We start from the raw sequence: 58,005 nt of genomic DNA, 5'->3' as shown, positions 1-58,005 counted from the left end.
GCTCAATGGTCCCACTCCCGCGCCCTTTGAACACCGAAGACCCTGGGTACGAGGTTGAGTGGTTGAGGATTGGTTGACACGACACCCGCTATTTCCGCTCTGCATACCGCGTCTTGTTTTCCTTTCGTGGGCGCTTACTTGGCATGTTCGACTATATTGACTGTTCGACTATATAATTTATATCTACTAAACGAAATAACATTATGGCAAGTTCACCAAGTCCAAAACCTAAGGATTTACCAAATCTGACTTTTGGGTAAGTCTAATATTCCTTGCTGCGAATTTTATAGCTAAATTTATAGCCAAACAAGTAATCGATCTGCTGCAAAATATAGTGTTGTCGTTATGAATTACTACAACCGCCTAGAAACAACATTTAAAAAAAAACACTGTTATTCCAAATATTAGTGTTGTGAAATAAATGTGACTGATATCTATAATGGCGTGAATACGAGCTAGTTGAATACGAAACATTAAAATATGACTGCCACGGTCGACGTTATCTTTCACAGACGATAACGTCGATTCGACGTTTTGCGTGGCAACATGAATATGGACGTGGGCAAATATAAAAGTACATGGAGGAGTTATGTAATTGCATGTATAACCGATGTAAGTGAAATGAATTATTTAGTGATATTTTATGCTCATTTGCCAGTAAAGTGGTTTGCTTTTTATGATTTTTGTGCCATATTGAAAGACACTCAGCCATGTGGCCGTGGTATAGTACCAAGCCAGTTTAGCCATAACAATTGTTTTACATAATCATATCTTGAGTTTGAAAGTAAATATGTAAATATGTCCAACAATTTTTTGGTTTTCCTAGCATTGTTCCTATTTTCTAGAATATTTCGGTTTTCCCTTGTTTTCGATTTCGTTTTGCATAATTTTGTACAGTATTGTAAACAGAATTTCAGTCTCAAAATCGGATAAGGTAATTTCTTTCTTTTAAGAAATAATGTATTTTGCTCGACGGAGTTGCTCGATGGGCGCTTATCTATTAAACATGCATGCAGCTGACATATTTGCATCGGCAAGCAGTCAAGCTGTTTTCCTTGTCGCAGACCACTGCAGACCTGCACGCTCTGAATTTGATTACATGCATGACATCTGGTTATGATACACACAACAATATGTTGACTTTACTACTTTTCGATTCCAAACTAGTTTACAGGGCAGCTCATATTCTCTATAACACCGTTCTACACCGTCGATGACAAGTATATATCCGGTTCGAAAACCGTTCTGACTATCACCGATGATTTATTTGGCCTAACCACTGAATTGGCTCGACTTTGGCCACGCATCATACACATTTAACGCTCCTTTGGCATTAACAACCCTGAATTAGCGTCAGCTGTTTACTAGTCGTAAATCGTACTTGACTATAACTTACACTCTAATATATATAGTTTGTTTTTTTCATGCGGTCCGGAATTAATATTTTAGCGTTTCTTGAAATCTGATTGGCTACGCGAACGGGGCCGTACGGACCGTGCGAGATTTATAAGCACAGAGCCAACGCTAAAGTATGAATTCGGAGCGCAAGAAAAAAATAAATCTATTATTTACTAGTTTGTAGTCGGTCTGTATAGGGAAATATTTCCCTCGGTTTCAAAAAATGTTTTTGAGACCTTGGGGAATATTTCCCGATACGGACCTCCGATTTGGTAAATATATATATATATATTAACAGTGCGCGTGAGCCGACCGTTAATCACGCAATCCAACGAACTGAATTTAATCGCCTGAAGATCGAGATAATCGTGAAACTCAGAGTAGCGATAGCTAAATAAATTCATTTTAAGACTTAATTTCATCTACTTAATTCGCTCTACTATAACATCTTATAGTATTGAGCACTCTTTTGTCTTTTCGAACAACAAGATTATACTTATATATATATATAATATATATAATATATAATATTAATATATATTATTATATATATATATAATATATAATATAATATTATATATATATTATATATATATTTATATAATATATATATATAAATATATATATATATTATAATAATTATATATATATATATAATAAATATATATATATAATATATATATAATTATATATAATATATATATATAATATATATATATATACACCCATTTGCAAAAACGTTGGCCGCAGATAGATATATAGATAGATACCCAAAATCTAATTAGAATTGCATATGTTGTGTAATATGATTGAAATCCCATGCAAATGTAATCATATGCAATTCTAATTAGACTTCGAGTATCTATCTATCTATCTATCTGCGGCCAACGTTTTTGCAAATGGGTGTATATATATATATATATATAATATATATATATATAAATATATATATTATATATTATATATATATATATAATATATATATATATATATTTACCAAATCGGAGGTCCGTATCGGGAAATATTCCCCAAGGTCTCAAAAACATTTTGTATATATATATATATATAATATATATATATATAATATATATATAATAATTATATATATATATATAATTATATATATATATATATATATATAGTGCATGTCAAAAAGGTTGTCCCTTCCTATAGTAAAATAGCGATATATATCAGACACGTGACTACATATGTGGAATAATTATTGATTACGAATTCATATTTGTCTGTTTACAACAAGGAGTGTACAAAATTACAATAAATCCTGTAGTCCTGGTTTAACAATTTCACAGTTAGGAATTATATTTAGATTGACGGCAGCATCATACGATTGGGAACACGTCAACATTAATTTTAATGTTACATGTAAACCTTGCGAAAAGCTCGATCTATTTACTGAAACTCGACTGAAATTCGATATATTATATGAAAATTCTTGCGTGCATTAGCAAAACCAAACATCAGCTTACACTTTCCTGCATTTGAATGAACAAGTATAAATAAATATTCTCATGCGTGTATGACGACATATGAACTATATTCTCTCGTGTAAGCATTTTGTCTTTCACACACTGAATCAAACTCATCGAACATTTCTAGGCATCTAATATTTTTTGTTGGATATATACTGCATGGGGAGGCATATATTTAGACAAGGTTTCGAGCACCTACATCTTTTTGTTCTCAAAACAAAGCGTACTGAGTTATATAGTAAAGGTTGTACGAGTAAAATAAATGTTATATTAATAAACCCACAGCACAACTACATGCACATACATATATATAAGTATTTGTTAAAATGCCTGATTACTATAAATTCTAGCCTATATGTTTACTCGCAGTCACATGAACTCACAGCGTATATAGCGTAATCGTAAAGTGTAACACACAATTAGCATAACAACAACTGAAAATGAACCCTTGCATGAAAGAATGGTAATATATAGTTTAGTCTCGACGAAATATGTAGCTATAAGACTATATGTTTCATCTTAGAAAATATATCTCCTGATACCGAACCACTTGAATTTTTCCATGCATGCATGCATGTATTCTGAAACATGCATGCATAAATAGATGGGTATAATAAGTTTCATTAATCATGGAGCCAAATCATTGAGCACATTGCACAATATACAGTAGATTAAAAGATTAATGCAAGAAGTATATTAATCAACATTGAGGTTTGCCTTGCCATTACAATTCATGTACGGACAGTACTCTTGCATGACAATAAACATACAAACATATAACCAACAATAAACATATCCATAACAGTTAATAAACCAGTTAATTTATTCCATATATTTGGTCTCGTGTCAGATATATATATACCTATTTTACTATATGAAGGGACAACCTTTTATATATATATATATATATATATATATATATATATATATATATATATATATATATATATATATATATATTACCACATACATATACATACCACATACATATACACATTCACACATACGCGAACATTTTTTAGCACATTTTCTCGTGATTGGTCTGCCAGCCTCGGGACAACAAAAAATAGGTACGCAGTGGGTACACATTACATGTTAATCAAAGCTGCGATATAGCCACTGAGTAGCGTCTTCGTACACCTGTTGCACTTTGTAACATAATGGATAGAACACCCAACCCGTGCAAATCCAAAGTATGCTCGTTTTACTATTAACGCAGAGAAAAATTTGGAAACTTTTTTTGGAGAAAAAATTGTACTCTTTTTGAGTTTTAAGAGATTTGAGTTTTTGAGTTTCCTGTTCACCTCGTTATTGGTGACAAAGGTCGGTTATAGTTGATACGAAAAGGTGACGCGCCATCCTTTTTGTCTAAATTAATTTCGCGGAATTTCGCCAAATCACTCCAGTTATCAGGTAATAATTTCGCCAAATCACTCCAGTTACTCAGGTCGGAGAATATTTTTATCTCCTTTAGTTTGGTATGTCTTTCAACATTATCAACTAACAACTGTCACTTATCACAATAATGAGTTGCTTTATAAACAGTACGAAAACACTACAAAGTAACAAAATCTACGATAATTTCGAGTCCTTTAGACTTAAAATAACTCAATTTTTCGATAAATGTGTGTTTTTCATGGGCGCTCTTTAACTTCGACTATATATGAAGATGCATATAGAAAAATAGTGAAATACATGTATTAAATGTTTAAATTTATAAATGCTTAAATATATGAACTATCTTCGTGCAGGATTAGAATTCCTCCTCTATAAGTATGTTCTGTGTTGACTGAAATGTTTCTTTTATACAGGGCAAAAAACAGCGAGTATTTCCCTTGGATTACTCGAAGTGGTCAAAAACTTCACGTTTCTACACCAAAACAGCTGCAACGTTCAATGTCTGATTCTTACAAATTTCTCAACTTCATGACTATCCTCGGACCCGCTAGACAGGGTAAATCATTCCTCATGAATTGTCTCATCGGTGACAGCGTGTTTCCCTCAGCGGACACATTGGGTGTGTGTACAAAGGGGATTCAAGTATCAAACGTTGGCTTTAAAGTCGGAAACGCTGGCTTTGCTTTCTTTGTGGACACGGAAGGACAGGGAGATGAAGGCATCGAGAGCGACGCCACCCTTCTGACACCAATTATTCTCTTGTCAAAAGTAATCCTCTTCAATTGGAAAGGTGGTCTCCAAAAAAACCAAATCCTAAATGAGCTCGCTCTTCTAGTCGAGGTCGCGAACTGTGTGTCGTCCAAAAGTTTCGAAGAGGACAAACCGAAATTTGGACATCTGCATATCGTGCTACGGGATTTTCATTTTGAAGGTATTTTGTTGCATCGAGTTTTTAAAATGAATTTTAAGCTGGATTTGTTCAAGGGCTTCTCGAATAAATGAAAACAGACTAGACAATTTTAGAATAAAAGTTTCGTTTTGTTGTGTCATTTCTGATGGTGTTTCATTGGAATATCCAAACAGTATTTTGTGACTGAATGCTGCTTTTTTAACACTGACACTGTCACTGTCAATAAACGATTGTCTTGGATTAATTTAGGAACGGTTAAGGAAGCTTTCGCCATGATTTTTGATAATGAAAATAAACGCGGAGAACAAGTTAAAGAGCGCAACAAGATACGTGAGAAGCTGCTCTCCTCTTTCGAAAGCATTGATGTCTGTATTCTTCCAACACCTCGCGAAGACGTGCGTGAGCTTGATCTTCATTCTACAACTGAAGAGTTTCAACAAGGCATCAAAAAGCTCAAATATATTTTACTAGCTCAGATGGACATGCCACGTAGCTTTGGGACTGTCGATGTCAATTTCAACAATGTCAACGCCTTTGTCAAATCTTTTGCGGAAAAACTGGACGACGGTGACATTGTGCATGTCAAGTCGGTGGTTAGCCAGCTTCAACGAGGCACGGTCGACGAAGCAAAACGGATTTTCGAGAAACGTCTTATAGAGGCGTACAAGAAAATCGATGTTCCAGTGCAAAATGGATTGGAGAAAGTGTTAGTCAAGCAAAGAGACGCTCTTTTAGACGAGTTCAAAAAAGTTACAGCAGAAGTCGATCTCGAGGACGTATACAGGGACGACGTACTGGAAAGGTTGGAAGATTTTGCAGATCGTGAAATAGATGCAAAGAGAAAGGAAAACCAGCTTGCCACACAGTCCAGAAAGGCCGCACAAAACGCAATTCTCGCGACAGCCGAAAAGACGTTCAGATCAATGGTGGAAAACGAGTTAAGCAAGGCTGAAGAAGGTGCCATGCAGATAGAACAGCGATTTCCGAAATATTTGCAAAGATTGGTCAATTCCTTTTTGGAAAAGACGGGAGAGCTCGATTTGATACAAAATCGATTAGAAAAGTTGAAAGATTTGAAAACATGGGCTTCCAAGAGAATGAAGGAAAAAGTTGAAGCAAAGAAGAACGCCGAAAGATCGGAGCAGCAAGTTTGCTTGGCAAAAGCCGCCGAGGATTTCAGATCGGAAGTCGAGAATGAGCTGCGGAGAGGTCGAGAAGCCTCGGGCCTTCGGGAAACCTTTCGAAAGAAAAGAGAAAACCTTGTCAGCATTTTCCAAAACAGTACTAACGACTTGCATCTAATTTCCAAGCTTCAGGAAACAGAGTTAAAAAAGTTAAACAGCTGGGCCGAAAGGAAGTTTGAAGAAAAAGTTCAAGATGCGGAACAAGAGGAGCATGAGCGAATGAAATTAGGTGTGCTATAACTTTATAAAATTTAATCTGAATCTTATTAGGAGCTCGGTAGGAGTTAGCTATTAGCTATACAATCTCGTTTGAGGATTTTTCAGCGATCTCGGTTATTAACGAGAATATTAGCGATTAAAGTACCGGTTTGTTTACAAAGGTTAGGTATTTTTAATCTGCAGTGATGATTGCATGGTTAAGATGAGAGCTTTATTATAAACTTATTGCACAGTCACTTTGATATGGTTAAAATTTATGAATTTTGTTTTCAAATTTGAAAAAATATTGCAGATTTCTTTTACCCATTTATTACCACCAAACCATCTGTAACCTCAATCATGCTTGATTTCACCGTCTATTTCATATTCGCCAATTATAGAACACCAGCTCCGTGTACAGGCCATGCAGCAACAACCATCCTATTACGGCCAAGATTCAAGCTTTCCATCATTTGACTCTTGCCCATATACCAGCTATTCGCCCCCGCAAGCATGCTATGACGGCCAAGGTTCAAGCCCATATACCAGCTATTCGACCCCACAATTCGCATCCTCGTCGCCTCACAGTTCTCGAAAATCGCCATCAATGTCTGATTTAAAGTTCTATGCAGGTGGTCAGTTCACACCCGGGGGAGGCCGGGCCCCTCGCGGTGGCTGCTATATGTTTCCCAGTTCAGTATCCAGCTCCAGGTCGTCACCTTCCAGCTCCAGGTCGTCAGCTTCGAGCTCCAGGTCGTCAGCTTCAAGCTCCAGGTCGTCATCCAGTGGTGGCCGTACTTTCTATAAGGGAGGTCAATTCACCCCAGGCGGTGGACGAGCACCTAAAGGAGGTTGCTGGATATAGATCAAGAATGTCCAGAAGGACCAGTGAACTCTTTATCGTGTCTGTGGTAAAAACTATATGAATGCCGAACATAGCGGCTGTTTTAAAAACTCTATCGTAGCAGTTTTAGTAAAATCGTTTTGTTATTTAGTAATATTTAAGGTAGGTGCATGAACTTACTTATACGAACGTGTATATATGAATATACACTCACCCTTAAATGGTCCCAATAGTTAACATTCACCGAAGACCGTAAGCGACGTTATTTTCAGTTATGCAAATGCACGAACGTAAAATTTCTAATTGTGATTGGCTAGATGTATAATAATTGCAAATGAGACGATGTATGCATGTAAGCATGTTGATGTTCGTTAAAAGTAAATAGTCGATTACAATGTTTTCAAAATTCGTTATATTTTCGGTATTTTCCATAAATTTTGTAGCATAGTATTGTCGACAAAGCATCCCATATACCTGCACCTGACACTATTAATTTTTGTATGATCGTCGCGAAACATGCACAACATTGTGAAAAGTTAGAAAACAATTATAACTCGCATGCAATGCCGCTGTAAATTTTCATCTCATAAGATAGATCAAAACTATCAAGGGCGCAAATCTGTCTTGAAAAGTGGGGGGGATGGACTGGGTGGTCCAAGGTGTATAGTGATAGTTTTCGTAACGTTTTATAATTTTATGCATCTTTATACGGACCTCTTTACCACGACCTCTTTACCTCGGCAAAGGAGTAAGTCGATTAATCGATATTTGACGAAAGCTAAAGTTTTAATATGTTTATACTGAAAACATGCATATACAGAAATGACATGACTGCAGATACGAAAATTTAAAAAATCCCAGTTTTGTCCACAAATATGAAATATGTTGTAAACCGAACTAAAATGCTCCGAATATCTTCCGACGGACTTCTGACATTTCTGCAAAACGTTCTGCTAATTGACGAACATCTACATTGTCTAGCCGGTCTTGGTGAACATGGCACACAGATATATCGTTAAGTCTACGCTGTGACATGGTAGTTCTGAGCCACGTTTTCAAACGCCTTAAGGCGGAAAAGCTGCGCTCACACTCACAAGACGTCACAGGACACACTAAGAGAAGTTTCAAAAGAATGAACACTTGAGGAAACAGTGAGCGTACTGTAGGATCGGCGCCCCGGTAAGCAACCTTAGCATCGTGTAGGGACTCGGCTTTGTAAGTTTGCTTGAACATCTGCAATTGTACTGGGAAAGTACACTCGTCAATTTCCGGATACTTGGCCACTACATCATGATCCACTACTCCAGTAGTTAGCATCTTTTCCAACTTTAAATATATTCGGCGAGGCCGGATTGTTGTGTGTCATACCTCTCAGACAAACCTGTGGTTATAGCATCGATAAATTGGAAATACTGCATCCTGTAAAATTCTTCAGGTGTTCGAGGTTGATATGAAGAAGCCTCATCTGTGTATCGTCGAGGAGGAGCTCGTATTCGAGGTAACTGGATTGGATTCAAATAATAGTCTTCACACTTCTTCTCAGCAGCAACAAATAGTTGATGGAATGCTTCATCACTTCGCAGTGTGCTGATGTGCTCTGACGATTTCTTTACAGCTTCAATTGCTCCGGAAAGATTGGAGGACTTGGCTTGAAGGGCGCTGTTAAGTTGTTCCAATACAGCTATAGGTTTGACGGCCATGAACAACCCAAGAAAAATCTTTCCCTGCATAAACCTGTCATGTAAGCCATTTGCTTTCGTAGCAGACTCGCCCGTCGCCTTTGACATTTCCTTCAAACTTTCTAGTATGTGCATATTGACAGATTTGCAGAATGTATGGCATCTAATCTACATAGCCACCGAGTAACACACAGTGGCTTGATCTTTGTAGGATGAAGATTGTTGTCGCTCTCTACTGATTCACAGGAATTGCAGATTATCTGGAAAATAGCTTTATACTTTCCAGACCTGCTCATAAGAGCGCCCAGCTCGTTAATCCATTGTAAGGAGTCTCGAATAAGTTCGCAGGAGTTAACCGCGTGTTGCATGACAAGATTTGACGTGTGCGAACCGCAGTGAAAATACAGAGCAAGAGGTTGTTTTTCTCTCACCCTTGCTTGACATCCTGTATGACAACCGCTCATATTAGCAGCTCCATCATATGTTTGGGCACGCAACTTGTCAACAGACAGTCCAAACCGAATGAGGACATCAAATATCATCTGCGCCAACACGTCGCTCGTAGTACTAGGAATTTCATATAAGCCCATAAAGTCTTCGTGTACATTAAGTTCAGAATCTACATGTCTTAGGCAGATAGACTCTTGTTCATCTCCAATTATATCTTGTGTTCCATCAACAATCACTGCAAAAAATTCATTCCTCTGGATCTCCCGTATAATATCCTGCAAAATGTTATGACTGAAAAGCCTAATCATCTCGTTTTGCCCAGCAAATGAGGTAAAGTTAGTTGTTCTTTTTAGATAAATCTCCAGGTTTGGATCATCTTCCGTTCGCAGTTTGAGCAATTGCAAATAATTTCCATCAGATTTGTCGTGACCACGAAACGCAGTACCTTGCCGCAATAGGTACCTAATACTCGTAAACAACTTAATAAGCGAATTTCGTGCAAGCTGTTGATCTTTTTGCATCTGGGTAACAAGTTGAGCGCTTACCGATGGTTTTTTTACTGCAGCAATTTGCCTGACCGCCAATGAATGGGTTTGAGACTTTTGATGCGATTTAAATTTTTCAATAGCTTTCTTCCAGTTGTTAAAGCCGTGGGCAATAAATGCCGGTTCTTTACATCGGGCTAAGTCGATGATACCCATTGCATTAGCTTTTAGGCAGTAAAAACACAGAACCTTCTGCAAACTACTGTCATAGTGAAGCCATGGAAACTCATCATACCACTTTTTTTGGAAATGCAGCGTTCGTTTTGGTGTTATCTGAGAAGGGATGGCACTTACATTTGGCTGATTAGGTTCTTCTAAAGAGAAAGCTGCAATATTGGGAGATGACATCAGTAGGCAAACCTATTTCCGATGTGGAGCTAACACATGCTAGTGCAATGTCAGGCACAGAACGGCAGTCAGTAATATGGTGGGAATGGTGTCCCTCAACGTTCATCATGTTTGTCGATGCATCACAGCTAGGAAATGTATTTCCACTATTCTTGTTGGTTGGTAGATCGATTGACAGTGTTTCTCCAGGGCTGTTGTCATTGCTACAACTTGTTCTACTTAAGTCCGCTGTAACTGTCAATGGCAAAGCTTGTGTAGAATTTTCTGATGAAAGACTGGACGTAGAACCGGCTGGCGAGCTTGGTTCGGATATTTTAAAAAACCTTGCAATTCCAGAAAGTTTCGCACGTTTTGAATTACTGTTTTTTCGAGACATGTACCAGTCAAGTCATTCATTGATTTCACAGTCATTCAAACAACAATTTTCAACAAATACTGCAGATACGGTAGCTGAATATACGTATAGAATTACCTTTCACATGATTACTGTAAAACAAGAACCAGAAAACGAAAATTGCCAACTATGAACTGTTAAATAATGCTGCCAAGTAAAATTTCTTTAATTTGAGCCTGTTTAAATGCACTGCATAAAGAGGATACTTCATGTATGTTTCCACATAATGTTTTCGGTGCGAACATTAGCCTATACTTAAAGTCGAAATAGTGCTTTTTCTGCAATTTGATTAGTTGCGTATCTTGGAATAACATGGCACTATTAACCTAACCTTCGGGTCAAAACAAAATGGCGTCGCATTTTGGTGCGACAAGTAAAGACGAAATATTTTAATTAAACGAAGCAGCGATGGCAACGAAGCAGCTGAAATGGCAACAAAAAGGTCACATCTCGGTGAATATCTGAAAATCGTGAGAAAATTGACTTTTCAAAAGTGGGGGGGATAACACAATATTCATCCCCCTCAGCCGAAAAAGTGGGGGGGACATGTCCCCTCCGTCCCCCCAGGATTTGCGCTCTTGGAAATAGCATGATTTTTTAATGTTTTCTCATTCCTCAAAAGTTCAACACGCCATTTTAACTATGTGTTTTGAAAAGTTAACTATGGCCTTGAAGATAGTTAACTTTAACTAGATTTTAACTACAGTTAACGCTTTCGAAATTTCTAAGCGTTTAGTTCTTCTTAGCTTATAATTGGAGGCCTGGATCATAACCTATAAGAAAGGCTTCCGCCTTCAGTGTCTGCCATCTTGGCTCCAAACTTCCGACAGAGTGAGCATTCCAGTCTTATTTGAGTTCACTCTGATTCTGATAGCAGCATTTATGTTTATGTTTCTCGCTGGTTTAAGGCATTATAAATCGGAAGAGTTTGCATGGAGCAGAAAATGAGAGTTTTCAGGGGGAAATTTTCTGAATGCAAGATTTTTTCGGTGGAATCAAGTTCAAATTACTTTGCGATTTCATCGGAATAGAAATATTTCCAAATGAAATTTAAAGACGATTCTGTTGCGCATGTGGTCAGCAGTTGTCAGCAGTACTAATTGGCAAAACTTGGCATAATTATATTAGTTCATTCAAAATATAGCATAATTAGCATAATCAAGTTTATTTTGACAACACTATTCAAAGGTTGACCACTATTGACACTCTATATTCCGCAGACTTCCGCTCTGCATATCGCGTCTTGTTTTCCTTTCGTGAACACTTACATTGGCATTAATTGACTGTTCGACTATATATATCTACTAAACGAACTAACATTATGGCAAGTTCACCAAGTCCAAAACCTAAGGATTTACCAAATCTGACTTTTGGGTAAGTCTAATATTCCTTGCTGCAAATTTCATAAGCGAAATTTATAGCCAAACCAGTAAACGAGCTTAGTCTAAGATGCACGTGGTTAGTGGTTCTGACATGGCTTTTCTAAGGCTGTCGAATTGAGTTGTACTTTATAAGCATAGCGCGAAAGAAAGGAAACACTTTTCCAGTTTGTCAAACATTTAGGTAGCAGGCGGTAGCTATAATACAGGAAATATATAAAACCATTTTTGTGCAATATAAATTTACTCACGCCGACATTCGCAAATATGGATTGATTGTAGTGAAAGTATTAAAATACGCACAAGGAAGAGATTATGTAATTGCATGTATAACAGATGTAAGTGAAGTGGATTATTTAGTGATATTTTATGCTCATTTGCCAGTGAAGTGGTTTGCTTTTCATGATTTTTGTGCCATATTGAAAGGAAACACTCAGCCATGTGGCCCAGCATAGTAATCCGACACGTAACATTTCACATCTCTCTTGAATGAGTCAACTTGAATATTATGCACTGAATATGTAGTTGTAAACAGTATCTTTGTATTAAGATTAAAAACATTTAGTTCGGTTGTTGAATAAAACGATAAACTTGCTCTCTATTTTGAGCTTAACCACCTTTTAAGCTAAACGGGCTTAATACAACCTGCCCCTGGTCTAGGTCACAATCGAATTGCTGTGAAAACCTTTGCCAGCAAAAATTTAATAAAATATAAGAGAACGAAAACTTTTGTCTTGTTTTATATAATTCGTATCTTGAAATTGAAAGTAAATATGTCCCACAATTTTTCGGTTTTCCCAGAATTATTCCTATTTCCTGGAATATTTCGGTTTTCCTTTGTTTTCGATTATGTTTTGCATAATTTAAAACCGCCTAAACCGGATAGGTTAATTTTCTTACTTCTAAAAAATAATGTATTTTGCTCGATGGAGTTGCTCGAATCTCGATGGACGCTTAGCTATTAAACAGCCGACATATTTGCATTGGCAAACAGTCAAGCTATTTTCCTTGTCGCAGACCTGCACGCTCAGAATTCGATTACATGATATCTGGTTATGGTACGCACAACAATATCTTGACTTTACTACTTTTCGTTTCCAAAATCGTTTACACGGCAACTCATATTTTCGTAGAACGGTCGATGACTACTATACAGGGTGTATCAAAAAAAATGTCCCAAATGTAAAAATTCCGTTTTTCAGGATATCTTGCAGAAATAGGCAAATTTTTGTGTTCCTAGAGATAGTTAAGACTTATCTGGTATACCTAGGCCAAGTTTGGTTTTTCATTAACAAAATTATGTTACCGGGGGGTGGTTCCTTTCCACTGATATTGAGAGGGCTTGCGCGCGAAAATGTGAAGCTGAAATTGAGATATTATTTAGCTGTCTAAAAGTAGGAAAGCTTTTTAATAAACTGTCAAAGTTTCAGGAAAAATAATGCATACTGCGAGCAACGCGCGACCCCTAAAGTTGACAAATATTTCATTGCGCGCAGTGGATTAAATGCATCGTTGATTTTAGCGTGACCGATCTCATGCAAGGTTGTATGAATAAATTAAAGCGAGAAACTGAACACAAAGACAAAGCGATTTATTCGTGATGTTAATCCTCAGCATGTCCACCATTTCATTCTAAGCAAACTGCGGCTTGTCTGAGCATACTAAACACTGAACAGCGAACCATTTGTCTGTCCATTCGCCTAGATTTGCCGGCGGTAGCGTAGGCGATTTGCAAGAAAGAATTTCGAACGAAATGGATAATTTGAGGCAGGACAGACAAATGTGGTTCGCCGTTCAGTGTTTACCATGCTCAGACGAGCCGCTGTTTGTTTAGAAAGAAATGGTAGAAATGTTGAGGATTGACATCAAGAATAAAAATCTTGTTATTAAATCGCTTCGTCTTCTTGTTTATTTACTCGCTTTAATTTATTCATTTGCCCACCTTGTATGAGTCGGTCACGCTAAAATCAACGATGCATTTAATCCACTGCGCGCAATGAAATATTTGTCACTTTTAGGGGTCGCGCGTTGCTCCCAGTTTGCATTATTTTTCCTGAAACTTTGACAGTTTATTAAAAAGCTTTCCTACTTTTAGACAGCTAAATAATATCTCAATTTCAGCTTCACATTTTCGCGCGCAAGCCCTCTCAATATCAGTGGAAAGGAACCACCCCCCCGGTAACATAATTTTGTTGCTGAAAAACCAAACTTGGCCTAGGTATACCAGATAAGTCTTAACTATCTCTAGGAACACAAAAAATTGCCAAATTCTGCAAAATATCCTGAAAAACGGAAATTTTACATTTGGGACATTTTTTTGATACACCCTGTATATCCGGTTCGGAAACCGTTCTGACTATCACCGATAATTTATTTGGCCTAACCACTGAATTGGCTCGACTTTGGCCACGCATCGTACACATTTAACGCTTCTTCAGCATAAACAACCCTGAATTAGTGCCATCTAGGGTCGTATCCAAATTGCTATGCGTTCGACGAAAGAGAACGCTTCCCAGCCGTGTCATTCAGTGGTGTCATATCGAATAATCGAATTTGCGATGTCAGAGCTTTGCCTTGTTCTGATGTGTCGTCATAGTAACTGGAGACCATGTGCTCGCTCTATTTTCAGTATTTTGACATTTTGTTGTTAATCAAAGCATATGAGCCATCACTGTTGTTAAATTACTCATTTTGCGGGTAACCTTTTAATCACATACGCTGTGACGTTATAATGATAACATTTTTGTTAATGATGTTAAACCGAAATTTTTGTTAAACCGAAATCAACACATTCTAAACGCACATCACTAATATGTGATTACCACTAGTATATACAGGGTGTATCAAAAAAAATGTCCCAAATGTAAAATTTCCGTTTTTCAGGATATTTTGCAGAATTTGGCAATTTTTTGTGTTCCTAGAGATAGTTAAGACTTATCTGGTATACCTAGGCCAAGTTTGGTTTTTCATTAACAAAATTATGTTGCCGGGGGGGTGGTTGCTTTCCACTGATATTGAGAGGGCTTGCGCGCGAAAATGTGAAGCTGAAATTGAGATATTATTTAACTGTCTAAAAGTAGGAAAGCTTTTTAATAAACTGTCAAAGTTTCAGGAAAAATAAAGCAACTGGGAGCAACGCGTGACCCCTAAAGGTGACAAATGTTTCATTGCGCGCAATGGATTAAATGCACCGTTGATTTTAGCGTGACCGATCTCATGCAAGGCTGGGCAAATGAATAAATTAAAGCGAGAAACTGAACACAAAAACAAAGCGATTTATTCGTGATGTTAATCCTCAGCATGTCCACCATTTCATTCTAAGCAAAATGCGGCTCGTCCGCGCATAGTAAACACTGAACAGCGAACCATTTGTCTGTCCATTCGCCTACATTTGCCGTTGGTAGCGTAGGCGATTTGCAAGAAAGAATTTCGAACGAAATGGATAATTTGAGGCAGGACAGACAAATGTGGTTCGCCTTTCAGTGTTTACCATGCTCAGACGAGCCGCAGTTTGCTTAGAAAGAAATGATGGAAATGTTGAGGATTAATATCAAGAATAAAAATCTTGTTATTAAATCGCTTCGTCTTCTTGTTCAGTTTCTCGCTTTAATTTATTCATTTGCCCAGCATTGCATGAGATCGGTCACGCTAAAATCAACGGTGCATTTAATCCACTGCGCGCAATGAAATATTTGTCACCTTTAGGGGTCGCGCGTTGCTCCCTGTATGCATTATTTTTCCTGAAACTTTGATAGTTTATTAAAAAGCTTTCCTACTTTTAGACAGCTAAATAATATCTCAATTTCAGCTTCACATTTTCGCGCGCAAGCCCTCTCAATATCAGTGGAAAGGAACCACCTCCTCGGTAACATAATTTTGTTAATGAAAAACCAAACTTGGCCTAGGTACACCAGATAAGTCTTAACTATCTCTAGGAACACAAAAATTTGCCAAATTCTGCAAAATATCCTGAAAAACGAAAATTTTACATTTGGGACACTTTTTTTGATACAGCCTGTATAGTATATTTACCAAATACATATACACATTCACACACACGCGAACATTTTTTCGCACATTTTCTCCTGATTGGTCTGCCAGCATTGGGACAACAAAAAATAGGTACGCAGTACGTACACGTTACATGTTAATCATGCACTCAGTAAAACGGCGAGTTTTACTGCATCAGTTAACTTTAGGCAGTTCCTTCACTTCATGTTATCGAACTACAATATGACGTGACACAACGCAAGTTACCCAACCCATGCAAAACCAAAGTATGGTCGTTTTACTATTAACACAGAGAAAAATTTGGAAACTTTTTTGGGAGACAAAAATTGTATATACGTACTCAGGCATTTCTAAAAGTTTTTTTGAGTTTTAAGAGATTTGAGTTTTTGAGTTTCCTATTCTCCTCGTTTATTAGTGACAAAGGTCGGTTGTAGTATATATATCTTTCTTGTCTAAATTGATTTCGCAGACCAAATCACTGGAGTTACTCAGGTCAATGAGTATTTGGAAATGTATTTTTTTATCCCCTTTTATATGTCTTTCAACACGATCAACTAACAACTGAGTATAAAATTTCGTCACTTATCACAATAATGAGGAGCAGCTTGGTATATATACAGTACGAAAACACTACAAAATAACAAAATCTACGATAATTTTGAGCCCTTGAGACTTAGAACAACTCAATTTTTCGATAAATGTGGGTCTTTCAGAGGCGCTCGTTAACTTGGAATTCCTCCTCTATATGTATGTTCTGTGTTGATTGAAATGTATCTTTTACACAGGGCAAAAAGCAGCAAGTATTTCCCTTGGATTACTCGAAGTGGTCAAAAACTTCACGTTTCTACACCAAAACAGCTGCAACGTTCAATGTCTGATTCTTACAAATTTCTCAACTTCATGACTATCCTCGGACCCGCTAGACAGGGTAAATCATTCCTCATGAATTGTCTCATCGGTGACAGCGTGTTTCCTTCGGCGGACACAATGGGTGTGTGTACAAAGGGGATTCAAGTATCAAACGTTGGGTATGAAGTCGGTAACGCTGGCTTTGCTTTCATTGTGGACACGGAAGGACAGGGAGATGAAGGCATCGAGAGCGACGCCACACTTCTGACACCAATTATTCTCTTGTCAAAAGTAATCCTCTTCAATTGGAAAGGTGGTCTCCAGAAAAACCAAATCCTAAATGAGCTCGCTCTTCTAGTCGAGGTCGCGAACTGTGTTTCGTCCAACAGTTTCGAAGAGGACAAATCGAAATTTGGCCATCTGCATATTGTACTACGAGATTTTCATTTTGAAGGTATTTTGTTGCATTGAAACCAAATAAAGGATCTGAGTTTTTTAAATTGAGATTTAAGCTGGATTTGTTCAAGGGCTTCTCGAATAAATGAAAACAGACTAGAGAATAAATGAAAACAGACTAGACAATTTAAGCGTAAAAGTTTCGTTTTGTCGTGTCATTTCTGACGGTATTTCATTGGAATATCCAAACAGTATTTTGTGATTGAATGCTGCTTTTTTTAACACTGACACTGTCACTGTCAATAAACGATTGTCTTGGATTTATTTAGGAACGGTTGAGGAAGCTTTTGCCATGATTTTTGATAATGAAAATAAACGTGGGGAACAAGTTAAAGAGCGCAACAAGATACGTGAGAAGCTGCTCTCCTCGTTCGAAAGCATTGATGTCTGTATCCTTCCAACACCTCGCGAAGACGTGCGTGAGCTTGATCTTCATTCTACATCTGAAGAGTTCAAACAAGGCATCGAAGAGCTCAAATATATTTTACTAGCTCAGATGGACATGCCACGTAGCTTTGGAACTGTCGATGTCAATTTCAACAATGTCAACGCCTTTGTCAAATCTTTTGCGGAAAAACTGGAAGACGGTGACATTGTGCATGTCAAGTCGGTGGTTAGCCAGCTTCAACGAGGCACGGTCGACGAAGCAAAACGGTTTTTCGAGGAAAGTCTTATAGAGGCGTACAAGAAAATCGATGTTCCAGTGAAAAATGGATTGGAGAATGTGTTAGTCAAGGAAAGAGACGCTCTTTTAGACGCGTTCAAAAAAATTACAGCACAAGTCGATCTCGAGGACGTATACAGGAACGACGTACTGGAAAGGTTGGAAGATTTTGCAGATCGTGAAATAGATGCAAAGAGAAAGGAAAACCAGCTTGCCACACAGTCCAGAAAGGCCGCACAAAGCGCAATTCTCGCGACAGCCGAAAAGACGTTCAGATCAATGGTGGAAAACGAGTTAAGCAAGGCTGAAGAAGGCGCCATGCAGATAGAACAACGATTTCCGAAATATTTGCAAGGATTGGGCGATTCCTTTTTGGAAAAGACAGGAGGGCTCGATTGGATACAAAATCGATCAGAAAAGTTTGAAGATTTGAAAACATGGGCTTTCAAGAGAATGAAGGAAAAAGTTGAAGCAAAGAAGAACGCCGAAAGATCGGAGCAGCAAGTTTGCTTGGCAAAAGCCGCCGAGGATTTCAGATCGGAAGTCGAGAATGAGCTGCGGAGGGATCAAGGAGCCTCGGGCCTTCGGGAAACCTTTCGAAAGAAAAAGGCAAACCTTGTCAGCATTTTCCAAAACAGTACCAACGACTTGCATCTAATTTCCAAGCTTCAGGAAACAGAGTTAAAAAAGTTAAACAGCTGGGCCGAAAAGAAGTTTGAAGAAAAAGTTCAAGCAGTGGAAAAAGAGAAACATGAGCGAATGAAATTAGGTGTGCTATAACTTTAATATTTTTTAATCTGAATCTTATTAAGAGCTTGGTAGGAGTAAGATATTAGCTATACATAATCTTGTTTCAGGATTTTTAAGCCATCTTACCGTTATTAACGAGAATATTAGAGATTAAAATTCCGGTTTGGTTACAAAGGTTGATCATTGATGAAACATTAGCACATCACACGAGCAGCTTTTACTAGTACGAGGTTGATCTGGACATGTCGATATGTGAACCATACCTGTATGGTTAAAAACTAAGAGAAAATACACATTATGTAGGTATTTTTAATGGGCAGTGATGATTGGTTAAGATGAAAGCTTTATTATAAACATGGTGCACAGTCACTTTGATATGGTTAAAATTTATGAATTTTGTTTTCAAATTTGAAAAAATATCACGGAAATCTTTTGCCCATGCATTTATTACCACTAAACCATCTGTAACCTACTAAATCTTGATTTCACCGTCTATTTGATATTCCCCAGTTATAGAACGCCAGCTACAGGCGATGCAGCAACAATCATCGTATGACAGCCAAGGTTCAAGCCCATATACCAGCTATTCGACCCCACAAGCATCCTCATCGCCTTACAGTTCTCAAACACCGCCATCAAATTCGAGTTTAAAGTTCTATGCAGGTGGTCAGTTCACACCCGGGGGAGGCCGGTCCCCTCGCGGTGGCTGCTACATGTCAGGATCCAGCTCCAGGTCGTCACCTTCCAGCTCCAGGTCGTCAGCTTCCAGCTCCAGGTCGTCAGCTTCCAGCTCCAGGTCGTCATCCAGTGGTGGCGGTACTTTCTATAAGGGAGGTCAATTCACCCCAGGCGGTGGACGAGCACCTAAAGGAGGTTGCTGGAAATAGAATGTCGCTTTCTACCAGGACCAGTGCACATGAACTCTCTATCGTGTCTGTGGTAAAAACTATGAATGCCGAACATAGCGGCTGTTTTTTAAAGCTCAGTATCGTAGCAGTTTTAGTAAAATCGTTTTGTTATTTAGTAATATTTAAGGTGCATGAACTTACTTATACGAACGTGTATATATGAATATACACTCACCCCCTCCTTGTTAAATGGTCCCAATTAAGCTCCCTGGCGATAGTCCTGACACTAGCTTTGCTAATCGTGGCGAATTTGTGTTTCAGATATAAGATCATAAAATTCACTAGCATTATTTTTTAGCATTTTTTTCGTGTTTATTTTAATTAACGCGTTGCACAAAACGTAGTTTGTCCGAGCTTGACAAATCATGCGGTTAACTTGCGTGGGGTTGTTAGGCCCAGTTATACGCCTCGCATTTTAGTTGCGTTGAATGCAATTCAAACAATAGATAATTAGATGTTAACGAAGTTCAAATCTTATTTATATCTATTGCATTCGATGTGACCAAAATTCGACGTAAAAACTGGGCCTTAAACATTGAAATAGCATGATTTTATAATGTTTTCTCACTCCTCAAAAGTTCAACACGCCATTTTAACTATGTTTTGAAAAGTTAACTATGCCCTTGAGGATAGTTAACTTTAACAACAGGGTGTCTCAAAAAAAACGAAAACTATTGAAATCACCTATAACAATGCAATTGTTAGAGTTTGAATGCCTAAGCACTCTGTCGGGACTCACAGGGGTATAAATGTTTGCCATGCATACGCATTTTTATGCATGTATATGATGCGGTAAAATTTGCTTCTACACAAAAATAATATTTATTAACAATATTTACAATTTACAAAATATGGATAACAATATTTAAATGTGCATCTCAAGGACCATGACTTTCGACAAGTCCCCTTTCTCTAGGAACACAAAGTATTTAGCATTTTATAGGCTGCATTAAATCTTAACGGGCTGAAATTCGTGAGCAACGCATTCAAATTTTAACAATGAGTGATTTCAATAGTTTTCGGTTTTTTTGAGACACCCTGTAGATTTTAACTACAGTTAACGCTTTCGAAATTTCTAAGCGTTTAGTTCTTCTTAGCTTATAATTACTAGTCATTTACTTCACAACAAAACCCCATCCATGCACATGCAAGAGACATAAAAATACATTTATTGCCTATTGGTTTATGGTTAAAAATGTTCAAGTTCCGGGTATAATAAAATTTCATAACATGTACTAAAGTTTATTCTTTATTTCCGTCCTATAATTATATCCTCATGCATGTATCGCGGGATTCGTTTACACTGCACTCGATTCTTTGGCACAGCATGGCTAAAATTGGTACCCATGCCCAGTTTTATTAGTGTTCAGGCTAACAAAACAAAGGCCAAACACGGATGAAATTGCTTCGAGTACCCATTTTAGCCGTGCTGTGCCAATTGAGTGTAGCTATATATAGTGTAAACTGACGGGGCAACCTCTATACATGTTGCGTTTACGTGTATCCTCCACAGGTGTAAACGCACCGAATCCGGATCGGATACATGTGACGCACTGTCAGACTCAAACCTCCGGCAATTTCTTGATTGCCAGGACCTCAACACTATAATTATACGTAATAATGATCTTTAACATTTCACTGCCTTTTGACAACAGAATCAGCAAGTGATCTGTGACGTTCAGTATACTGACTTAGAGATAAGCCATGATTCGGTTAATGGTGGATGTTTAAGAAAATAGAGCCTGTTTAAATCATCCTGTCTAGCCGGGAGTTTATTAATATTCGAATTCCGCGTTATCTAGATCCAAGCAACAGATGCCAGGATCCCGCGGAACCATTACACGGATAAAAATTAGCCCTCCATTACACGGTTAAAATTTGATCATGTTGTCGCATCAGGAGTGAACAATGTTGTACAATGTTGTTGAACCGTGTTGAACCATCAATGTTGATGCAAAGCACAACATTGTGATTTTTTAGGCGCGTAAATTTGCGCCATGGCTTTTCGTTCTAACTGTGTTCGAAAAATAATATAATGAAGTTTCGAGGGGAAATTACGAGTCTAGCAAACGCAGAAACTGTTAAGATCTTATTAGTGTAATTGTGAAGATTGCCGGGCATACCATGCACTTAAGTCAAGAGACCAATACACCGACACCCTGCTCGCGGATACCCTGATCTTAGACGAGATTTGATTCGCTGTAGAAAACTAACGAGCCCTAATCAAATTTCGTGTACCATAAGAGTGTTTCCACAACTTATTTTCATACGACTGGCCTCATAGGAAGATAGCATTGGCAAAAGAGAGAAACAAAGAACTTTTCAAGACTACATAAATCATAACATACCCTATTAACACTGATCCCTCCCTTGTGGCTACCATGCATTTTTGAAGGAAATTTGCTACTATTGTTTGTGGAAATCCTGCATCAGACATTCCTCGTCAGTTCGACGTCTTATGAGAAAGAAAAACCAAAAATGAAGCTATATATTATAGTTATATGTACTTATAACAAGTCATCACAAACCACACATCATCGGATTTTATTGTTAAACTTGTATTATCTTAATTATAATGGTTTTACTATTGCAATTGCATAATAAAATCCTAACATACACTTGATAATTTCTCACTAATTTCGTCTTGTTCGATATAATAAAATTTTTATTACATAAATAATTTTGATATTCTCGTCAATGCAATAGCGTTAACTAAAGCATAATCACGTTCCAAACTTTTACATTTTGCATTCAGCTGCATTAAAATATTGTGACTGGTCTACTCGACTGTTTGTGTTCTCACCCTGTTAGCTACCAATAATCAATCAAAAGCATTCGCCTTAATTTGCTGTATAAATAAACATAACAAAATGTCTAAACAATTGAATCAATGGGACGTGCCACTATCTTAAATCTAAGAAACAGATATAGTTTCTTATAAGTCGTAAATAAAATTAAAAACTTGTGCGGTGTTCAACTACAAATGATCGTTCAAGGTCGTTCGCCCGCAGCCAGTCTGCGGTTGATATCTTCAATTACGGGTGGTAGTTCAGCAATACTATCAATGACGTAATGTGCGCCAGCGTTCGCCAAGGTTTCGTACGATTTCGCAATCTTCAGTTCATACTCCTCCTCACTCAGTTCGTTTATTTCATCCTCATTCAATGCCACGTAATTTCCCTTTAAATGAAAAGTCACCATGAAAATTAGAACTTCACAGTTTTATCTCATAATTTTTCTATATCGATCTAAATTGGGAATACTATAGGCTGTTTTCCACTTACGCGTTTTTCGGTTTTTCATACGCACATTAAAGTCTAAATCCTTATACACGTTGCCTTCGAAAAAACTACATTTAGTAGAATATACATGGTTTGGGGACCACTTAAAACTACAATACAACTCATTAACTATGTTGAGGCAGATTTATGCAAAAATTTAAATTGTCTCATCACATGTCTATTGTATTTTGCACAGATAAACCAATAGCAATCTTTTAATTTTTCAAGTCAAGGTTGAGGAGCTCAGCAAGAAAAATGCCATTGGTAAGTTTGGCTAAAATACAATAGACACGTGACGAGAAAGGAACCTTTTTTTGCATAAACCTGGACAACAACATAGTTAATAAGTTGTTTGTACTTAGTCTTTTATTTAGTCTCCAAACCATGTAAATTCTATTAACGGTGAGAAAAACGAAGTGAAAAAATTGAAGGAACTTAGTTTTCAGCATATTTTAGTATGCATTAGTTGACCTAGATGTTAAATAATAAAAAATTTTAAATCATTTAAAATTTTCCGTACGTGTACGTGCGTATATAAAAAACCTTGTAAGTGAAAAATAAGAAATACGTGTGGATCCTACCCGGGATGCCTTAGTCACAACTATTCTTAGTTCACACACTCCTATACTGTAACTGGTGTGTGATCAGGGACTGAGTGGAACCAGTCATGGGCGGCGAACATTGTTAACCAATGCAAACAAAAAATACGGCAGTAGTTTATATATCGATATACTCTAATACACAGACAAGCAAAGGTAAATGAATTGCTAGCAGAGTTCTTATTCCATGTTTTGTTCGAAATTTGTTCTATAAAAACTGCTTGTATTTTTAGGGAGGCTAAGCTACAATATTTTCTCCCAGTATAGCCCCTTGTTTTGCTTCCTGGAACGAGCTACTTACAAACTACAAACTACAAATTAGTATATTAAATATTATACAAAGAGAATGCAAATGCTACTAACCGTTCTAGCCAGGCCAACACTCCAACAACCTGCTGATGTTCCCTCTCGCACACCGTCTTTTGTATCATCAACTTTTACTATGGCCGAAATCGGATTCACATCCAATCGTATGGCGTTCAACCATACCATATAAGGAAATGGTCGCGCCTGTGGTACTTCGTCAGCGGCAACATAGCAATCTGGTTCATAACCATTTTCTGCCGCGATCTTCTTGAGGATATCTACCATAGGGGTTGTGAACCCCGTGGTGGACCCTATTTTTAGCCCCCAGTCTTTTTGGAGAACGTTAACAGTGTCTACTGCACCTGTCAACAGAAAAAAACTGAAAAGATTATTATCTGATTAGACTACCATCATCAGTGGATCCCATAAGCCATTTTCCACTTCGTTTTTTCATCCTCCGATAACATTCATTTTCCAACCGTGCGGATAAACGTGTCTGAAAAGTCGCGATACCAAAATTTAGAGCTACTTGTACGACATATGTAGCTGTAGCTATTATCTAAGTACACAATGTCAGAATCGAACTTTTTTTTCAAGTGCAGCTTTTGCATTTTTTGTGTACAAAAATATCTCCTCTTTAGCCATGGAATAAAATCATTGGGGGGGGGCTTTCCCAGTTTTTTTTTATGACATCTAATGACCCCAAAAAGATTATATTAGTTGTAATACTAATTCTAGTTCTAACATATCGTTGATGATTAACGAACATTTGTAATTCCCAGTTAAATATTGCGAACTGATGACGTTTATCTTTACCTGTGATCATTTCGGAATATTCTTCCAAACAGGCCAGTTGCATTGGAACAAAATTTTCAAACATTCTTTCCACATCTTCTTCAGTTGGACTTCGACCAAACTTCTCCTTCCATCTTCTTCGCACAGTGTCGATTTGTGTGATCATCCGAATGTGGACCTTCTTGTGCCTGAAAGTATAAAGTGAACGTAGTAAGAATACGTATAAGTAAAGGTGATATATTTATAGAACTATAGACGTAAAAATCTACTGTACCAGCTGACTAGTTATCACCGCCATCAGCGACGTCACGTACCTTCCCATGGGTTCACGGGCTTCCTCCATAGTGATTGGCACTCCTTCTTGTTCAAACACTTTAACAAATACAACGGCTGGCGAGTACACACCACAGTCCAGCACTGTTCCTGCCCAGTCTAGAATGACAGCCTTTATCTTGCCTTGATATACGCGGATGTTTCGATATTCTGTCCTGGGATTTGCCAGTAGAGCACCTTGAAATGGTTACATGGTCATAAATTAGTACACCTGCAAACTCCATACAAAAAGATACAAGTTCGTGATACTGTATTTTAAATCTCACAATCGAGAACATGCAAAAAAGATTGGACATTCCGTTCGACCGTATTAATAACATCCAGAATTGCGAAGCTATAGAGTTCGTTCACTATACATTTAAGTTATAATAATGGGGCTGATTGAATGATCGTATAGCATACTTCATATTGTACAATAGTCACACCTGATTTTTTAACTTATGAGAGATCGTCGCAGTATTGCAAAAGACCTTGGCTTTCTTTAAGTGGTCATATACATATAAAGAAATGCTACATGTGGAATTTAGCTACTTTTAAGTTTTAAGTGCATGTTTCAGAGAATATTGCTCAATGTTCACATGAGTGAAACATTTTTTTCACAACACCGGGAAAAAATTACACATTTCCTGGCAACCACAACCGAGTAATATCCTGTTTATTTAAAAAAAATATGTAAAAAAATTATACAAAAAAATATATAAAAAAGGTTAAGCGATTTTTGAGTCACATGCATTTAAACACATCTTTTCTTAGTGGCTAAAAACTTTATAGAACACTCACTTTTTACCGGATGACTTAAAAACGACCAGTGCATGTTGTTGACTGCATCATCCCGACCCCGTTAAAAATGTACAGTTAATTGCACTCAAATACACTTCATGATCATTTCACTTCACTCAGTCATTTCACTTCACTACATTATACAACAGATGCCGGATTAAACCATGCAATAAACCAATAATTACAATGAAAGGCTGTACACTGAAAATTTTATAGTTGGTCTTTTTCAAGACACAAAACAACCATCAAATGATTCAAATCTAAAAACCCTTATAATACATATTATCATAATTTTTTTTTAAAAATTTACAGCCCGACGATCATGATCAGCCATAGGCGACAGCATGTTTGGTATCGATGTCCAATGATTGACGTCATAACGTGGGATACGCGATATTTTTCAGAATGTAAACTCTGCTTCTTATTATTATGAAACAGTATTGAGAAATAGAGCTATTAAAATGTAAACCATCTTCCATTAATCACCCTAACTTTTTCAGTTTCACCTGGTTATTTTATCGCACGACGTTCAGTACTCAAAACTAAGTATGGTTTGGCTTTGTCTTGGATTTCTTGGTCATTTACTCAAGAATGCGTAAAAACGATTAAATCTCCTTTGCCAATTGCTATATCCTATTTTACCCATGTGTTTTTAATCCCCTTATAATAGAAAAAATTGACAGGGTTTAGACAGGCAGTTTTTGTGGCTTTAGGATTAATTGAACTTGATCACGAAACACTGAATAAATGCAGGAATTGATGCCAGGCAACGCCATTTATTAAGATTAATATTTGCTTGAACAGAAGACAAAAAGCTTTTGTTAAGGGATATCAGGTGCGGTCACGTTTCACCTTGAAGAATAAAGCATTGTCTTCAGTTGGTTTCAATTTTTGGTTAACCGAGTAGTTACAATACAGCTAAGCCCTGCCCCGGAATAACCACCTATGACCATGATTAATCGTAAATAACTCAGACGGATATTTTATACTTCTTGCTCTTGGCTACAATCACGTGTTTACAATTCATTAGCACCCCCAGTGTTGTTATTTTTTCCGGTTTTTCTCTCTAGGTCAATAACAAGTGTTGCCAAGTCATGTGAGATACGCGTGCATGAAAGAAATAAGCAACAAAAAAACATCAATGCAATTATTCATGCATGTCTACGCCATGGCAATACAATTTTACTAAGATTATTAACAATTTAATATTTTGTTCCTGTATAACAACGTTAGACATTACCGCTGTATGTCGGTAGCACATGTTTTAGGTCTTTTGTCCTTTCGCGGAAGCTAGTCAGCCTAGCCTTGTGACATATCGCTAAATGGCAGTGTTCAAATGCAAAAATTTCGTCTATCACTCAACGCCTTGTTCAGTACAAGTTACTAGTACATGTAAGTTACAACACCCGCTACACATGATACTCGGCTATATTTTCACCACCAGTACTACATCTATACGGCTCTATGACTATGTTATGCTAGTGCTACGTCTATATGGCTCTATGTTATGCTAGTGCTACGTCTATATGGCTCTATGTTATGCTAGTACTACGTTTACCGCTTCATGCTGTTTATATATATGAATCACGATGATCTAGTCTGAAACCAGAGGTCTGAAGCTAAGCACTGATAAAGCTTAGGCTAAAGCCTATACACACCTTATTATATTTGAATCATCAAAGGCAAAGTGAAATGTGGTCAAGTGACTAGGAGACGAATATTTTCAGAATACGCCTCGATATGACTTCTGTATTCTTAAATGCATGAAATGCATGGCCATGGGGGCCATGCGTTACAACAAGTTGTATTATAAATGTCTGTCACATTTATTTCGGAGGTCCTAATCAGTATATGACTATAGGCCTTACAGAATAGAGACAAATATTTATATATCGTTCAAAAATTACACAAATACAACTTACACAAGCAGTTTGACAGGGTAGTGAAACGAATTACGTGTTGCAAATACGCCTCTCGGAATCAATACTTCAGACAATAATCGTCTGGCAAAGAATGTTTGGCGAGATATCGTCAAATGTTTTAGTCAGTCACATATCAAAATTCGAGTAGTTTTGGTGTTTTCAAAAGTAAATAAAATCTCAATGCTTCAACACAATAGTGGACGTAATATAAAATTATGTTTACATAAATATTACCGACAACGCTATAGGAAATATACTTGTTTGTTAGACCATGACATGGCCATGAGGGAAAGCCACAAGCGAACGAAGAGATTTTAGAACATTTTACCGGCTACAAATATATGGGATAACTTACGTGAAGCTACGCACACACGACACGGGTTCACACGTGTGCCGAGACAATTATGACAAAATTTTATTATTATAGTTAATGTATATACCTGATATACTCTCGAATGCTTGTGCCGTCTTAATATGTGATGGACCGTTGCTCAATTTTCGTTGAGAAAGTGGGGTTAGGCAAACTGCCCGCAAAACGGCATTCGTTGTAACAGTTTTCCTGAGAACAGACAACATTTCGCCTCTTGTCCTTGACGCTGTAGGGAAAATGACGCGCTGGCTGAAAGACAAGTGTTTTTAAACTTTTTATTGCCCACGATATGGCGCCGGCCGGATATGACGATTTTCGACTGTCAACAATCTTATAACACGCTTAGTATCACATACAGGTCACATGGATAACACGGAGTCGGAGCTCCGGAGCCGGAGTGTCGGAGCCGGAGTCAAAATTACGCAGTCTGACGTCATGATATTGGAAAACACGGAGTCAACAATTATGGAAAACACGGAGTGAAAACTTAAATATGGAAAACACCGAGTCAAAACTTGTGGAAAACATGGAGTCTGCAAAAAACATGGAAAGACGGAGCATAAATGTTTGGAAAACACGGAGTCATCGTAAATTATACATATATATATTCATAAATTAAGGATCATAAGTCTATATTAATTTTTTATATACCACAGTAATAGGATAAAAGAAAGAATAAACAATAACAAAAGATTATATCTATAATGCCTCTTGCTCAAAGTCAGAGAATTATTGTTGTAACTACATTACGTGTCCTTATATCACCTAAAAAACCCGCTGTAACAAAACAATTAAAATTAAAATACAGCAATCGACAATATTGTTTATGTTTACGCCATGCATATTATGTTGTTATAATGCGACTTTATAAGTTTTAAATAAAGCTCTTTCCAAATGTCTCTGTTAAAAAAACTTTATGCACTGGCAATAGAAAATTTCCCTGGGCTTGTCACCTTGCCGCGGTGGTGAAGCTTGTGTCTCAGTGACCCCAAGGCTATGCCGGTGGGGACTTAGTCCCTGGTGGGTCCAACCGTTCCGAATTGGTCGAGGGATAGAGACCAGACAAAGGACAGCCCCTGGTCCTCCAGGTTGGGGGTTGGGCGTCAGGCTAATCACCTGATCCCGTAAAAAATTGCTGATTACAGAAACCTGTCAGGCCCTGCGCGCCTTACTGGCGCAATAGGCCTTGATGATGATGATGAATAGAAAATTGAGCGTATTCTGCGTGATACTTACATGGAAGTTACCTGTATGCCGATACTTTGTCTAGCTTGTGGACTTCATTTACACGTACTTTTAAAAGCATGCAAAGGTTATTAGTTACAAAACGCAAAGAAAGCTACTGGGTTTAGTCGTTAGTTGATATTCGGACAGCTGGATACGAGTCCCCCCACCGCCAAATAAACAGATCCTTATGCGCACCATGCAGTAACGTTTTTGACTAATATTTTTATGCTCACTCGTTTCCAAAATTCGGACACAACCTAAAAATTCCTACTATTTAGTGAATGTGAAAACAGACCCCGACCCCCCGACTTATCGAAATCACCACAGTTGTTTCTCGAAGCGGTATGTCATAGCTTGAACTAATATAGCAAACACGGGTTATGTCAAGAGTAGTAAAACAATGATGTAAGTCACATTTCAAATAGTAAAACATGGTTTTGTTTATTACAACAATTCACACCTATGAATGATGTAAGCCAATCTATGATTTACAAATTCTTCGATATGCAGTTAAATATTAAATCAATAAAAATTAGATATGCTGTATGCAAATCATATAAAATATTAAGAAGTCTCATTCAAATATGTGATTAAGCGTCTTCTATATATGTTAGCAGTTTTTCTTGGCTTTTAATTTAGTAATACTAAAAAGCTTTGCATAAGAATAAAATGATTATATAATTATGTATAAATTATTGCCATTGCCAATTTATTGATGGGCCTAAGAGTTTCAGCATAAACACTACCGAACAGCAAACGGTGATGACAGTTAAAATCTGGGCACACACCCCAATCTAGACTAACATGCAAATATCTCCTATTTCAAAAATCGTGCTTCTCATATGCCAAACGTATGGGTTTTTTTTCACTTCCAGGACCAAACAGGTCATATGCGATGTCATTAAATGACACTAGCATGCAGTAGGTTCATATTTTTCTAACGTGGGCCCCATGATGATGAGTAACGAAAGGAATTAACCTGGTTCACGGCACATCATATAGAGGAATGAGTGGATATACATCCAACCATAGACAATCCAAAAGACACTGTCTTCTGGATTGTCTATGATCCAACCTAACAGCGCAATTTTGCTTTCTATTTTAAACTTGTCCGCTGCTTAAACTAAACGCCTTTGAACAACCTGGCTCAAATAGCTAACATGAGGTCGATGGGCAACGATTACTTTCAAAATTTTACTATTCAATGAATAAAGTGTGCAATTCATGCAGGTATATTAGGTATATGCATAAGACCTGATGTAGATTCAGCAGATAACAAGAACCAGAACAATGTTTCAAACAACTTAAAAAAGATTGATTGACATTGAACCAGCATATTTCCTCCCAGATAATTACAGGTGAATCACCGTTTGCTGTATGATACTGCTTATATATAGCAACTGAAATAATTTGGATAGTTGTCACCATGTGTAAATTTTAAGAATGGCTTCGTCAAATTTATTACTATATTTAATTTGTTTGGTATTCTATATAAATTATATTTATTTACAAATCATTAATTGATTGCGATTTATCGCTTTGTCCCAACCACAAAAGTAAAGTCTAAGAAAACATCGACTTATATAACGGATGCAAAACCTACGAAATGTGTAAACATGCATGCAGCTGAATGCAGTGTTTTCAGCGAATGAAAGGCGATACTGTAATTGTGGCTGGGTGTTCAGAGGACAATCATAATTGAATTAGATTTAGTATATAAATTAGATTATACGTCAATGTATAGAAAGCGAGAAACGCTAGTTTAAAGTATAATTACTATTTAAATACTGAAAAATAATTCTCGTCTCAAAAAGAGCAAATTAGGAGCCTAAATTAGTTGCAAAGAGGAATTTTTTATAAATAGCTTTCTCACTGGTCAAAAATTTGCCATGTCCGGAGTTACCGGTTTCCATATATAATAGAATACGTGCACCACAATGAATATCACTGTTATAAGACTGTTTTCTGTTCTTTTTTTACATTTCCACACATGCCTATAAAAAGGCCGCCTACTGACTGTACCATATTAGTAATGTTGGATCTTTTGTATTCAAGACAAATTCTGAAGTACGGCACGAAAATGTGATAGTCATAGCGTGGCACAGCAACCGTGTATTGCATCCGTGTATTGCTACGATTATCTGGTGATGGTTAAAATTTGAAAACCGTGCATCTAATTCACAATTTTTGTTATACTGTCGGAAATTTTGTATGAAATATTGCAGGTTTTTAATGGACTATATTTCATTGCTATCATGCAAATATATAGCTATATAAGTTCAACTGGTACCCAAGACGAAAATAGGTTTCTATTATTTGCCGAAGCCAAGGCGAATATCGCTGAAAAACCGAAACGAAAACGTGTCGTATAATTACAAAGGTGCATGAGAATTCACTTTGTATAAACGTAAACAAATATCTCAGCAATTCAAACAAAACGATGTTTTATGCGAATTAAGAACGTGAGGTTCTGCACCGTTATACTTAGAAATAATTTTTGGGCAATTTTTTTGCTTCTTGGTTAATTTTTGTTCAGCATAAAATTAATTATTTCTCAATTTCTCATTTCGGCCAGTTTTGGGGTGATTATCGCGTTATGTCCGTGGCCACTGGGCCAAGCAGTGCATGGTCAAAGCCACAAAGGCCCACAATGTTCAACAACCACCTTTGTAATTATTCTAATGGACAAATAGTGCATGTCAGCATTTCTATTTTACCCCATAGTAACGACAATAATCTCCAGATATTTCATTGGGAATGAGACAGACCACATTTAGCGAAAGCCATTTGTTTACGGAGTTCCATAATTTCCCAGTAAATGTCAGTCACTACATAAAGATACAAAAAAGATACATTTTGTCCTCTTAATTGGCTGCATGCATGCATGTTCATTCACTTATCTGCGCATGCGAAAAGCCCAGATTACGTGCGAGTTACAGTACGCGATTATTCACGTTTAAAAGCAATTTTCTATTTCAACAGCTTTGCCCCACAGAGGGGAAACGTGCCTTGGAAGTTTTATATGTTTATACAGCTCATTCTTGAATTTTTTTAGATATTTCAAAACCGTAAAGCAAAACGATCTTTTTGAGATAACAGTGAAAATATAAAGTGAAAAATTCAGGATGAAATTTCGAAGCCTAAACATGCAATCGTCTGAAGCCAACTTTTTTAACATTTTAATTTTTATACCGCGGATCGTGTAGATGGGAGTCACAAACATAGGTAACGCGTATTGCTCTGTGTTATAATATTGATATACAGCGACCTACCGTCTTTTTTAACCAATCCGAGATAAAGGTATCGAATATAGGTGAAAAAATCACAAACTGCGACAAGCTATAACGAGAATAAAAATATGTACTTTAGCCTTTATAGTGTATGTTCTAACTAAACAACTACATAGGTAAATATAAATATCTTAGCAAACACCCTTTTTAATGATCAATAAAAAAACAAGGAGAGTACAAGCAATCCGACAAATTGATTTCATCAAAAACAAATTTGCAAGGAAAACTTCAGTATATGTATATGTGTATACGAGCAAGTGAACAACACTTTACAATGAAGAAACCTTGCTTGGTTGCATGTAGTTCTGATATTTTACAAAATACGTGATGCTCTGAGAGTGTTTTAGGGAGAGTCACAGGAAGTGAGGAGGTGTCACTTGAATTCGATCAAAGCCCACTTAAATGTAACTACAACAAAGAATGTTTGTCGTTGGAAAAGCGGGGGTTTGATATCAAAGAGACAGATAATATGAACCATCTTGTATTGTGTGTGGGGGGTGTATGTGGAAATCTACTATATATAGATCATTGTTAAGAGGGCGTATCCGCGTATGTGTTTCAGTGTCACGTTATTCTCAAGAGGATATATTGGTAACGTTGGTCACGTTATTCTCAAGAGCATATACGGGTAATCGTCACACAACGTAACGTATTTTGTGAGCGGCCCCCAATTAAGTAAGCACATATCTGAAGCATACAGCCTACCCTATGTCGTGCACTTTGAGAGATATAATGCCACTCTGACGTGTCCGACGCTGCAACTCTGTAACGACATATCCTCATTGCACCGGTTAATGCACATTTCCTAAACAAATGCAAAAGATCAATCATGGACGTACTTCGTAATCATGCGCAAGTACATACATTAACTGCAAGCGCATCCTTTTGAAGACTTATTTTCCTCTATTTTGTATTCTCACCTTCTAATTCCCTTCGTTGACAGAAGCTCCAACACAAGGCTGTTGCTTTCAATGGCGTCCTGAAACGTCGTTGACAACTAACGAAATATGTTCAGATTGTTAATTAAATGTGCCAAACGTATCATTAGTTGTTACGCCGCATACCAACGTTTCACAATCTGTGTACCTGTTTATTTGTGAAGTCTAAACATGGACCCACATCTTCGTTATACATCCTTGACAAAAATGGCTGAGTCCGATCAAATTTTCTGTCCTCCATCCACGCCAAAAACTCTTTAAAAACAATAACATCCACCTAAAAACAAGAACCCCATATTTAAAAAAATACTATTCACAATCCTGGAATAACAAAAAAAATTGTGTTTATGGGAACAGGATTTTTGACACCAAAGGCCATGCTATACGGTGCAATTTTCCTTGCAACTTGCAATGCAATTCTTCTTTAAAAAGATGTAAATTAGTGAAGAGTCTTAAAAATGTAAGTGCAAGAGGCGCCATGGAGCGTAATAAAGACAAAAGTGCGGTAGTTGCCAAATTTACATCTCTCAAAAGAAGAATTGCATTGCAAGTTGCAAGAAAAATTGCACCGTTTAACAGGGCCTTAACAGAAATGGAAAAATCCAAAAACTTGCTGCGAGTATTCGACAGCTAACATAAGACATCTATAAGAATGTTAGAATTACTCGTTCGATACTTGCTGACCTTTTCTTTCTGCCAGTGCTAAAGTGCAACTGTATTAATGCATGCTCTGCATGTTTTATATCATAATCATTCAGGTATATACTCTGGTACACTGCCTACTTTCTAACACATATGCACACACTTTCTGTTTCTACCCCCTTCCATGACTTCCTGCCTTCCTTTCTTTTTTTCTCCCGTCTTTCTTTTCCTCTCCCTCCTTTTTTTCCCGATACTTCATCCACTGATCCAAAACGGATGTTTTACAACTGGATACTATACCTCTTTTTCCTGATTTGCTACATTGCCGCCTTCACTTTTCACGTCAAAATTATTATTCATATTCATACAGTGGACAGAGCCGCACGAATCACAACTGTTGAGCTGCTCGGTGCTCCGGCGTCGAAATCCTGGTTTGCTTGGCGTGGATGTTATAACTAAAGTCTTTAAAGCTTCAACCTCTGCCTCCAACATATCAACCTAAAAGAGCATGCACCGTAAGCCTCCGGAATGTTTCGGTCACTATAACTGGTCACTAGACTGGTTTCCCTGTTATATTAAATTGATAAATTTACAACACAAGACACAGGCATCACCCTAATAATAATCAATGCGCGCAAGCGTTTTACCGAATAGTTACCCGCTTGTGTGTACCTATAGATTCATGAAAAGCGTTCAATCGCTGACAGACCTTCAAATTGGCCTGGTTCTCATCTCACCACCAGTCGGCGACGCTGCGATGGCTATATTGTCGATAATCACTGATAATCACTTCGCTAGCAGCCAACAAAAAGACATCTCCGAATGTCGGTGCCGTATGACATTAACCAGGCTTTACCTTGCTATTCGTTTCATTAAACTTTTTTTCAGCATTACTTTGCTTGATGTTCGCTTCAAGAACCATGGCGTGCGCCTCCTGAATGAATAAATACTTTGGAAGCTTTTGAAATTAAGGATTCAGCCCATTCAGGAAGAAATAGAAAATCGTTATATCCCCTGGGATGTTAATGTGTTCGCCATTGGCGTGACGTCACACGTGGGATCTTCGCATTGTGGCATTACTGATATTTCAATATTGAATAGCGAAATATTTAGTATTGAATGATTTCGCGAGGAATTTGAACATGGTTGCCACTATAAAAATTATTGAGGGTTGTGATATTGTGTTTAGCAGTGGTTATAACGTGGGCATTTAAATTTGTAACCGGTTCCGGCAATAAAGTTTATTGCTACAAGAAAGAATTATTATTATTATTAAGTCTTTCCTCGGAGAAATCTTGGACACTCTAGTGAACTCAAGGAACTGAAGGAAACATTATACAGCCACAACACAATATTGCCATTTATTTTTCTGTTTGTACACCCTGTGGTTTTTGTCAGTCTAAAGCATATATAGAGATAATTACTAAAGGTCCCTTATACAATGATTAGAATCGTAGTAATTATGACATCTATTGATGTCTATTGTCGGAAGTCTAGCGGGCATAAGATGCTTTGTCTGACGATCACAAATGATTAATTTAGATCTCTGTATGACTGTATCCTAATTTACCTGAAACAAACTTGCAGTCAATTCTTCCAATTCGGATTCAAGCTCATTGCGTAAACTCGACAGTTTTAACACTTCCTCGTCCTTCAGTTTCAACTCCTACATTTGCAAAAAAAATTCAAATTGATGAACAGCTTGATTAACGTTGGTCAACCTATTAATGAATTCAAATGAAATGTTGAAAATCTGTCTAAACAAGATGGGTGTGACTGTGAGTGTACATCTTGGTAAAAGGTCCTGATATTGGTATCAGATTCAAGTTATCAAAAATTAGAAACAAATGTTGCAGACATAATCATAATCACAATAGGAATATGCAAATTTCAATGGAAATATGAGTTTAGTAAGCCCCATTTCTATTAAAAACATGCATAGATGTATCAAATAAGTAGCTACATGTAAATGGCAAGCTTAGGTGTAGCAATTGTTTTAAAACTCAACTCTGACGAAAATGAATGTGATAGTGAGAAAACACATGGTTCATCCATCTGAAATGTGGGATATTTTCATTAATGAAATATATATAGTCATATAAGTAAATCTTTAGTAAATCTATTCTACCCAGTATGTATAGGTACAGTATGTATGTTAATAGTTGTATTAACCAATAGTCCCCCACCTTTACACATGTATATGTTTATCAGATGCCACCTTTATACTCTTACCTCTTGGGCTCGATTCAATTGTTCCTGTAACCTATCAAAAGCTTGAGCTTTCATTAAGTCCTGACTGTATCTCCTGCTTAAATAGTCCAAATCATGACTTTCTGTACTGTACGTTGATGAACTAAAACAAAATGGCTAAAACGTATTGAACTGCAAATTTTGTTCCTTCAAGAAGCTAAATAAAATACTTGGTAATAAATCTTACAAGTATATAAGCTTACTAAAGGAAGTGATATATTTAAATTAAGCTAAACAACAAAGAATGCAGCTCTCCAATCTGCTGCAACTGCTGTACTTTATGGTGATCGAACTAGGGAACATATATAACTGATGATTCCAGACTTTTCTAGTTATCAAGTGAATTGTTTGGTATTAGAAAATATTGTTAAAAATGACAAAATATGCACTGCAAAATTTTGTTGATCACCATTTTTAAGCCACTTCTTTGTTAGCTCAAATGCCTAACATACAAATAGCTGTATCCATATAATGGCCAAATATTGGAAGAGATAACTGAAGCCATGAATGGCAACATAACAAGTTCTGCTATGTACCCTTTGATGCAGATAATTATACCTGGTTAGAAAGCAGTATGTAAATTAAATTTCATCACTGTATAAACATCAAACCTTTTCGCTAATCTTTGTTTCCTTAGCACTGCAATCTTCTTCATTGAAGCAGTTGCCCCTCCATGGGTGGAGGCTCTTTGCCGAAACTCTCCTGAAGAAGCTGACGACAAGGAAGTCTTCGAATCCACCTTCACGGCCACTGGTGTTGGTATATGTGCACATGACTTTACCACAATACCCAACTCAGGTTCGCTTGAGCATCGATTTAACACAAATCCATTTTCAACTGGAGATTCATGGCCAATACCTTTGTCTGGCATTCCATCCATTTCATACAAATTTATTTTTAATAATTTATATAAATGCAATGGAATGTGTTACTACATGACCTTGGCTTGGATCATATTGGATATATTAATCTCTTTCCCAACAAATTTCATAAAATATCTCCCAAAACGTTGATCTCGTAAAAAATTCCCACAAGCTTTCTTCTTAGATATTCCTTCTATAACAACATAGCAACCAGCGGGTCCAATATTATCGATCGGTGCTAATACATAATATATACATATAAAATTAAATCCAGTTTTTTAAAACGACAGTATGAACAAACAACGAATACTCGATAAAATTATTTCGTTGTGCGTGTAATACAAACTTTCCTTGTCTTGTAAATGCTCTAAAAAGACCAAAATAGCCAAATTCGTGGTCTTTAATCCGTCGGAATTCAACTTTTCCGGCTTGTTATAGCATGCATATAAATATATAATCCGCCGACCTTCGTGATCTCTGACTGTTTGTTGTGACAAATTATGTAAATTTATCAACAATTAAAAACAACTCATTCCCCAGTTCAAGTAAATATATACACGCAATGAACAGCAAAATCTGTAGATCATTCAGGTCCCTCGCATAATAACAGAAATACGAAAAAGACAGCCAAACATATATTTGCTCACAGCACAAACGACTTTACTGACGTAAGTTACGTCGTTCTTCAATGACTTCAAATTCGTGTAGGTCCCGCGATATCTACACGTAAGTCACGCCATAGCCACAGAATACCTAACAGAAGTGGAACTCCTGTACTTTTTTCGTAAGTGTGATTCGTCATGATTCGTCACTTAGCAAGTGCATTTTTTTTAGGTAGTCACCCCCCTGCCAATACTAAAAATGGGGTAATTTTAGACATTGGCAGGGGGGTGACTACCTCAAAAAAATGCACTTGGTAAGTCACGAATCATGACGAATCACACTTACGAAAAAATAGTATAGAGTTCCACTTCTGTTAGGTATTCTGTGCCTGTGGGGCCGGTTGTTCGAAAGGCGTTCAGCTTAAACGGTGGATAAACCAAAGTTTAAAATTACTCTCATGCATCTTGTGAATGACTAAATCTGCATCTTATGCATTAAATATGTACTTCCATTGAACAATTAAGCTATTTACATCGAAATATTTCAGCTCAGTTGTTCTATAAATATATAGTTTTGCTTTCCATTTTGAACTTATCCACCGTTTAAGCTAAACGCCTTTCGAACAACCGGCCCCAGTTCAAGTAAATATATACACGCAATGAACAGCAAAATCTGTAGATCATTCAGGTTCCTCGCATAATAACAGAAATACGAAAAAGACAGCCAAACATGTATTTGCTCACAGCACAAACGACTTTACTTACGTAAGTTACGTCGTTCTTCAATGACTTCAAATTCGTGTAGGTCCCGCGATATCTACACCATGTCTTTATACTGTGTCTACACGTAAGTCACGCCATAGCCCTCAAACTGGCCGTATCCATGAGACAGTGAACTCAAATTAACTTCTAAGTAAATACAACTCTGGTAGCTCTAATAATAGAGTTAATTTTGTGAGACAGATGGGACCAAATAGACCAAGAAAGCTTCTTTGGAACATTAATCGGCGTTTATATGCTACTTGCCACCCACTCAGTCACCCAACCCTAAGCTGAAACATTAGTCACCCCAAACAAGCTGAAAAAGATCGTCAGTCCACTCTAGCCTCTTAATTAAATTAATGCGTTGCACTAGGTGAAAGCTCTGAGATGTCAACTAAACAGTAAACACGGTATGAACGATGATATAAAACGTGTAACAGACATTTCCAATGATTAAATTGCTCAAAAACCTCGTTAAAAAATTGAAGTTAAAAGACCCGAGTGAGTTAACGTTAAAATCTTCCATTTACGGTCCCGCCCACATGTATCTAAATGAATTTAAAAACGGATAAATCAGTGCTTTTTTCTGTCTGTGCCCGTGCAGTATATCGTCTTTTCTGAATCGTTTTTGCCGTTCACAAAAACGATTGCCGTGAACGCAAAAACGAATTAAAACCTAAAGCTCTATGACATTCCTTACTGAGCGTCCCAGTTCTGATTCATCGTTCATTACAGTTCCTGTCTTTGATTTTTGGTGAATTTTTTTCTACTAATTATTATCTAATTTGCAACTGTAACAACGTGTTTGATTTTTGAAGTTATTCTAATTTATTTTACTCGGAAAAACAAGCATAACTTGAAAGGAACAATTCCTACATTTATGGGCACAATATTGTGATATGCCCGTACTACAATTTGGGTCTCAAAGGTAAACCGGTTTCCATAAAAAAGTAACTAAGTATAAGTAAACTCTACCGCTCTTTTAAAAACCCATATATATAATTATATATATATATATATATATAATATATATATATATAATTATATAGAATTACAGGAGCTTTATGAACTACTACCAACTTATAGTCTATTAGTCAAGAACCTTAATCATGTTAATACAGTAATTATCAAATACAATATGCTGATATAATTATGCTGTGAAATCTACTAATTATTTTATTGATTTACTGTTTTTCAACTATATACTGCAACGTTAGAAAGTTTTGTAAACTTATTGTGTCCATTTTCGTGTCCAGTTAATCAAATCATCTTGTGGATATAGGCCGTTTTAGTTTGTTTCAATCTTCAAATTCCAAGGGGTAGGTTATTTGGCGATTTCTGTTCCAGGAATAAAGAACCTTCTCGCGTGGATTGTATGTAACCATGCTGTTGTAGGTAAACTTGTTGAGAAATGAAATGCCTGGTGTAGTCGCAGTTCTGGTAGATGTGTCGTAGGCGTAGTTAACGGTTGTTGTAACTGCACTGAAACTATCAATACTGTATACAATTCCACACGCCACAAATGCATTTCCCATGCTTTTCATGGCTTTAGTCGAAACCGGACAGTAAGTATGTATCGCTCCGAGAGTTAAAGGATCAAGCTGTGTAGCACACAGCTTTCCACCGTAACTCGAGTGGCCATACAGAACCCACAAACCACTTTCGTCCACTGATAGGTCCATTGTGTTGTAACCACCCCAATGATAATAATACTTTCGTGGCGATACATTTCCGCTTGGAGTTTTCTCTCTGGTGACGGTTTCCTTAACTAGGTCATACTGCACGATATTTTTTGTGTTCGCCCTGTAAATAGATTTTAACAGTGCTAGGTTTGCCAATAACCACTATTTGAAAATCTCTCCGTTATACGACGAATCTCCTGACGAATCGAAAAATTATACTTTTTCAAACTAAACAAAGAAATAACGTAGATGACGAATTCACCAACCTGTTAAAATAGAGATACCTTCCATAGACAACAGAACCCGTACCATCAATGTTATATGGTAGAATGTAGGTTTTAGCAACCTCTCCAGCCTTGAAGTAATCCATACTCTCAAATTCCAACACTTTATTTCCATGATGACCATTGATGTACCAAATTTTTTCAGGACCCAGCAACCCCAAGGGATCTCTCATCCATGTTCCGTACGTACTTCCAGAATGATGATGCACGATTGGTTCACCCACTTTTTTGATTTTGCGACACTTATCTAAGCAGGCGAATCATCATACATTCAAAAAGCCTGTCATCATGCATGCCTTTGTAAAAACCGTGAAGCTGCTTGGCAATTTATAGCAAGCGTTTCGCATGCAACAATATGAATAGAAGAATTGGTATATCTCTGCATGACAATGACCAATTAGAAGACACCTGGTGTGATTTTTTGCTGCAATGACCGTCTATATAAAGCTGATCTAGGCGGAGGTTTGATTTCCTATGTACAAATGCATATACCGTATACATGCAGTAGTTGAGTTTTGGCATACGGCACGCGAGCACATATTCGCACAGCGAAGGCGAAACTTTATTGAAACACTACTCATGAATAAAAAAGCGTCGTCAATATTAGACACTATTATATACCTTTTGAATTTTCGTTCACTTCGTTTTTCAAATTCTCTAAAGCCTTGCGTTTCTTGGCAGCTTCCTCAAGTAACTTAAACCAATATTAATAAACACATTGTTTTGACACCCTAATATATTATGCTACATGGTTGGCACTGTTAGAAGATTAATATAATTCAATTTCTCATTTCTATTATGTAGTTGTAGATAAGCCGTTGTATATAACTTCAGAACTTCTAATCCATATTTGGCAATTAAAAAATCTGTTTTACACTTTGAATTTCCTAAAATTATATTCCTATTTCCTTTACAGCTTAAAATATGTAATAATTTATTATTAAAGAGTAATTCAAGCCTCTCCTACTCACACGTAGCGTGGCTAATTCCATACTGGCTTCTCCAAAACTTTCCTTTTTAGTTTTACCGATAGCGCGCTTAATATCTGCAGCTTTCGTGCTGTCATCGTTGTCCTCTTCTATCTCGCCAAGCTCGATCGGCATTTCATCTTTATTGTACTCGCCATTAATGAACTTGGCTTCGTTACTCTATAATATATGTATATATTCTGACATTATTCATCTTGGCACAGGCAACTTGCAAAATTCCAAACTCTGTGGCAAACATTTCGCTGAAGTGCCCTTGCCTTTCGTAATTTTCAGTTTGTCGGAATTATTTATGATAACATGCAATTTAAGCTAGTAAATAAAAAACGGTCAGAAAATGTTTCCTGCAGAGGAATTAAGGGTATGGAATTATGATCTGATAACTGCATGAAATAAATGAATATACGACTAAAAACAAGGGTCATTTTCGTCGAGAAACTTTTTGGATTATTGTACTATTCCTTTCCAAAAGCTGTGCCTTAGCTAGACCTCATAAGTAGCAGGGAGGGTATAGTTGTGCATAATTCATACATATATTTATATATTATGTTTTCAAAATATGTTTACATACCGCAGGACCAATAGTTTTCAAAATAAATCAGTAAGAAACAAGACATATATGTATATCATCATGGCATGCATGCACCCCCCAATTAAAGCGCTTAGCTGGAGAGAGAACCGGCATACTTACTTTTAACAGAAATGCTTGCGCCAAAACGAGTACCAAGATTTTCATATACATTATACACAACAGACGTCAATTATTCAGTGCACTTTTTCCTATCAAACGTGATTAAAAAAGATTGTACTTGGAACCCAGTAAAGGGTCTCCGAGCATACGAATGAGTAAGCTAAGCGCGCAGTCGCGTAAATTTATCATGAATTACGTCATGCATGTGAGGAGAAGGCTCTCTTAGCAGAATGTTAAAACGTTTTTGTGAGTTGCACATCAATTATCACTCACCACAGTAAAATATTTCAGTAATAATTTCATGCCCAGAATTCACGAATATAATCCTTGTCTAGATCTATTCCTTTAGTACAGTTAGGTAATGGTTATAGGTCAGTTTAACATCAAAAGTTAGGATTACGAATCAAATTTTAAGGGAACTTCTTTCGTTTGCGTTTCGACAAGATTTCACTCATTTAAAAAAATTCCGAAAATTGCTAAATTAATTTCAATTCATATATCAGTAAAAAATATAAAAACTGAATTCTGTCGGGCTGCATTTATTGCATTTATTTGACTGAAGTAGAGGTGAAAGTATGAAGTTATGACGCAGGTTCGCGTAGAATTAGCAATAAAATATTAGAGTGGTCTGAGTGGATGTATATAAGGTATAGATGGATATGATCGTTTACACGCATATATGGGCATATAATGGTCGGACTTAACGTTAAAATGTGTATATGCAAGTGTAAAACATTGCACCATCATATATATAATTAAATATAAAATATAGATTCAACTTACCAACAGATTAGTATGCTCTCTTCAGGATGGATTCTGTATTCTGTTGCATCGAACCTGCGAACATACTTTTTATGATTCCGCATATGCGGAAATAAAGTCGGAACGCTTAACTTCCGCTTAAAATTTGGTTTACAATTGATATGCACACATGGTAATTTAAACAGAAATTATTAGGTATATAATTTTATATAGCAAAGAAAGGAATTTCAATTAATATGATGTAGCTAACGGCAACATGAAAAACAGAACGGACACGCATTATGTATCAAGTATATACTTGGTGCTTGAATAGCCATTTGCCATTCACTGCATGATCTTCCAAAATTTACAGGAAAATAATGGAACGTTATGAGATCGACATCGCTCCTGAAAAATATGCATAAAAATTCCCCGAAAAAAAAATACAGAGGTGTTTTACATGATTTATCAGTTATTTTGCATAATTTTATGGCGATTTAGCATTATTGTTTTAGCCGTTGATCGTCCAGTAGGCTAGTGATTGAATAGATTGAACGACAGGAAATGAAACGATATAATATTTACTGCATTGATGATCGATATATACTACTTTAATATAGTCAATAATTTGCCCTTGGTATATACGAGGTTGGGTATATAAGCTACCTACTGCGAGGTTGTTTTCTATAAGGATCGCTACTGAGATTATAATTTTGCTTTTTTTACCGAATAATTATTTTTGAGGTTTATGAAAGTCAAGACTACTACAATGTTTGTACAATTTCAAGAAATACAATGTTTGATTTATCGAAAATTCAAATCTATCCTCAGACGTTGGATTGTTGAATGATTTAGATTTTTTCACACTTTTGTTTTCACAGACACTGAATCCTAATCTAACTATGATCTAATAATGCGTATATTAGCACGCTCATTAGACATTTTTGACATCAATTATGTATATGTTGAAATTTTCGTTTAAGCTAGTGCATTGTTAATTACAGACTAACATTCGCCCACACCAAATAGCTAGACGAGATCCTGCTGTGAAAAAAATCGGACATATTTTCTTATATCAGTCTTTAATACTTTTACCATATGGCCTTAAATAAATAATGCTCAACCTTGTACATGCTGCTTTGCAAAAACTATTTGACGTTTATAAGGCGTAGCTGTAGTTTTTTGTACATACTGTATACTGTAGTTAATACTTAATTACTTAGTACAAGGAGGCGACAATTATGATTGCAGCCGGGTGAAGCATTAGTGTTAAAACGTCAATACGCATGTATAGTATCGTAAACAACATGGTATCACACCTAGGATCACGAACAATCAGTAAGTCTGCATCTCTCTAGGATTACTCTCAGTGGATTACTCGGATTACTCATAATCGATAATCCTATGGTCTTTCCCAATCCCAATGCTCATTTCAAATAACCGCGCGTCAAAAAAATCAGGCAAGATGGCGGAAAAAACACGAGCTGCCAATGCGAAGAAAAAAGATAAAACAGCGGCAGAATTGATGTCGGAACTCGCTGCTTTGCTAGACAAGGATGAGAAGGAAAAGAAAGAGAAAAAGAGAAGCAATAAGTCTGTTTTCTTCGAGCGATGCCCGACTACAGGGGAGCGTGTTTATTTCTCGAAACGTCGAAAACAGACGAAGTCAAGGCGAAGTTTAGCAGTGCCATCCTCATCTCAACATCATGATCAAGGGAAAACTAGCGCGGAAAATGTTGATGATGATATTAATACAGGTAAGTGAAAATTACATGCAAATCAATCAAATACCACATGTAGACAGTCAGACACTTTTACACTTTGATTGTATATATATGAGAAAAAAAAAACAGTATAAATATTTTCATCATAAAATTTTAAACCAAACATGAACTGTACAATCTATGAAGTCACTATCTATAAAGTGACTGCATGCATGGATGGTTTGCATTAATGCAACATACATGGCTCTTCCCCATGCAATCAGCATTCAAAGCTTATACAAATGTTATAAATGCTTGTTATAAATAAAAGGTAATTATTTTTCATTGCCTAGAAGTGGTGTAAACTTTTTTCTAAGCACAAAAAAGGTGGGGTTGGAAAATTTTTAGAATTAAAATATTTTTTCCTCATCCCCACTCTTGCCATAAATAATGACTGGCCTTGTAAACACCAAAATTATATCACTTGGTGCCTTATATCAATTCTTATTGCTTGGTTGTCATGTCCCTAGTGACTAAGAACTTCAATTTGCTTCATTGAACCCTGTCAATCCCAGTTCACATGCAGAGATCAATCCCACAAATGATTATATATATAGATGTTATATATTTGCAATCAAAGTGATATATAACCACAGCTGTCAACCAGAACTTATTGTTAAGTACTATGTGATATTGTATAGTTAATAATTAATGCATACAAACATTCAGTAATGTCTAATACGAAATTTCCATATTCTAATATACTGTAAATCAGTCATAAATAAAAAATAACCAAATCACAAGACCTCCACCCAAGCTTTTTGTTGATACTATTGCCAGATTGCCAGCATAGCTTCTGACATCAAAAATACCTTGTGTAAAGTGATGAGTCTATAAGGTGGGTTTATAGGCAGATTCTTTAAAACAGCTTGTGTGCATGTGATCTATGAGAGATGTTACTTGAAGATATAAATAAAAGTATTTAGCATATTTTATTACTCCCTTCGTCAAGAAGGTAGAAAGCAGTAATATTCAAGGCTTAAATACTTTATAAGTATGCAGACGACAAAACCACATATGCCCACTTACACATGCCGATTGTTTTGTAGAGCATACATCACCACACTAGTTGTGTCTTGGTGCTTTGGCTATCAAACCGTCCCTATACATATTTTCAGCTGCTCTTTTTTAACCAAAAGTGCCCTGGATCACCCTTGGGAGTGAGTTTAATAATTTTTCACTGTATGTGTTGGCTTCGCGTTTCCTAACAAATATACGCAATTTCCTATCATTTGCCCACTCAAATCACTATGAAGTATGGTTAAACCTACCAATAGCTTTTTGTTGTTGTTTAAACATACATGTACTCACTGTCATGTAGTTGTATTGATATTGCTTATTATTAGTTGTTATTATATATATATATATATATATATATATATATATATATATATATATATATATATATATATATATATATATCTATATATATATTAACATTTTGTATTTTATCGAACAATAATAGTGACAAAATATTTGAATAATAGTGACAAATACAATGCTTCAATGCCTCTTGAAAGGTCGCATATGAAGGTGACATGCATACACAGAACGATTATATTAACTACCAATCACTTATCTTCTCGAACTAGCTTCATTTTGTTTTGTAATTTCACTAAGTTTTTCAGCGACCATAAACCACATAAACAACGGAAGACGAAAAGAAACCGGAAGTTTTAATTAATAATTTCAAAGTTAATAATAGAATCCATGTAATACGGACGTGCTATTGGCTTGCTACCTTTGCTACCCAATTAGAGCTCTGATCAATAGAAAACAACCTTGTTCCATAGTTAGGGGCCATTCACAAAATACGTGACGCCGTAGGGGGTGGGGGGGTGTGTGTGTCGCTATAGTGCCGCATGATAACACATTGGGGTGGGGAGTGGGGTTAACTGCAACGTCACGGGACATTACAAATATCTGTAGACTCTCGACAATACATGGATATGTCTTTAAAATTAAATTGACTACCACATGAAGTACGACAGAGGAATTAGAGTGGCACATGATCCGTTATGATTTGCATTACATGAAGTAGCGCACGCACTCATAATTAAAAATGTCAATGATCTCTTAGGGCCTGTTTACATGGAGCCGAGTTACCCGGCTAACCGAGTTACTCGGCAGCACCGAGTTCTCGCCTGTTCTATATATTGTATGGATATCTCGGTTGACTGTTTATATGGCGCATCCGAGTAACTCGGCGTGCCGAGTTCTCGGCAAACTGTGCCGGGTTCTCGGCAAGGCGAGTTACTCGGTTATACCATGTAAACACTTTGCAACGGGAAACTCGGCTAGGCGAGTAGAATATTCGCCAAACACGCATGCGCGTTTACGTTTCATTTACCACCATTGTAAAAACCTTTTTGAAATTTCGCGCCCTACATAGTAAGTACGTCATGTAATTACAATGTACCGTAACAAATGCCGAGTTACCCGGTTCCATATAAACACAGTACCGTTTTGTCCCGGCAAGACGAGTAACTCGGTTACCCGGGTAACTCGGCTCCATGTAAACAGACCCTTACACGCGCGAAAACGCTCAGGTTGATGCAAGTTGATATAAACAGGATGGAGCAATGTTGTGCTGCCCACATTGTTCAGAGTTGTTATCAATATTGAACAATATTGTTGCACCGGATTCAGTTTCAACAATATTGTTCAATGTTGATAACAACTTTGAACAATGTGGGCAGCACAACATTGCTCCATCCTGTTTATATCAACCTGAGTTGCATCAACCTGAGCGTTTTAGGCGTGTATGTATAAAATATATACAAGGTTGGCAAGTATATTACTGTATAGAAATGATATATCAATAAAAAAATACATCAAAAACACTTTAAACATGTATCCTTAAATTTTTTGGTCTTAAATCACACCAAAAAGGCTGAATTTATTGAAAATTCGTCAAATATTTTTCAAAACCATGCGGGATGATAGTTGCCTGCCTTACGTCAAAGATTTATGCCCTGTGATTGGCTGACTTTGGCGATTCGCCCAAGCAACGCCGACGTCAACCCAGTGTCAGCCAATCACAGGGCATAATTTTTTTAAAATGTTCCATGAAATAAAACATATAAACAATTATTAGATGAGGTTTTTGTGACATGCAACACTTACCTCGACCTTGATAACTCTGCATATCACAAAAACCGAATTCAATAATTGTTTTATTATACATTTGAAGAATAGTAAACATAGTATTAACGAATGAAAAACCTTATTTAATAGCAACATCCAAAAATACATCAATTATTAATACATAAATACATTCAAATGAATACCGCTTGTTAACCACCGCAGGCTCACTTGCAAATAACTCAGTTATCTACTAGCAGAAGCCAATCAAATTGCTTTTACTAATATAATGTATAATAATATTATACATACGATATTTGATTCAAATGTGCATATTTGCACATCCCTTGGGTTAAATTTTCTGATTCATAATTGTGCATCATCCATACTATTCAGGCAGAGTGGCAGTGCCATTTTATGATTGAATATTATACTAATCTTACAGTACATACACTCTGTATTAAATTTCATTTACCTAGTCTTAATTTTGGTCTAAAAGCCAGAGCATATGTATTGGTTTCAAAATGCTTCTATGTTTACATTTAAATCTTATCTCGTTGACTGGGTTTTTACTTGTACAATCATGTATGTCAACCAATTGACATATTAGAACATCACCTAATTGTAATTCAGTTGGTCTGATCGATGAATTTATAACAAAATTGAAAAAGTCACAAACTCATTCTTCTAGTAAAGTAAAAAGCAAATTCCGAACAAACAAGACATCTTGAGAATCAAAATATAATTCAAACAAGACACAGATTGAGACTGTAAATTTTCGACTTTATTACAAAGTCATCTTCATCTGAAGATGACTTTGTAATAAAGTCGAAAATTTACAGTCTCAATCTGTGTCTTGTTTGAATTATATTTTGATTCTCAAGATGTCTTGTTTGTTCGGAATTTGCTTTTTACTTTACTTTCTTAAATTGTCGGCTGGTCATGGTTTTTCATTCTTCTAGCTTCAACTCACTTCTTAATTGGGTTTCAATATGCTGAATTTATATTATGTTTTGCATTATATTTTTTTGGCAATTGTTCGCTGCTATTGACCTTTACAATAAACACTGGCTTATTTACCTTAATGATAAAAAGTTGAATAGGTAGAGCATACAAATCATTTATATTTTCTTTTACAAATAAAAAATAGGGTTTTTTCTTGACAGACATACTGATGTTTGGCAAATTTTCTCCCAATAAAGCATGGTTCTCTTTCCAGCAGATTTTTGAATGAAAATTGGAAGGCTTTTCACTTTACACACTGCTGAAGCCCACACAAGTGAGAGAAAACTTGATACCTTTGCCTTTATATTGTAGCCTTTAGCACAGAATGAAAACATTTTTGGTTGTTTGAAGTAGTGATTTTATTAATCTTAATTTAGTGCCTACTACATACAATAAGTTACCGCATGTAAGAATAAGTTCAAGCTGGTGTTCTACCATCGAAAGAGTACGAAGACACAAGTATACCGGGTGTCTCAAAAAAAAGTACCGGTGTTTGATTTAATATAATGTAAAAACTATACCAGGTATGGCTTTCAAATAAGTTTTATAGTATTAAGAAAATGCTAACTTAAATTTTGGTATACAGTGCTAGATCTTTCACCACATATTGGGTGAGATATAAGTGTTTTAAGCCAAAGTTCAGTTTTAAAACTGGCGAAAAATCAATTAAAACGGCTTAATAAATTTATTTGAAGACATTTTCTATTTTTTTCGCGAGTTCTGAAAATTTTAAAGAAGTTAGCTTCAATCTTGTATTATTTTATGGTTTACATAAAATACTTTGACCTTTGTTCCTTGTGGGAAATGAAAAATGCCAACATTTCTCGTCCAAAGTTCGCCGATTGCTTTGATTTCCCTCATGGGACCTCTTGCATGCAAGCGAATTAGGATATCGTTATTTTATACCAAGTTGAATATGCCTCAGCTAACGAAAGATCAAAGAGTTTGGGTTTGTATTGAGTATGCAAGGGTAAATAATGCCGAAGAGGTAAGAAGGCGATGGCTAGGACGTTGGCCAGGTGATCGTGCTCCGACTAGAGCAGCAATTAAAAGAACGTACGACAAATTTTTGACAGAAGGCACGTGTCTTAACCTCAATAAAGGACGGAGTGGAAGGACGAGAACTGGAAGAACGATGGAAAACATTGACCTAGTCTGACAATCTCTGCTAGAAAATGGACAACGTTCCACCCGAAGAAATGGTCTTGGATCAACAAATCTGGAACGTCCCGCATGAGCAGCAGCCTAAGAATTTGAGACAGCTTCGCCAGGCAGTTATCTTAGCGTGCCAAAGTTTAGATGCACAAATGGTACAAAACGCTTTTTCTGGCATGGTTAATAGAGCACGACGTTGTATAGGTGTTCAAGGACATGCTTTTTCAGATGAATAAACCATCGAATGTGTTAATATTATTTATCATGCGTTGTGTTGACAAGAACAGCAATTTAATTAAATGCTATTTTGATCGGCTGATTTAATGTAATTTTAAGCATTTTCAAAATTGCTCCTTCGAAATGAAACTGTATTATTTCATTCAGTATTGCTCAAATATATTCAAGTCATATATCAAAATTTTATTTAGGCCTTTCTGAATTCAGTGAAGTCTATTCGATTGAAACTCCTTATTCAGTTTTAAAGGTATAACAAATCAAACACCGATACTTTTTTATGAGACACCCGGTAGTAGAATCCGGGCATGTTTTAACGGAATGTTTTATTGCCGTTTATGCCGATACTAAACTTACTAAAAATTTCCAACATACACCTTTTTGAAATCATGTTCTAAAAACATTCGAAAAAAATATTGAAAACATGAATTATTCATAATTTACAATCATACCTGTGCTAACATCTGCGCTTACGCTACCGGGGGGGAACGGGGAAGAGTATGTGTGCGATTTGTGTTCCAGAATATATGATTATGAGTAATCCTAGAGAGATGCAGACTTACTGATTATAGGTAATCCTAGGTGTGATACCATGTTGTACGAAGGCCTATATGTTACAACCTCGTTCCCAGTGCCTTTTGGGACTTTATAGGGGGTTGGGACTGGGGTGAGGAGATAACTTTTCCTTATTTTTAGACTCGTTTTGTGTGAACCAGGCCACAGCTAAACCAGTACTTTCACACACTGACTGCATCGTTTCCCCTTTGTACTGTAGTAACTGATCAAGAATCGGTGTATCATTATACGTGGACGACGACAGATTGAGCACCTTATCATTGTAGATAAATCATGTGGAAATTGGTAATAATGTCGTTCCCACGACTAGTGCAATCCAGACTAATTGATTGCTACAATTATTAGAAATTTAATGTATAAGATGCAATGTCTTGCTTTTTTACACCAATTTGAGAATGTGATAAAACATCCAAGGAAAAAAGCGCAAATGGCAAGGAATTTGATACAGCCAGCAGTTGTTGTTTTAGCGGCGGGCGCACACGAGTATGTCGTAACTCTGCGAATTCAAAATGCTGCCTAATTTAGTAATATCTCTTATATCAAGTCAAATTGCATAACGGGAAATAATGCTAAACGTTATGTTAAAAGTCATATTTGTTTCGCGTAGCGTAGCGTGGCGATCTAATTTTGACAATTGAATGCAAATTTGAAACTTATGACAATGGTTTATTTCTTTAGAAATTAATTGTCTATGCAGTGAATTAAGTGAATGAAACCAAAACATTAACCAGGAATAGGTAGGTTCGTAACATAGCTACGAGAAAACTCTGTACAGTCGGTTGTGATTACTTGCATAATGACGATATTACACGGACCTAAACTTGTCATGCAGCTCGCAAATTGCCAATAAATATGGCGGATATCATTATTTGTCGTCGTATATTTGCAACCGGTTTAGTTATTCAAAATACGCCTTGTTATGGCTCTTTGTTATTGCTTGAACACTCTGTCTATACACTGAGAATGTTGTGGGAGACATACAACTGATTCAGAGAAAAAATATCAAAGTTAATATATATTTCTCGCATTTTGCCGTATTTTTCTTGTACATTTCTCGCAATGTCGGCATACTATGAATACGATAAACCACAATTTTACAGACTTTTGCAAATGCCAAAAGGTCATTCCATCTTAAGGTGCTGTTACTGTGTTACACTATGCAATTGTCCATGCAACTTGCAATGCAATAATGATTTTGTGGGATGCCTTAATTTGTGAACAGTGTTCGAAATGCTAAGAAATCGTTAGAAGATAAGACATTTTCTTATTTGTCAACTTTAGATGCCTAGAATTGTAGACGTAGAATTGTATGGCGTGGAGGAAAATCCAAATTAATGGCGTGGAGGAAAATCCAACTTATAAATAGAGAAATTAAGTCAGTGAATATTTGGGATCCGTTTTAAATTTATGAACAATTCGTATGGTATTATCAGCTAAGTTATTTATTGTAAACTGATAAGTAATTTGTTCGAAATAGATGTCCCAGAGTTAGCTGGATATCTTGGTTATCTCCAAAATTGAAAGGCTACTCACATGTACGCAAAGCGTACCTACTTTTATATCTGCCCTTGCGCATATATATTGCTATTGGGTTGATACGCCCTGTTATGGCGTTCCGATCTGGTCAAAATTATATATACTGTTTAATCTCGAAACATTGCTGCAGAAAAGACAACACAGGCCTTTGCTACTCATGGAATTAAATCGGCAATATTTAAAAAGTACAGGATTAATTTAGTTAACAGGGAACGAAAATTATGTAGAGCGAAGTATTATCAACTAAATATTCATAGGTTGAAAGATAAACACCCAAAGAAATGGTGGTCTGAAATTATACGTATCTCCAAGCTTGCAACCAAACGGAAACCGATAAGTTTAGCCAATGTTGAAACGTTTTCTAGCCTTACACTCCCGGATGAAGTGATCGGAAGAATCCGTTCTGCTTTTCCTCAGATCATTCAGTATGACGCTGGAATTGAAATTATTCCTTCACCACACATAATAGGGGTCAGATAGATCATTGTGTACCCATAAAAAATGTGAAAAGGAAGTTAAAAACGAATTTAGATTTATCTATTGTTCATGAGAAGTTATCTCTTAAATGGTATTTAAATGCTACGTTATTTTAGACGGTATTTCAGGCCAGAAAGGTCTGCGTGTTTTGTGACCTTTTAACCAACAGTTGACTGACAAGTTAATCACTTAAGACATTTCTATAGAGTGGTCCAAGACACAACGAAGATTTTACATGATTTTGGTGAATTTTTTCCTACTAATTATTATCTAATTTGCAACAGTAACAACGTGTTTGATTTTTGAAGTTATTCTAATTTATTTTACTTGGAAAAACAAGCATAACTTGTGAGGAACAATTCCTACATTTATGGGCAAAATATTGTGACACGCTCGTACTATAATTTAGGTCTCAAAGGTAAACCGGTTTCCATAAAAAAGTAACCAAGTAAGTAAACTCTACATTCTCTTTTTAAAACCCATATATTTAGAATTATACGAGCTATATGAACTACTACCAGCTCATAGTCTATTAGTTTAGAACGTGAATCATGTTACAGTAATTATCAAATACAATATGCTGATATATAATTATGCTGTGAAATCTACTAATTATTTTACTGATTTACTGTTTTTCAACTATATATTGCAACGTTAGAAAGTTTTGTAAACTTATTGTGTCCATTTTCGTGTCCAGTTAATCAAATCATCTTGTGGATATAGGCCGTTTTAGTTTGTTTCAATCTTCAAATTCCAAGGGGTAGGTTATTTGGCGATTTTTGTTCCAGGAATAAAGAACCTTCTCGCGTGGATTGTATGTAACCATGCTGTTGTAGGTAAACTTGTTGAGAAATGAAATGCCTGGTGTAGTCGCAGTTCTGGTAGATGTGTCGTAGGCGTAGTTAATGGTTGTTGTAACTGCACTGTAACTATCAATACTGTATACAATTCCACACGCCACAAATGCATTTCCCATGCTTCTCATGGCTTTAGTCGAAACCGGGCAATAAGTATGTATCGCTCCGAGAGTTAAAGGATCGAGCTGTGTAGCACACAGCTTTCCACTGTAACTCGAGTGGCCATACAGAACCCACAAACCACTTTCGTCCACCGATAGGTCCATTGTTGTGTAGCCACCCCAACTATAATAATACTTTCGTGGCGATACATTTCCGCTTGGAGTTTTCTCTCTGGTGACGATTTCCTTAACTAGGTCATACTGCACGATACTTTTTGTGTTCGCCCTGTAAATAGATTTTAACATAGGTTTGCCAATGACCACTATTTTAAAATCTTTCCGTTATACGACGAATGTCCTGACGAAAAATTATACTTTTTCAAATAAACAAAAAAATAACGTCGATGACGAATTTACCAACCTGTTAAAATAGAGATACCTTCCATAGACAACAGAACCCGTACCATCAATGTGATATGGTAGAATGTAGGTTTTAGCAACCTCTCCAGCCTTGAAGTGATCCATACTCTCAAATTCCAACACTTTATTTCCATAATAACCATTGATGTACCAAATTTTTTCAGGACCCAGCAACCCCAGGGGATCTCTCATCCATGCTCCATAAGTACTTCCAGAATGTTGATGCACGATTGGTTCACCCACTTTTTTGATTTTGCGACAATTATCTAAACAGACGAATCCATAGAGATTATATAAATAACACTAGCGGGGGCATCGAGGAGAAATTGGGGAGCGCGTTATTGTTCACTCATTCACAATTTCCGAGGCCAAAATATGTCGTTGTTAACGAGTTTTTTTTATTTCTAAATGGTTTTTCCCTAAAATATCATTTCAGGATGTCTAAGGTAGTAAAACCAGTTCGAAAAAACACTGTTTTTCCTTAAAAAACCGGTAAAGCAACTTAAAAAACAAATATAATTTTTTTAATACAAACCATATAGGCAGCCCAATGGCAAATGGTTTTATTTGAAATAAAAGTGCACTAAAACATTGAAAATTAGAACAAAGCTATCCGTATTTTGATTAAACTGAAACATGTATCATTCATGCTAACTAAAATCCTGACATCCCGTGTATTACACAACGGGCGAATCGTGTGCTTCACAGTGTTCAGGCAATATACTATATAATGCCTACATTGCCTGACAGTACATTGCCTGAACACTGTGAGGCACACGATTCGCCCGTATACATTTTTAGTTAGCATGAATAAATGATACATGTTTCAGTTTAATCAAAATACGGATAGCTTTGTTCTTATTTTCCATGTTTGAGTGCACTTTTATTTCAAATAAGACCATTCGCCATTGGGCTGCCTATGTACAAACCTTAGTTGTTGCTAACGTCATTGCTAAGGAGGCATTGATCTAGCCAATCAGTGCTTGGCTTACCATCCGGGACTTGAATTTGCCCCCCATTATCGTGCTCCCTTTTTCGACAGATGTTTTTGATACCAATGCCTCCTCTAGTGTTATTTATAATCTCTATGGACGAATCATCATACATTCAAAAAGCCTGTCATCATATGCGTGCATGCCTTTGTAAGACCGTGAAGTGTGGCAATTCATAGTAGCAAGCGTTTCGGAACAATATGAATAGAAGAATTGGTATATCTTTGCATGACAATGACCAATCAGAAGACACCTGGTGTGATTTTTTGCCACAATGACCGTCTATAAAGCTGATCTAGGTGGAGGGTTGATTTCCTATACAAGTATATATATACATGCATGCATACTGTATATTTGCGTTTTGGCATACTGCACGCGAGCACGTGAACGCACAGCCAGGGTAAAACTTTATTGAAACACTACATGAATAAAGAAGTGTCAATATTAGACACTATTATATACCTTCTGAATTTTCGTTCACTTCGTTCTTCAAATTTTCTAAAGCCTTGCGTTTCCTGGAAGCTTCTTCAAGTAACTTAAACCAATATTAATAAACACATTGTGTTGACACCCTAATATTTTATGCTACATGGTTGGCACTGTTAGAAGATTAATATAATTCAATTTCACATTTCTATTATATAGTTGTATGTAAGCCGTTGTAAATAACTTCACAGTTTAAACTAATCCATATTTGACAATTAATAAATCTGTTTACATGCACTTTAAATTTCCTAAAATTATATTCCCATTTCCTTTACACCTTAAAATATGGAACAAATTATTAAAGAGTAATTCAACCCCCTCTCACTCACATGTAGCCTGGCTAATTCAATACTGGCTTCTCCAAAACTTTCCTTTTTAGGTTCACCGATAGCGCGCTTGATATCTGCAGCTTTCGTGCGGTCATTCTTGTTGTCCTCTTCTATCTCGCCAAGCTCGGTCGGCATTTCATCTTTATTATACTCGTCATTAATGAACTTGGCTTCGTTAACCTATAATATATATATTCTGACATTAATCATAATTTTCATCAGGAAACAGGCAACTTGCAAAATTCCAAACTCTGTGGCAAACATTTCGGTGAACTGCTTTGCTTTTCGTAATTTTCAGTTTGTCTTAATTATGACAACATGCAATTAGGTTAGTAAATCAAAAACGGTCAAAAAATGTTAACTGGAGCCTGTGAAAATTAAAGGTATGGAATTATGATCTGATAACTGAAATAAATTAATATACGACTAAAAATAAGGGTCATTTTCGAGAGTCAACCATTGAAAGCGACCCGAGATAAGAGATCAGACCTGCATTTGGAAAAATACACTCCTCCCTTAATTAGTACCAAAACAACCTAAAACGTTTTGGATTATTGTCGTATTACCTTTCCCAAAGCTGTGCCATAGCTAGACCTCATAAGTAGCAGGGGGGGGGTAGTTGTGCATAATACATGCATATATTTATATATTATGTTTTCAAAATATGTTTACATACCGCAGGACCAATAGTTTTCAAAATAAATCAGTAAGAAACAAGACATATATGTATATCATCATGGCATACACCCCCCAATTAAAGCGCTTAGCTGGAGAGATAACCGGCACACTTACTTTCAACAGAAATGCTTGCGCCAAAACGAGTACCAAGATTTTCATATACATTATACACAACAGACGTCAATTATTCAGTGCACTTTTTCCTATCAAACGCATTAAAAAGATTGTACATGAAACCCTGCAGGATTACAAATCAAATTTTGTAATGTTGGTTAATTTTTGGGGGAGATAAAACATTAAAAATCAGGGTTAACACCACTGCATGGCCGGCTTTGTACGCCCTTAATGCAGCCCGACGATTTAGTCCCATACTAGCTAATGTGTTCATTAACTCCTATCATGTAGTCTTCGGTTGTATGTTTAAGCCGGGTTGGCGCCTTGCAAGGGAACTTCTTTCGTTTGCGTTTCGACAAGATTTCACTCGTTTAAAAAAAATCCCGACAATTGCCTAATTAATTTCAATTCATATGTACTAAAAAATATACAAACTTAACTCTGTCGGGCTGCGTTTATTAGACTGAAGTAGAGGTGAAAGTATAAAGTTGACGCAGATTCGCGTAGGATTGGCAATAAAATATTAGAGTGGATGTATACAACGTAAATGGTATGATCGTTTACACGCATATAATGGGCATATATAATGATCGGACTAAACGTTGAAATGTGCATATATGCAAGTGTGAAACATTATATATATAGTTAAATATAGAATATAGACTCAACTTACCAACAGATTAGCCGGTATGCTCTCTTCAGGGTGGTTTCTGTATTCTGTTGCCTCTAACGTGCGAACATGCGTTTTTATGATTCCGCAATGCCATTGTACGCGTGGGTTCGTTTCAGCAAAATAATGTTAAGGAAATAAAGTCGGAACGTTTAACTTTAGCTTAAAATTTGGTTTACAATTGATGCACGCATGGTAATTCAAAAATGAATTATTAGGTACACAATTTTATATAGCACGTATTTAGCTAGGAAAGGAATTTCAATTAATATGATGTAGCTAACGGCAACATCAAAAACATAACGGACATATTTATTAAGTATGTATCA

General features: G+C 36.6%; 7 protein-coding genes across 12 annotated transcripts; 3 read left to right on the top strand and 4 right to left on the bottom strand.

Moving 5' to 3' along the window:
* The first annotated feature begins 572 nt into the window (after positions 1 to 572).
* On the top strand, positions 573 to 7,694 carry LOC114521096. Its single transcript, XM_028541512.1, has 4 exons — positions 573 to 612; positions 4,700 to 5,217; positions 5,446 to 6,609; positions 6,980 to 7,694. Coding segments are annotated over exons 1-4 (2,148 nt in total). The 5' UTR covers positions 573 to 610; the 3' UTR covers positions 7,444 to 7,694.
* A 1,529-nt stretch (positions 7,695 to 9,223) lies between these two features.
* On the bottom strand, positions 9,224 to 10,252 carry LOC114521051 (zinc finger MYM-type protein 1-like). The gene has a single exon (XM_028541438.1). It carries the CDS (start codon positions 10,250 to 10,252, stop codon positions 9,224 to 9,226), a length of 1,029 nt encoding a protein of 342 aa, XP_028397239.1.
* Positions 10,253 to 11,447: 1,195 nt separating this feature from the next.
* Positions 11,448 to 20,498, top strand: LOC114521097. 2 transcript variants are annotated; one of them, XM_028541514.1, is made up of 4 exons: positions 11,448 to 12,212; positions 17,014 to 17,531; positions 17,803 to 18,966; positions 19,464 to 20,498. In XM_028541514.1, the coding sequence occupies exons 1-4, from the start codon at positions 12,160 to 12,162 to the stop codon at positions 19,832 to 19,834; spliced, it is 2,106 nt and encodes a 701-aa protein (XP_028397315.1). In that variant the 5' UTR covers positions 11,448 to 12,159; the 3' UTR covers positions 19,835 to 20,498. The 2 variants fall into 2 exon arrangements, with proteins under 2 accessions (XP_028397315.1, XP_028397314.1); XM_028541513.1 differs by having other exon boundaries at positions 19,458 to 20,498.
* A 1,889-nt stretch (positions 20,499 to 22,387) lies between these two features.
* Positions 22,388 to 28,516, bottom strand: LOC114521151 (phosphonoacetaldehyde hydrolase-like). Its single transcript, XM_028541565.1, has 5 exons — positions 28,312 to 28,516; positions 25,151 to 25,346; positions 24,858 to 25,024; positions 24,099 to 24,403; positions 22,388 to 23,035 (listed from the first exon to the last, which is right to left on the bottom strand). The coding sequence occupies exons 1-5, from the start codon at positions 28,445 to 28,447 to the stop codon at positions 22,847 to 22,849; spliced, it is 993 nt and encodes a 330-aa protein (XP_028397366.1). The 5' UTR covers positions 28,448 to 28,516; the 3' UTR covers positions 22,388 to 22,846.
* Positions 28,517 to 30,711: 2,195 nt separating this feature from the next.
* Positions 30,712 to 38,189, bottom strand: LOC114521137 (guanine nucleotide exchange factor for Rab-3A-like). The gene is made up of 11 exons (XM_028541548.1): positions 37,798 to 38,189; positions 37,200 to 37,689; positions 36,571 to 36,691; positions 35,909 to 36,004; positions 35,195 to 35,272; positions 34,639 to 34,836; positions 33,845 to 33,973; positions 33,679 to 33,755; positions 33,464 to 33,563; positions 32,741 to 32,807; positions 30,712 to 32,296 (listed from the first exon to the last, which is right to left on the bottom strand). Exons 2-11 carry the CDS (start codon positions 37,466 to 37,468, stop codon positions 32,217 to 32,219), a joined length of 1,215 nt encoding a protein of 404 aa, XP_028397349.1. The 5' UTR covers positions 37,469 to 37,689; positions 37,798 to 38,189; the 3' UTR covers positions 30,712 to 32,216.
* A 1,688-nt stretch (positions 38,190 to 39,877) lies between these two features.
* On the bottom strand, positions 39,878 to 57,738 carry LOC114521078 (noelin-like). Of its 4 annotated transcripts, none has more exons than XM_028541484.1 (6): positions 57,680 to 57,738; positions 57,007 to 57,106; positions 41,753 to 41,929; positions 41,403 to 41,475; positions 40,764 to 41,028; positions 39,878 to 40,618 (listed from the first exon to the last, which is right to left on the bottom strand). In XM_028541484.1, the coding sequence occupies exons 2-6, from the start codon at positions 57,055 to 57,057 to the stop codon at positions 40,114 to 40,116; spliced, it is 1,071 nt and encodes a 356-aa protein (XP_028397285.1). In that variant the 5' UTR covers positions 57,058 to 57,106; positions 57,680 to 57,738; the 3' UTR covers positions 39,878 to 40,113. The 4 variants fall into 4 exon arrangements, with proteins under 4 accessions (XP_028397285.1, XP_028397284.1, XP_028397282.1 ...); XM_028541483.1 differs by lacking the exons at positions 57,007 to 57,106; positions 57,680 to 57,738 and adding exons at positions 42,459 to 42,547; positions 43,242 to 43,433; XM_028541481.1 differs by lacking the exons at positions 39,878 to 40,618; positions 40,764 to 41,028; positions 41,403 to 41,475; positions 41,753 to 41,929 and adding exons at positions 53,623 to 54,273; positions 54,409 to 54,673; positions 55,862 to 55,934; positions 56,215 to 56,394 and having other exon boundaries at positions 57,007 to 57,105; positions 57,680 to 57,731.
* LOC114521080 lies at positions 44,569 to 51,579 on the top strand. 2 transcript variants are annotated; one of them, XM_028541485.1, is made up of 2 exons: positions 44,569 to 44,956; positions 51,216 to 51,579. In XM_028541485.1, the coding sequence occupies exons 1-2, from the start codon at positions 44,623 to 44,625 to the stop codon at positions 51,263 to 51,265; spliced, it is 384 nt and encodes a 127-aa protein (XP_028397286.1). In that variant the 5' UTR covers positions 44,569 to 44,622; the 3' UTR covers positions 51,266 to 51,579. The 2 variants fall into 2 exon arrangements, with proteins under 2 accessions (XP_028397286.1, XP_028397287.1); XM_028541486.1 differs by lacking the exon at positions 51,216 to 51,579 and adding an exon at positions 46,012 to 46,309.
* Positions 57,739 to 58,005: the final 267 nt, after the last annotated feature.

Source organism: Dendronephthya gigantea, unplaced genomic scaffold, assembly GCF_004324835.1.
Source record: "Dendronephthya gigantea isolate DGI-Jeju-01 unplaced genomic scaffold, DenGig_1.0 000019F, whole genome shotgun sequence".
Taxonomy (NCBI): Eukaryota; Metazoa; Cnidaria; class Anthozoa; order Malacalcyonacea; family Nephtheidae; genus Dendronephthya; species Dendronephthya gigantea.
Note: the sequence above shows the minus strand (reverse complement) of the source record. Positions and strands in the feature narration are given on the sequence as shown.

What these genes read in the sequence shown, in the direction of transcription:
- LOC114521096 (XM_028541512.1), top strand. An exon ending in ACGGGATTTTCATTTTGAAG is followed by an intron (nt 5,218 to 5,445) that starts GTATTTTGTTGC and finishes GGATTAATTTAG; the next exon opens with GAACGGTTAAGGAAGCTTTC. An exon ending in GCATGAGCGAATGAAATTAG is followed by an intron (nt 6,610 to 6,979) that starts GTGTGCTATAAC and finishes CGCCAATTATAG; the next exon opens with AACACCAGCTCCGTGTACAG.
- LOC114521080 (XM_028541485.1), top strand. Translation starts at nt 44,623, where the DNA reads ATGCTCATTTCAAATAACCGCGCGTCAAAAAAATCAGGCAAGATGGCG. An exon ending in TGATGATGATATTAATACAG is followed by an intron (nt 44,957 to 51,215) that starts GTAAGTGAAAAT and finishes TTTGTACTGTAG; the next exon opens with TAACTGATCAAGAATCGGTG.
- LOC114521097 (XM_028541513.1), top strand. Translation starts at nt 12,160, where the DNA reads ATGGCAAGTTCACCAAGTCCAAAACCTAAGGATTTACCAAATCTGACT. An exon ending in TTACCAAATCTGACTTTTGG is followed by an intron (nt 12,213 to 17,013) that starts GTAAGTCTAATA and finishes TCTTTTACACAG; the next exon opens with GGCAAAAAGCAGCAAGTATT. An exon ending in ACGAGATTTTCATTTTGAAG is followed by an intron (nt 17,532 to 17,802) that starts GTATTTTGTTGC and finishes GGATTTATTTAG; the next exon opens with GAACGGTTGAGGAAGCTTTT.
- LOC114521137 (XM_028541548.1), bottom strand. Translation starts at nt 37,468, where the DNA reads ATGGATGGAATGCCAGACAAAGGTATTGGCCATGAATCTCCAGTTGAA. An exon ending in TAGCAAATCAGGAAAAAGAG is followed by an intron (nt 33,974 to 34,638) that starts GTATAGTATCCA and finishes TCTTGTTTTTAG; the next exon opens with GTGGATGTTATTGTTTTTAA. An exon ending in TCAACGAAGGGAATTAGAAG is followed by an intron (nt 33,564 to 33,678) that starts GTGAGAATACAA and finishes GCATTTGTTTAG; the next exon opens with GAAATGTGCATTAACCGGTG.
- LOC114521078 (XM_028541481.1), bottom strand. Translation starts at nt 57,057, where the DNA reads ATGTATATGAAAATCTTGGTACTCGTTTTGGCGCAAGCATTTCTGTTG. An exon ending in TTGAATTAGCCAGGCTACAT is followed by an intron (nt 55,935 to 56,214) that starts GTGAGTGAGAGG and finishes TATTGGTTTAAG; the next exon opens with TTACTTGAAGAAGCTTCCAG. An exon ending in AGGTATCTCTATTTTAACAG is followed by an intron (nt 54,274 to 54,408) that starts GTTGGTAAATTC and finishes ATCTATTTACAG; the next exon opens with GGCGAACACAAAAAGTATCG.
- LOC114521151 (XM_028541565.1), bottom strand. Translation starts at nt 28,447, where the DNA reads ATGTTGTCTGTTCTCAGGAAAACTGTTACAACGAATGCCGTTTTGCGG. An exon ending in GCCCGTGAACCCATGGGAAG is followed by an intron (nt 25,025 to 25,150) that starts GTACGTGACGTC and finishes TTATACTTTCAG; the next exon opens with GCACAAGAAGGTCCACATTC. An exon ending in ATATTCCGAAATGATCACAG is followed by an intron (nt 24,404 to 24,857) that starts GTAAAGATAAAC and finishes TTCTGTTGACAG; the next exon opens with GTGCAGTAGACACTGTTAAC.
- LOC114521051 (XM_028541438.1), bottom strand. Translation starts at nt 10,252, where the DNA reads ATGGGTATCATCGACTTAGCCCGATGTAAAGAACCGGCATTTATTGCC.